This window comes from Bos indicus, chromosome 10 (genome assembly GCF_029378745.1).
Source record: "Bos indicus isolate NIAB-ARS_2022 breed Sahiwal x Tharparkar chromosome 10, NIAB-ARS_B.indTharparkar_mat_pri_1.0, whole genome shotgun sequence".
Classification (NCBI taxonomy): Eukaryota; Metazoa; Chordata; class Mammalia; order Artiodactyla; family Bovidae; genus Bos; species Bos indicus.
Window position 1 is genome coordinate 91275461 of NC_091769.1, and position 72089 is coordinate 91347549.

General features: G+C 39.0%; 1 protein-coding gene and 1 long non-coding RNA gene across 3 annotated transcripts; one reads left to right on the forward strand and one right to left on the reverse strand.

Moving 5' to 3' along the window:
• Positions 1-8410: 8410 nt before the first annotated feature.
• On the reverse strand, positions 8411-22849 carry DIO2 (iodothyronine deiodinase 2). 2 transcript variants are annotated; one of them, XM_019969342.2, is made up of 2 exons: positions 22628-22849; positions 8411-14512 (listed from the first exon to the last, which is right to left on the reverse strand). In XM_019969342.2, exons 1-2 carry the CDS (start codon positions 22847-22849, stop codon positions 13925-13927), a joined length of 810 nt encoding a protein of 269 aa, XP_019824901.1. In that variant the 3' UTR covers positions 8411-13924. The 2 variants fall into 2 exon arrangements, with proteins under 2 accessions (XP_019824901.1, XP_019824902.1); XM_019969343.2 differs by having other exon boundaries at positions 13937-14512.
• LOC109565392 (uncharacterized) lies at positions 21667-28666 on the forward strand. Its single transcript, XR_002181667.2, has 3 exons — positions 21667-21768; positions 22455-22865; positions 26883-28666. It is a non-coding gene; the product is annotated as an uncharacterized lncRNA (long non-coding RNA).
• Positions 28667-72089: the final 43423 nt, after the last annotated feature.

Below are 72089 nucleotides of genomic sequence, written 5' to 3' on the forward strand. Positions count from 1 at the left end.
AGAATGGACTGGTTGGATCTCCTTGCAGAGTCTTCTCCAACACCACAGTTCAAAAGTATTAATTCTTCAGCGCTCAGCTTTCTTCACAGTCCAACTCTCACATCCATACATGACCACAGGAAAAACCATAGCCTTGACTAGATGGACCTTTGTTGGCAAAGTAATGTCTCTGCTTTTCAATATGCTATCTAGGTTGGTCATAATTTTCCTTCCAAGGAGTAAGTGTCTTTTAATTTCATGGCTGCAGCCACCATCTTCAGTGATTTTGGAGCCCAGAAAAATAAAGTCTGACACTGTTTCCACTGTTTCCCCATCTATTTTCCCTGAAGTGATGGGACCAGATGCCTTGATCTTAGTTTTCTGAATGTTGAGCTTTAAGCCAACTTTTTCACTCTCCTCTTTCACTTTCATCAAGAGGCTTTTTAGTTCCTCTTAACTTTCTGCCATAAAGGTGGTGTCATCTGCATAATAATCTGAGGTTATTGATATTTCTCCCGGCAATCTTTTAGACAAAACTAAAGAAAGAATTGGAGAACTCATAAGACATATCTGAAAAATCCAAAAAAATGTTTAAATGCAGCACCTTTGAAAGTTTAAAATTTATTCTATTCTTGGAAAATAGAATTAAAACATACATACATCTATTGGGAGTTAACAGAGGAAAAAGTAAAGAAATGAAGGATAATTGGTATTCAAAGAACTGATGTCTTTGAATTATTTAGACTCCCTGAAAGACATGTATCTTCAATTCAGAAAGTATGGCAACATCAATAAGAGTAAATAAAAATAAATGTTTATTTTAGTACATGATAGTGAAATTTCAAAACTCTGTTATCAAAGAGAAAATCTAAAATATAGCCAGAAGAAGGGGAAAATGCATACAAATTGGTAACAGATTGTCATCAGATTTCAACAGCAGTATAGGAAATATCAGTAGAATAGTATCTCTGAAAGGTTATTTATAATATAATTATATACCTGCCTAAAGAACAAGAGTGAAAAAGGATTTTTTAAAGAAATCCTTTCTTCTTAAAAAGAAGAGAAAGACAGAAAGTCTAGTACAAGCACAATTTCACTAAAAGAAGATCTGAAGAATGAACTTTAGGAGAAATAAACACATTTCATGAAGCAGACCTGATAGCCAAGAAGAATTGGTAAGCAAATAAATTGGTATATATTCAAGTAAATATAAATGAACATCTGTGTATGAAATGACAGTAATTTGAAAAAATAGAATTCAAGTACTGCACCATAATGACATTTCAGAATATGTGTGAGACCGACATTGAGAAAAGTACAAAACTTCATTGAAAAATGGTAAAGAATACCTAAACAAATGGAAAGATGTATCATGTTCATGAATAGAAAGCTGCAATACCACAGAAATGTTGAGTATCCCACAAAATAATTATAAATGCAACAAAATTTTAATTAAAGCACTAAAAAATATTTTCTTGGAACTTGGAATATTGATTCTACAATTTATACAAAAGAACAAAATGCCAAAAATAACCATGAAGCTCCTCAGAAAGAAAAAGTATGTATGAGAAAAGTAGGGAAAGGAATTTGTAATCGCAAAGCTTTTATGGAACTAGAGGATTAGATTCGAATCATATGAAACTGATATATTTAAAGGTCAAAAGCTAAAATTGATAACTTCTTATAGTTCAATATAATAACAAAAAGATGTAGAGAACTTCCCTGATGATCTAGTGGTTAAGAATATGCCTTACAATGCAAGGGACACGATCCCTGGTTTGGGAACTAAGATACTACATGCTATGGAGCAGCTAAGCCCAGGTGTCACAAGTACTGAGCCTGTGCCGCAACTAGAAGGGCCGTGTGCTGCAACGGAAGATCCCACATGGCGGAAGGAGACCCCACATGGCGGAAGGAGACCCCACATGGCGGAAGGAGACCCCACATGGCGGAAGGAGACCCCACATGGCGGAAGGAGACCCCACATGCTGCAACTAAGACGAGACGCCGCCAAAGAAAAAAAATATTTTTAAGAAAGAAAAGACAATGTCTTTTAAAAAGCATATGGCATAGGATTGGTTTAGAGAAAAACAAATAGACAAGGAAAATTCAGAACAGAGAACGTTGGGACAGACCCATGCATATATGAAAACTTGTCAGAACTGGCATTATAGACCAGTGGGAGGGAAAAAAATAAAGCTACTGTAATAATTCTCTGTCAGGAAAGTAAGGGCCTTCCAGGTGGCACTCCTGGTAAAGAACTCTCCTGCCAATGCAGGAGATATGAGATGTGAGTTCGAACCATAGATTGGGAAGATCCCCTGGAGGAGGGCATGGCAAGCCACTCCCGGATTCTTGCCTGGAGAATTCCCATGGACAGAGGAACCTGGGGGACTATAGTCCATAGAATCGCAGAGTCAGACATGATGAAGTGAGTTACCACTCAGGCAGGAAAGTAAAGTCAAATTAGGTTGCTTACCTAATGTCCAGACAAAATTAGCTCCAGATGGATAAAATACATACTTAGGAAAAGCAAATATTAAAACTGCTGGAAGAAAATACAGAATGTCTTTACAAATATGTTTTCCTCTTCTTCTATAGTAATAGAATTTTCAGATGGGCACATGGCTGCCCGAAATAGACATTTTCTTCCCTTCTTTGCAGGCAGAGGCATCTTGTGATGAAAGTTTTGGCCAATGAGATGTAAGCGGAAACATCCATGAAACAGTTTCTGAGAATCTCCCCCCCTTTTCTCTTCCTTTTTACCTTTCTATCTGGGATATAAGAACCGTAAAGTATCGTGAGGGTGGAGTAGAAAGCTAGAAGGAGTCTAGATCTCTCAGGACTTCATGGAACAGAGCTTCTTTACTTACTGCAGATTGCCTACCTCGGCACGCTTACGGAAGAGAAAAATAGGATCTGTCTTGTTTAAGTCATTGCTATTTTGGGTCTCTGCTCCTCACAGGCAAACCTAATGCTAGCTAGTGCCATTTGCAATGACACATCTTCTCTCTTTATTTCACAAAGTTTACAAGAGAAAAGCAGAATACATAGTAATAATACTAGGGGAGCATCCACTTTTAATAGAATAAATAGGAAGAGAGAAGAAAAGAAGCTATACGTGCGAGAAGGCTCACATGCTATGAAACACGAGTGAGGACTGAAAACAAATTATACCCCCGGACTTGCCTAGATGAGAAGGAAGCCACTGGTGCCTTCAGAGGACTGTTTCCAAAGAATTACTAAGAAGTCAGTGAAGCAACACAACACTCAAGGGATTATCGCCACTTGCAGGTTACTTGGAGGCCCTCCAGCTCCACACAAAATCGGCATATAAACATGTTTGGTGTTTCTGGGCTATGGGTGTAACTAGGTGTACCTGAATAGCCCTTACTCTGGATAATTTCCTGGTGTCTTTTCCGTAATCGTGACACACCCAGTAGGAACATGCCTGATCGACTCTATTTGGTCACAATTCAATTGACAATTCAGTTGGGATCCAACCTATCTCTCTTCATCACTAAATGAGGGGATTCCTTTTTTTTTCTCTCTCATTGTTTAGAAGGTAACCATGTGATGCCATGGAGTGAACTACATAGATTACAGCCAATAATGTATTATAGAAGAGCAAAGTAGTGTCCGCCTGTAGTAGACGATGATGAACCTTCTAAAGATACAACTAAAAGGTGGGCCTTATATAACTTACCATCTATATGGAAGCCCTGAGCACTAGAACAGGAGAAGTGGATGCAGGTCAGAACCTAGAACTTAGCAAAATATGCGCAGGCATTCCTCAGTTATACCCAAGGGTGATGCTTATATGCACAAGCTCAGAACGCATAGGCCAAAAGAAATTGTCCCATAAAAATAGTGGTAAAGAATACATTTAGGGGAATTCAGTCATTACAATATAGCCTATACGTGTACATCCTAAAAGAGTAATAGGGAGAACACTTACATGGGTAGAGTAATCAGTAGAATTGACCAATAAAATAAATTACTGTTGTGTTTGATGAAGGAAAGTGCAGCCATTACAAAAGCAGAGGAGGTTTGTCTCCATAGTCTGATGACTGCTGGAACGGGGAATTAGATTTTCTTAGTACCATCAAGGGGGGGAAATTCCTAAAATTTCCCTTAGGATTTTCTTCATTGTAAAGAAACTTACCTATGCCAACTAGTTACAGTGCATTCCTCCCAGGAGAATTGGTAGAGCACCTAAACCCAAACAATTAAGGTAGCAAGGGTAACCGATAAAGTACAGATACATAGAAACGCAAAAAGCAATGAAGCCTTGGTGGCTGAGGCAGGAACACCTGAGGAACAACCATCCTGCAGTGTTAAGTGGGGATGGCACCTCCTACGGGAGTGACCTATGAGGACACCTAGGTCTGTGGTCTAGACACATGTTGATAAATTGTCTAAATTGCTTCACACATGTTTTCTAAAATATATGAATCAAGATTTTTGCCTGTATTACATGGATTAAGTCAACAATACAATGCCCTCCACCCCACCCCATATCCATGCTCATGGCATCCAGGCTAAATTTCTTATATTTTTTGGAAGAAGAGGGAAAATAAGGAGGGAACAGCAAAGCCAGGAGATGAAACAAAAGTCAAACTCCACTTTCTGAATCAGGAGTGGGAATGGGTGGGTTCTGGATTCCCAGGCATTCTCTCAGTCCAGTCTCCCTGGTTTGGGCTGGTTAAAATGGCTACCATTTATCAAGAGGTACTTGGAATCTCTGCCACTACTCTAGAAGACTTAGGCAACTGCAAGACCCAGAATTTTCCCCCTGTTGTTTAAGCCACATGGTAAAAGTGCCAGCTTGGGCTTCAAGGGCATCAGGGGTCTAGCCAGTCTTGACTCCTCAGGTAGACCCATGCATTCCTCAAGTGCAGGCTCACCCAGGACGGCTCACTAATTTCACAGCAACATATGTTGCATTTTCCTGGTTAAGCTTTCCATTTTTCTTATTAGTATATGGTGGGAATTTACTCTATACCTCTTACTATAGAATAGCTTCCTTTTGTCTATTGCACAAATCTAGGCAGTTGACCAAGATGATGAAGCCTCAGCAAACCCTTACCCATGTGGAATCTGGGAAAGGTTTGTGAATACCTTTGCAAAATGCCCCAGTACAACACATTATTCTACTAAGGAATTTTATTACAAATTTTCCTGAACTATATTTCAGGGCTCAATGCTGACTGGAAGACTCCCTTGTTTTTAAAATGCCCTTTTCTATGTTTGTTCTTGTTTCTTCTAGAAGTCCTTCTAGATGGGGTTAAATGGCAAAACTTCAAGGTTTTATGGTTCAGTATAATTGAAGATTATATCTGGTACATTAGGCACTACAATGTTAAGATTTTTCATTTACCAACCAGAGTATAAACACTTACAGTACGGGAAATCATATTTTATACCATTTGTATAGATAACCACTGAAGGTAGGTTTTGCTGTTTTGATGACTAGCGCTTTATTTATGACAATAGGTCCTCATACATTCATTGGATATTTAATGTTTGTTATTTATTAGTGAAGTTTTTCTGCTCACCTAAGAGAGGTGAGCAGAATAACTTGTATTTCACCTAAGAAATACAAGACACATCTCCTATCCTCAGTTCTCTCAAATTTTTATGAATTGGATTGAATTCTCCCTTCTAAAAGTGATCAACATATTTTAGTGGGGTTTTTTTTGTTTGTTTTTTGCTTTGTTTTTTTACTAAATTTCCTGTTTAGTTACAACTAATGAACACTCTGTAAATATGCATTGACTTACTACATGGGAGACATTCATCTTCTTTTAGATCTAAATCTTGCCCATCCTCCTAGGTCAATTCAAGTCTTTTTAAACTCCACAAAGTCTCCTCTGAGGGCTCCGTTCTTTCTCTGAACTTATTTTTAATTATTGTACATATGCAGTCACTTCTTGAGATGCACCTCATTTTTAGGCAAGTTAAAAATAATAGCCATTGAGTGAACTTCTGATGCCTTTGTCTGTCTGGAGGAGGAAATGGCAACCCACACCAGTATTCCTGCCTGGAGAATCCCATGGACAGAGGAGCCTGTGTGGCTACTGTCCATAGCGTCACAAAGGCAACTTGGCATGCACGCACCTCAGCATATTCCCAGCAGCCCTTGCTGTCCTTCTGGTAACAACCCCCTCCCATGACCACACACTGGGCATGCAACGCGAGCTGCTCCAGTTCCAGTACTTCCCTCAGGATAGGTTCAAACTCTATCGGAGCAATCTCATGGTTCGGGAGTGAGGAGCCTCCCCCAGCCAGGCTACCAAGCATAAAGAGAAGCTGCTCTGAAAGAAAAAGCTGGTACCCCCAAAAAGAAGGGACGAAAGACCCAGCGAGCACTGAAGGTTTCTAAGTCGCTGGTTTTCGCTGTCCCTGGGGTAAGTTTCACACCAAGTATTTCCAGGGTTTAGTTATATCAGCCAACATACTCACTTTTTTTGTAGATTAACATCATCTTGCCACTTTAAGTTTTGATGAATCTGTGACAGATTCCTTGAGGTAGTCATGTCTTTGTATAGTTTTACTGCTTTTTCACATCCCATTGAGCCCAGCACAGGATACACCTCACGAGGAATAGAAATTCCATCAATAGTTGTCTCATTGAGTAATGATTGTTTACATTTCCATTAAAATTCTGGAATATTATGTAAGATACTACAAATATTAGTTAAATTACTATGTATAGGGAATGATGAGCAAGAGTCTCAAAAGATACTAATACTTTGGTTAAGTTACCTTTCTTTCAGGAACAAAATGCACATATTTTAAAAGAGTAATGAAAATGTTAGTCACTCAGTCATGAGACTCATTGTAACCCCATGGACTGTAACCCGCCAGTCCCCTCCATCTGTGGGATTCTCCAGGAAGAATACTGGAGTGGGTAGCCGTTCCCTTCTCTAGGGGGTCTTCCTGACCCAGGGATCAAACCCCCATCTCTTGCATTGCAGGCAGATTCTTTTCTGTTAGAACCACTAAAGAAGCCCGTATTTAACCATGTTGCAAATATATTCCTTGTCATTAACAGGACACTGCCTTCGTAAACCATTCTTATCCTTTATATTGTCTCATAATGGAAAGTGCTTAATATAAATGTTTTTAGATGTTGATTTTTTCATCACACACTAGTGAACAATCATGTAAATAATTATACACATACACACACAGATATGCAGATGACACCACCCTTATAGCAGAAAGTGAAGAGAAACTAAAAAGCCTCTTGATGAAAGCGAAAGAGGAGAGTGAAAGTTGGCTTAAAGCTCAACATTCAGAAAACGAAGATCATGGCATCTGGTCCCATCACTTCATGGGAAATAGATGGGGAAACAGTGGAAACAGTGTCAGACTTTATTTTGGGGGGGCTCCAAAATCACTGCAGATGGTGACTGCAGCCATGAAATTAAAAGACGCTTACTCCTTGGAAGGAAAGTTATGACCAACCTAGATAGCATATTCAAAAGCAGAGACATTACTTTGCCAACAAAGTTTCGTCTAGTCAAGGCTATGGTTTTTCCAGGAGTTATGTATGGATGTGAGTGTTGGACTGTGAAGAAAGCTGGGCGCTGAAGAATTGATGCTTTTGAACTGTGGTGTTGGAGAAGACTCTTGAGAGTCCCTTGGACTGCAAGGAGATCCAACCAGTCCATTCTGAAGGAGATCAGCCCTAGGTGTTCTTTGGAAGGAATGATGCTGAAGCTGAAACTCCAATACTTTGGCCACCTCATGCAAAGAGTTGACTCATTGGAAAAGACTCTGATGCTGGGAGGGATTGGGGGCAGGAGGAGAAGGGGACGACAGAGGATGAGATGGCTGGATGGCATCACTGACTCGATGGACGTGAGTTTGAGTGAATTCCGGGAGTTGGTGATGGACAGGGAGGCCTGGTGCGCTGCGATTTATGGGGTCGCAAAGAGTCGGACACGACTGAGTGACTGAACTGAACTGACATACATATTAATATATACACAACTACATATATATGCATATATATACACACACACATACAGGCATACGTGCTGTGTGTTATATGTATTGCTTAAACCGACTTCTTGGAAAGTTTATTTTTTGCACTTAGAAAACCTGGGGTGTAAATATAACAAAGTAACAGTTTGCTCCACAGTCCCTTTAACAGGCCCCTTTCCATGAATTCTGAGTGCAACTTGTTCATGAATATGGAAAGTATCTGAAGATTTTCTTTTAACTTGTCTTGATTTCCTTGAAGACTCTGGCACACAGCATGAGATTAAAATAACCTGGCGTTGCTGGCGATTTTGCCCACAAATACCAAGGAATAAATATTAGAATGATGGATTCTCTTTCCCTTGTCAACCATGAATGTATTCCTGCCAGGGGCAAGGTCTAGAGAGTAAGTTAAAAATAAACAAGTAGAACCAGAGAGTAACTTTATTCTTTTATTCAAAGTTTATTAAAATAAAGAACAAATTTAAAAGCACACATACCACTCAGCACCAATATAATAACACTCTTTCTACTGATAATCTCCAAAGCATTTCTGTTTCTGCAGTTGAGAAGCAGAGATACACACACACACATTCTCACCACATTTACCCAGTACTCATAGCATCATGCCCCGAATATTCTCCTTGCTAGGGAGGCGAGGATGGGCAGAGGCAAACGAGTGTGACTACATCCAACCACTAACTGAGTCAAGGACTCTTTCGTTAGCAGTTATCATTTGCACACTAGTAACTTCTGCACATTCTAATCTCCCCGTCCGGGTGCCCGATTATCTGGGCGAGAGATGGAGTCTGGTGACGATGTGATGCAAATTTAAACAAAACTGGCCAACATTCCCTACCCAATATCTTTTAATTGCTTTGGTTATAAAGTACTGGATTCTTATGTCATGACATCTTCCAATCTTAACACCCATAAAAACCGCACCGACCAGTGACATGGACTGGAGAAGCCTTGAGAGGATTTTCTTTCTTTCCCACTCTATTCTGTGGGTTTCTTTCATTTATGTGTTTACCTATTTGCTTTGGGGGGAGGGGCAGGGAATGGGAGTTTTGAGCCAAAATAGTGACTTCATTAACCATCTCCTGGGTCGTCGAAGTCTCTGCAGCAAATTAAAAAAAAAATAAACTCCATGGAGCTCCAGTGCGGCTGTCCAAGTTGGCATAGAGCCCCAACTTGCATGAGCAGTATTGTTCAGAGATCACTACGTATTTGCCAACTGATTGACTCACCTTGGAACGGCACTGGATCTTAAGTCTGAGACCTTGCTTCTGGAGCTATCCAGAAGGCAAGGCATTTAGGAAGTGGCCCAATATTTTGCTAAAGCCACTCTAATGGCACTCATCAGTCCTCCTCCAAAAGTGAGAAGTTTCTTTCCAGGTCTTCCCAGATCAATAGACCAAGCCCCCAGGGCCTAGTTCTTCCCAGTTTGCAACTTCCTGAATCGCCCAGGTCCTGGTCCCCTTCTTTCATACAGGAGGCTACCAAGAGAGGGTGGATCACCAAGCCGAGGTTGGTACTTACACCCCGTCTGGACTTATATAGGAAGGCTGGGCTTAGCTTCTATTTTTAAGGTAAAGGAGGAAGAAGAGAGGAGGTTGGAATATAACTAAAAATATTTTAGTTCTGATTTTTGGCAATATCATTTTTTAAAGAAAAACTCTTGTTTTTCTTTAAAAAAATTAATTTTTAAATTTTAAAATTAAAACCTCACTGAGAAATTAAGAATCTCACTGTTAATCTCCACTGCTCAGAGAATAGCACTGAGTTATGTTCTGAAAAGCTTTAAATGCTGGCAAAGGTTTTATTAATTCTTCAATGGGACAGAAGTTAGTGTCTATTTTTTCCCCTTTGCAATGGCCATCTGATTGTAATTAAGTTTATCTTCCAACTGTAAGTCAGAAATTAGGTAGAATAAATGTCCATGTTTATCCTCTTATCATCCACAGAATGGGAAGTCCTGCATGTACATTAATGCATTCTGCTTGCTGTGGACACAGCCCATAGGGCATGCTGAGGGCAACTGATATCCTATATCCAGCTGGGAATTTCCCCAAAGGCACAGACATTGTCTTTAACCTGCGTCTATGGTATTTTATGCAGCAAGGCAGCATCCATGTATGATCTCCCCATATTTCATAAGTTTTATTCAAGAGCCCAAAATGTGAAATACACTCAGACAAAATGAAAGAGAGCAGGCCTTTCTGCTCTTCTTGATCACAGAATTGGCATTTCCTGGTTAATGGTAGGAAAGTGAAAGTGTTAGTCACTCAGTTGTGTCTGACTTTCTGTGACCCCATGGACTGTAGCCCACCAGGCTCCTCTGTCCATGGGATTCTCCAGCCATGAATACTGGAGTGGGTTGCTATTCCCTTCTCCAGGGGATCTTCCTGACCCAGGGATCGAATCCAGGTCTCCTGCATTGTGGGCAGATTCTTTATCATCTGAGCCACCACTTAACTAAATCAATAGACCATTTCAAAGTTGATATTACTAAAAATCAGGGGTACATTCTACAAACAAGGTGAAGACAAAAGACCAGAGATCAAAAATATGAATATGAAAAGTCATATGAGTTAAATGATCATAACTTTAGCTATACATAGCAAGTACAGCACTAACCTGCTTCTAAGGAGGTCAGGTACACTTTAATATCTGTATGAAAGTGAAAGTGTTTGTTGCTCAGCCGTGTCAGACTCTGTGTAATCCCATGAACTGTGGCCCACCAGGCTCCTCTGTTCATGGAGTTCTCCAGGCAAGAATACTGGAGTGGGTTGCCATTTCCTTCTCCAGGGGATCTTCCCGACCCAGGGATTGAACCTGGGTCTACTTGCACTGGAGACAGATTCTTTACCATCTGAGTCATCAGGGAAGCCCAATCTCTGTGACACACTTATCCTATTGTGCAAGCATTTCATGTATGCCCATTCAAGAAAGTCATTATTGATTTCACTATTATTTTCTCTAAGCAATAAAGTAAGTTTTGAATAGTTCCAAGACATAAGTCTTTCAAACAGTACATGTTGGAGTAAATCCAGATGCTATAAATAACACCCAAAATTGCTTGGAAACTATTTCTATAATAGACAAGCTAATTCAGTTTAAAAGGCTAAACTGATAGCTCCATGTAAACATAGCCTATGGGGTTGGGTGGGAGGGAAATATTTAGGTTCTAAAAAAAGACATCATATATATATATATAGAAGTTTATATATGTATATATAAACTTATATCTTATACCATATATATATATATATAAATTTATAAATTTTGCCTTGTGAGAACAGGAACAAAAATCCTTCAAAGGAACATACTTTATAAAAGATAAGATAGGTGGGGTATTGATTTCAGGGTATTGACAATACCTGTCAGTTTCAGGATATTGACAATCTAAGAATTTCTGTGAGCATACCAGCTAAACACTGATTCTCCTCTATCTCAAATAATGAGTTCTTATTAAGTTCCTTATAAGATACACCACAGGAAATCACAAAAGTTCATGTTGAGATAAATAAGTTATGTAGTTATAGGCTTCTCCTAACTCTGATAACACCAAGCCATTTTACATACTGTAGGATTCCTGAGCTTTGTCAATTCACTTTCTCCATTGGCCCTCAACAGCCTTTCTTCCGGTAACTCTCCTGTGTTCCACTGAACATGTCTTTGTCCCTGATACTCAGTCTATACCTTTGTGTGTTTACTTCCCACTGCTTCCCGTCTCCACCAGCCTATCCTCAGGGAGAAGAACTGCATGCACACAACCTTCTCTTTCTTTAAAAATGTATCACGGCAGGGTAGTTTTCTCATCACCCTTTCCCCCAGACAACTGGCACTGCCTGCCTTAGCCACGTCTCATCCCCCCACCAGCTTCGCCAACATCCTGTTCCCTTACTGTACGTGTAGAACAAAGGGGAGGTTTACAGACAACAGCGTGAGTGTGCTGCCACCAACTTTTCTTTTTCTTCCCTAGGATACCACACAAATCACGACACTATTCTGAAGGTAAAAATCAAGGGGCTATGCCAATAAATCAAGGGGTTTAACAACTAAGGACTCAGAAATACTCTATTCTCAATGTGATTTTCCAGAAATTCATTAATGTCACATTTTCAAAATTTGTTTCTTTGTTGGTACATTTTGTAGAATTTAGAACAGTAAGAAGGTTAAATGTTGCAGTGAAAAATAATCAGTTTTTAAAATGGAGCTTTAATATCTAAACAATAAACGATACAGTGATATGACTATTATGTTGCTCCATTTAAAAAATAAAATGGTTTTTGGTTCTTGCACACTCAGTTCCCATTTTTTTTCTGATTTCAGGCAGTTAGTTCAGGAAGATATTTTCGATTTTAGATATCTTTTATATTACTTTTATGATTCAATTATTAATGGAATGGCCATAGGAACCTTTGATTGTACATATAAATATAACCATATACTATGATCTGATAACATCCTCAAATTTACAATAAAAATTTAATATACAAAATTGGTTGATCTTTTTTGGAAGTTAGGACATTAGTTAATACTTATATTACTTATAAGTAGAACTATATCTTCATTTTAAAGAGAAATATGGAATATATATTTAAATAGCATTATAAAAATGTACTACAGAAGTCTTAGATGACTCTACCTCATCTAAGAGGAACAAAGGAAAACCCAAGTCCAAATTAAATATGAATGGGAATTCCATCCTACCAAACTCCATGATCCTGAGGATTTCATCAGTAGCAAAGCCTCCAAAATCGCTGATGGGAATTGTCTCACACTTTCTTGTCCTCTATTTGGCTCTATATTGCTGAGCTCATCATTCAGAGAACACTGCCATAGAGGCCCAGACCAAGAAGCAATGGGACCACAGTACAACTGTAGGGATGCAGAGGGGGACCCTGGCCCCACTGGGCCCACTGGTGTTACCTTTCCTCAGCATCACGAGGTATAATCACCTGCTGAACACGTAAACACCACAAACATGTTTCAAAAAGTAATACAAATATTAAAATGCATTTTTTCCCTCTCAATCCCCCTTTCTCTTCAATCCAGGAATATATGACAAATACATAGATCTCATATGTATATTCTCTATGCTATCTTAGTGGAGCTTCTTTTTCTAGCTTTGCGTATGTTTCCATGTTTCTGTGACTGACAAATTAGTACCACTCTCTACAGTTTCAAGGTGAAGCTCTATGAAACCTCCTAATCTTTCTGCCTCATTTTCCTAGCTTGTCGGTTTGATTTGCTTCTAGTACTTTCTCCACCTGTGTAGAAAGTAACCATCAGATATCAGATGACCATTCTAACCCTCCAGTAGGTATCATTCTTGATATCTGCAAATATACCTGCTAGTTCTGGGACATCCAGACTGGCACAGAGCAGTACATGGCTAGAAACTAGAAGGTCAGAAACTTCTCTAACATGTTAAACAATAAGGTCCTAACCACATGGCCTGGACTTGAAGACTCATTCTCAGTAAAGATTTGGCAAATATCCAGCTGGGCTCTATCCATACTGAATAAAGCCCAGGTAATACCCTTTACACTAACAAGGATGGTGGCTTCCCTAACATAGCAGTCATTCCCGTAGTCTTTTCTTCAGGTCCCAGGGCAGACATCAGCTGTATCACTTCTTTTATGAGGGCAGAAATGAACACATGCTGAAACAAGTTTTCTTCTTTTCCATCTTGGGATCTTTTCATTCTGGGCTTTTCACCAGGAAGAGAAGAGATAGGGCTACTATTTAGCCAAAAGCCATTTAAGTGGTCAAAGTAGTATCCAGATGTTAGAGGTTTATGTTCTTCTGACACGTAAATTCCCGTCTTTCAGTGAGAAAATGGGACTCAGTTGAAATAGTGGATTGAATTCTTAGTTTCCTTGTCTTTACATAAATTAAAAAAAAAAAAAAAAAGCTCTGTTACAATCATACTTTTAACCAGCTAATCTAGCTTTCATCTCTTGCTGAAATTCTTCTCCAGCCAACGCCGGACTTCTTGCAGGTTGTAAAAGAAGGGGCCCTTTCCTCCCAGATAAGCAATTTTCTGTCTCTGCACGATGCACACACGTTCAAAGGCTACCCCATAAGCAACGTTGGCATTATTGTCCATGCGGTCAGCCACAACTCGGCACTGGGGCGGCAAGGAGAAACGCTCCAGGAGCTGGTGGGCTGCTGCGCATCGGTCTTCCTGGTTCCGGTGCTTCTTCACCTCGAAAAACAAAGAAGAATCCCCAGGCACTGCCCAACCATCTGAAGGATGAGCCTCATCAATGTAGACCAACAGGAAGTCAGCCACGGATGAGAACTCTTCCACCAGTTTGCTGAAGGCTGGCAGCTGGTTAGTGAAAGGAGGTCAAGTGGCCGAGCCGAAGTTGACCACCAGTGGGCGCTCAGGGCTGGCAAAGTCCAGAAGGTGGCATTCAGTTCCATCCACTGTTTTCTCCTGGGCACCATTTCCACTGGTGTCACCTCCTTCCGGACTGGAGACATGCACCACGCTGGAATTGGGGGCATCTTCACCCAGTTTCACCTGGTGATGGAAAACGAAAGAGAGAGGCAAGACCACATGAAGCACGCACTCACTTCAGTTCACTCTGTACAGAAACGATTGGCTCTAATAAAATGCAGCATTTCCTTCGGAGGATATGGTAAACACATATTGACTTGAGTAAAGACCCATCATGGCAGGTAAGGTAATGAATGGCCCTAAAGAGAATAAAAGTCTTTTTCATTCTGTCTAGTCACTAAAGGCAATTCTTCTCATCACTGAAGGTACTGCAGTTAACTGTCTTCATAATTAAGTTGAGGCTAATGTTCTTTACTGTGCTTACTCTGTGTCAGTGCTTAGCTCACAATATATAACAAATGATTAATGGGTTTCATTTTAGAAGTGAAAAGTGAATGGTCTACTTTAAAATAAATGATCAGAGTTGTGGGACATGGCACCTCTTTCTGAATTCCCACTTCTGAATTCTAAAGTACTCAGGAAAGTCCTTTATAGTCTTGCCTAAAAGTCATTTAATCTGAACCAATGGACAAGGATGCCTATGGACTCTATTTCTACCCAGAATGCAAAAACCTGGGGTCTGCCATTTATAAGAAGAGCTACTCCCACTTAATCTCTCAAGAGCTGCAACTATCCCATCTGTAAAATGGTCATTTATAATGTCCATCTTCCTCATATGTTTATGGAAGGATGACACAGGGAAAAGAGCTCTGTACACTATAAATCATTGTGGGAGTGTAAGTTGCCATTATAGATGCCATGCAAACATGTGAAACTGAATACCATTTTTATGAGTAATTCTATGTTGTAATATAATTATTCTTAGAAGTGATTCGAGCTTTCTTTGGTATGACATCCTTTCTGGAGGTTTCTATAGCTACTGCATACTTTAGGGTTCTTTTGACTAGAACCTCGCCATTTCCATTAAACAAACAAATGAATGGAAACATATACTTTTATCTTTTGTAGAATCGGACTTTTAATTTCTCATATTTCATGTGTGTCTTAGTTTGTTTCACCTTTTTATCTCAGAAGTCACAAGCCATTTACTTTCCTTCCACACATTTTATTAACAAATCCCACTGGATTTAGAATGCTCAGGCAGAAGAGGTGTAGCGCGAAACTGTTCTAGGTGCTCCCTTTGCATGTGGTTTAAATTGCTGAACACAGACTGAAAGAAAGTTTGCTGGCCTTTGAATCTGTAAATTGATAATAAAAAGCAGGCAATATAAAAGAGCCAATTACTTCAGTTTGAATTAACAGAATTGGATCTTCCCCTAGAATGGTTTAATCAAAGCCAATAACATTGGGGACAACTTACAGCAGTATAAGTGATTTTTATACACTGTCCTTAATATTACAAAACACTTCCAACTGGATTCATTTTCCCCCTCATATAAATACCACCGCATGTAACATTGATGTTAATTGAAGTCACTTACAAGCGAATTGTTAAAAACTCAACAATTTAAACCGATATAAAACACTCAAGGGGTTTCATGGAGAAGCTTCTACCTCATGTTAATACATAACTTGTTTTAACTGCAGAAGAAGTAGTCAAGAAATCCTTTATCTCCCTTGTGAAAAATCCTAGCAGGGCAGGTTTAAAACAAGGACTATAAGCTTTCTAAAATAAATGTTAAAACAATAATCTTCTTTCTTAGAAAAGGAAGGTGGTGTTGTGATTTAAATAAGTACATTTGTTTTCAATCACTGTCAGGAAAAAAGTTATTTTCTTTATATTAATTTTCTTGGTTAATTTGTAAGTGGAACTAGGTGAAGAAACCTAGTAAACCACTTTGAGCTGGACTGTTTTATATGAGCTACATTCATCTCTTGAAATTTTAAAATGTACTTAAAATGCAAAGATATACATCCTAAAGGTATTATAAGCTTTTTAATCTATGGGTTATTTTTGTACTTATTTGTAGATTTAGATAAAAGGTAGCATTACCATCACCTTCTCATTATATCTTCCCCATTTAAAAAAACCAATAATGATTCTAGGATGGCTGCTTCTAACACTATTGTCGTGCTGTGTTTTTCAACATGCTGTGATACGAAGATCTGAATGCATTCAGACCAGTCTGAGGAACCCATACGCAGGAGAAGAATCATCTCTGGCCTGCAGACTTGTAGGTTCCTGGTAGGCTGAAAACACCCACCTGCATTTTGGAGTCCTTTCTAAGAATGGACCAGTTGTGTTGGCCTTGTGACATGGGCCTCTGATGCCCCTGACTCTCGCCCAAGCCGAACTGTTGATCCTTGCATTATGCCTGATTCTTCAACTGAGTAATCTAATCTGCCTTCAGTCGTAGGTGACTCTCTTGTTACCTGTAATTAGTTTTCTTGGAATGTTAAAGCACCTTCTCCTTCTTTAGTGACAATGTATAGTTCAGCCACATAATTTTCTCAAAATACAAACACGTTAGTTCAACTTAGAAAACTTAAAACACGTACAACACCTCTACTTTAAAATATTAGGATAAGCTACCAAATGTATCATGTTCTTTAGTGTGTGTGTTTGGGGGGGGAGTGGGCAGAGGTTGGCATTTTGTTAAGCTGGAGAACAATGGATATGTATGCTTGGAATTTTTGGTTGAATAAAGTTTTGAATGGATGGTAGCTGTTATCATCTTAGCTGGAGATCAGCAAAGCATTTTACATTCATAATAACCTTGACCTACAGTGAACATCAGCACATTGGAGTGATGGAAGACCTCACCAAGGCAGATGACTTCAAAGGGTGAAGCCCCTGGAAGCCCCTGTAGAGCACCGCCACAGTCCACACCCAGTCCTGTTGTTCTGTTCTTGATCATCTCTGCTGTTCAGTGCATAAAATGAGAGTAGCCAATCCTCTTTATTTTGTAAAGGAGCCATAGGACTTGACTGCAGATTAGAATGCCATAAAAAAAATTATACTTTTGTTCATGAGGGTGATTAGGTAAGATAAAATGCATAGGTATGCACAATTCTATTACTACAAATAGGAGGGAAAAACACACACCCATGATTTGAAGGTCCAGACATGAGTAGATCAGTAGTCTGCTTTTATAAATGTCATATTCTAATCATTCAATTTATGTATTTTTTGCTAAAAACTGCTGATATGGGATAATTTAGCAACAATAAAGGGAAAAGCTTTTTATAAAATGAAAGTCTGCTTTAAACTGAAAAAAAAAAACATCTTTTAGAAGGATATTATTGTTCATTTCTCACCTTCCTATTTGGTCATCAAGAAAATTAAGTTTGTATTATGACCAAAGTTTCAAAGGGTGAATTTCTTAGTTTACTCTGCTTCACACCTTGCTGAGGTAGAATGGGAGAATCATCGCTGTCTTCCACGATGGAAGAGTCTTTCCCAAGGAGCAAAGCATTCCTTGACAGAAAGCCAAAACGATGAAGAAAATAAAGTTGGTCCATAGTAACATTTAGGCTGCAGGAAAGAAGCTTGACAAAAACCAGTTATCCCCTGGTACTCCCAAGCCCTGTTTGAATTTCCCACAGTGGCACAGAAAGTCTCCTGGCCACAAGTTACCTATCATCTTCATTTCTCCTTCTTAGAGGGTTTGTGTTTGGTTTTTGTCCTTAATGAGACATATTTGCCAAAGAGGCATTCAAAAGGCATTTTTTACTCTTGCGGAAGAGTAATTAGGTCGGTACCTCTTTCCCTGCCAGCATTAGCCGCTCTAAAGAGAACCCTGCCCAGTATTTAATGCCCAAACACAAGAAGCATCATTTCCACTAATTGGTCTTGAAGTTCCGATGTTCCCAAAGGGTCCCTTTATTTTGCAAGGATCAGAAAGGACATACGTAAAATGTAATATCGTCATCACTGACTTTTACCTCTCTCATCTGCTCTATTACATCTGTCCTTTCTTCTGTTTTTTAAAATCAACATCAACACAACACCAACAAGGGAGGGAAATAAAGGGTTTGCATTTTTATAACAGAAGACATCTCTGGGCCAAGCTCAAATGTTGTCATAGCCATATTTATAAATATGAACAATATGGTGTATATTTGATTCCCTTGATGATAGGATCCCTTTTGCGGACAGTTTTCAGTGCATGAGGAAAAGGATAATGCTGCTTTAGCATGTGGACTGTGAAATGCAGGGCAAGGGAAAAAAAAAAGAAAGAACCATTCATCAAGGAGAAGCTGGAAATAGAGCATATACTACTAACCTTGTTTTTCTTCCTTTTCCACAGCCTGAGAAAGGCCTCTGGACAAAATATCACCTAATCTCATGATAGAAAGCAAAGCAAATGATAAAAATGGGGGTAGGTATGTGGCAGAATTCTTTTTACACCTCCTTCTTGCTCTCCAAAGCCCTGGAAATTTCAAATTCTTTGACACAATGACCAGGCTACATCAATGTCCTTACAGACGTGGCCAAACAATTATTAAGCAGCATTTTAACCATTTATATTCACATCGGCCAAACAAATCAGAGGATCAGCTACCTACTCTTTCCTCTGAGTTCAATTCCCTGTTTGGCCATTCTCTGTTTGATTTGTAACTTGAAAACACAGCTCGAAGCTCTATCATTTCCCAGTGTTTTATCCAAGTGATGAACAAACTCTGGCGGGAGCCTGCCTTGTGTTCTTTGGGGAGTGTTTCTTTCTTAGAAGAGCCATTTTCCATTATAGAAACGAGTGTCAAAAGGCTGAGGGGAGTGAAGAGGAGGAGGAGAATGTTAAAGAGACCCTTTCAAAACCAAAATTATATGTTCAAATGAATATGTTTTCTGTGCCACAGCAGTATTGCCCATGTAGGAGCTAAAGTGCTTGTCAGCATCTATACTGTGTGTTTATTTTACACTTCATTTAGGTAGGAGCCAGCCTCCCAGACAGAGCAGTCTGCTTACTGGTTGTATTTTTGAGTCTTTGAGTACCAGTACAAAGATGCAGTGTTAGACGCAGTGACACTGACTAGGGAAAACTTAAATAACAAACATCTATTATACACCTCAATCTCTCAACAAAATCCATTAGACTTCCTTTTTTCATCAAAATCATGCTTGGGACTCCCTCTAATCAAACCCAAATTATCTTTACAGGCTTCCCTAGAAAGTTCATTTTAAGTCCCATGCAACATTTTAACGAAGAAGGGTTTTCTGTTTTATTTTGTCCCAAGTTTTTTGGTTTTTTTTCATTTCTTTGTTGCGTCCTGCAGAAGCCAAACACAGGGATAACATTTTTACCACACTTTCTCTAAATAGGTTCTCAAGTATCTGCCATTCGACAACCAGGAGAGTTAGAAACGGCCTGCCTCCTTGGATGGTATGTGCACACTCGACATCCCGGAACACGCTGCTTCTGGGGGTGGCGGCCTCAAGTCAGGATTGTGAAACAGGGCGACACCAAACAGAGACTCCTCCAGTGAGTCTCTAGACATGGCTACACCCAACGGCAGTGGCACAGATGACAGCAGCATTCAGGGAAGTGATTCAACCCGTTTTCGAGGTTCTGAGTGACCCCGAATTGCCACCACCACCCTTTCTACACTTGGAGATGGAAGAAGACCTAAATTCAGCACAAGCTGCGTTTACCATGTTTCCAGTCATCACACACCCAGTCCAGTCTTATCTCTGGATATATGAGTTCTTGGGTTGCTTCTTCTCATGGCAGCATTTACATAAGTCATGAAAAACGAACAGCATGACATCAGTCATGAATTTGGTCACTAATCAGTAGACAGAAAGAGTACAGAAGAAGAACACACAAACCATGTGCAAAGAAGAAAACAGATCACTCAAGCTTCTCAGTCCCTTGGAGGAGGGACAACAAAACATTGCAACACAATGAAACCCTATACATTGGTGAAAAAATAAATAAGTGATCAAGGTTATTAAAGAGGCATGTGTTTCCTTTTCTCTTTTTACTTCAGTAAGCTGCTTGATAGGAGAAACAGCTTCACTTAACATGGGTGGGTACCATTACCCCCTCCATATTTTGTGGAGGGTATCTATGAATACAGGTAAAATTCTCCAAAGCAGTGGTTTTTCCTGTATGGCAAAAGTCAATGACTTTCAAAACAGGAAGAGTTGAATAGAGATCAAATAACTGACATTGCTATGATATCTCCTAACACCTAGGAAAAACAGATACAGGTGAAAGAACTTCCTAAGTCATAATACACCTAACATACTTGTGTAAGCCCCACTCTCCTCTAAATTCTCTACCCCTCAAAATGAAACATAAACATTCAGTATATACATGCATGCAAATGAAGCGATCGTCTCAATATCTCCTTCCCACATCACCCATTCAGCCCATGTACATAATATAAAATGAGTTTTTGGTGTTAGAACTTTGAGTAGCACTTAATATTATTATAAAGAAAATTTCACTTACTAACAAGAGCTCTTAACTATTTTCCGATCTTCAGGACAACGAATACAAACCTTCTGCAGGTTAGTGCCAATAACAAAGACAAGTATCATACTAAAACTTCCCTAGTTCACCAGGAATATTTTCTTCTTAAACATTTGTTTAATTTTCAGTGGAAGGATCCCACTCTGGATTCCTTGTTACTAGAAATGATTTCTTATCCTTTGCTGGTGCATAGATATTTTTTAATGTTTATTTTATATTGGAGTATAGTTAACAATGTTCTGCTAGTTTCAGGTATACAGCAAAGTGATTCAGTTATACATATAGACATACCTATTCTTTTTCCAATTATTCTCCCACTGAGGTTATTACAGAGTATTGAGCAGAGTTCCCTGTTCTATATTATAGGTCCTTTTTGATGATGTTTTATATAGAGCAGTGTGAACATGTGAATCCCAAACTCTCAATCTATCTTTCCCCCCAACCATTCCCCCCTGGTTACCATAAGTTCATTCTCTAGATTTATTTTTCTAGTGTTTATTTATAGAGGACTCGTTCTCTTCTTCCTCTTATTCTAGTTTTCCAGCTGTTTCTGAGGCTCTGCCTGCCTATAATACATCACTCACTAGCTCCCACCTTTCTCTTAAACCCCCTTCCCCAGCATCTCGGGCAAGGTGCCTCAATACTGTTGAGGGAAATCAAGGATGTCTGCTTTGACAGTAGCTTTTATGGGATGAGTCAATTCTTCCTAAGCTCAGGGACCTTCAGGAGTCACACGGGCGTAGGGGAGGGAGCAAACTGACAAAGGACCCGGTGCCCTTTCCTCTCTGCCCCTTAAGATCTGACCCAAGGATGCCCCACCACCTCGAAGCAGCATTCTTCACTTCGAAACAAAACCTTTCTGGGTTTGAGAGGGCAGCCCCGGGGACATGGCTTCAGCAGGTAAGTGAAGCCACTGCTTCAGGGTTCTAGGCACGAGTTATAACAGCTTTGAGACTGTCGTGAACCCTAGACTTATCTGCTCGGTCTAAAGGCAACCTGCATAAGTTTTGAGAAACAAAGCAAATGTGGTTTCTCAAACAAAGTCTGGATCGTTGACAGCTTGTTCTCAGACCTTTCCTTTTCAAACAGATACCGAGTAACTCCAGACTCGGTGCCGGATAACTGCTTCAAAAGGCTGAAATCCAGATCAAGGCAGGAGTTGACGGGGCACACAGACTTGCTCCCATTAACTCTTATTTCTACCAGGAATGAAGCCACGACCAGCTGAATCACACCCACTCTGTTATTTCCTTAAATCTTTTTAGCTCTCTGAGAGTCCTGTGTGGTGTTGACTTTCTTCCCCCCTGCTTTTTAGTGCCCACCCATTAAACAGTCTTTCCTAAAGTCTCATGCAGCCTCTCATCAAGCAAAACATCAAAACCGCCAGTTCATGATGAGAGCAGAATAAAGGCAGGGTCTGCCCTCCCCGGACACCTTTCTGACGTTTCCCAACATTATTCTACAGACACGAATACCCTCTGCTCCCAAGTCACAGCAAGCCACTCCTGACTCTTCTTAGAAAGGCTCCTTCTGAAGTCACATAGAGTCACTGGGACTCAGTAATACCTGTCATCCCCAAATCTCAGGTGCGTCATCGTGGGACAGGTGTAGAGAGTAAACACCCGAGCATCACCTTACGGCCTCCAGACAGGGCTCCAGAGCGCTCACCCCTCAGCTCCTGCAGGCATCCGGTCCCCTCCAGCATCTCCGCCTCCCGCCCCCGACAGCCCTGCGGAGAAGCCCCTGGAGCGCAGCTCACCTGTTTGTAGGCGTCGAGGAGGAAGCTTTTCCAGATGCAGCGCATTCCTTCTGAGGTCAGCATGCGCCTCCACTGCCCGCGAGTGGACTTGGAGCGGCTCAGCAGCAGCACCACGTGCTTGAGGAGAATGACCGAGTCATAGAGCGCCAGGAAGAGGCAGTTGGAGAAAAAAACTGGCAGAATCTGCAGTGTGATCAGCAAGTCTACGCTGAGGATGCCCATCTTCTCTGCCTCCCGGGTCAGTTCCCTTGTGCGCTCTGGTTCCCCTTCACCCTCTTATTTAAAAGGGGGTGGGGGTAGTGATGGAGAGAGGTGGGGGGAGGTGAAGGGGGAGGTCGGGGGTGGGGGATAGGGGGAGAGAAGGAGAAAAACTAAATTAAAAAAGAAGCCCAAGTTGTCTCCTTTTTCAAAGCAGAAATGGCAAGACCAAGTTCCAGTCTCTCCAGCCCAGCAGTTGGAGTGTGCCCATCAATTCATTCAATTCGGAGCTGCTGCTTTTTTTTTTTTTTTTCAGGATTTAAGATGTTAAAACAAAAACAAAAACAAAAAAACTGGCGTACCCGTCCCTAATCCAGTTACCCCTCTCAGAGTCGGTTAAAGACAGGCAGTTCTACTTTCATTTCTAAGCACCTATGAGACTGTGGCAGAGATTGCAAAATTTTCTGTAGCTTTTCATTGTCTCTGTGTTCAGAAATGTAGCCCGTTTCTTTCTAGAATTGCCAGAGTTTTGAAAATGTGCTTGTAGGGTAGTTTTTTCCCCTCTTTACTCCGTTTACACACACTTTCTGTTCTTCTCCAGCCTGTCTCACTCTCTCCTTTCCCCAGGAGCGTCTGACTCCTCTTTCCCTGACTGCCTCTGGCTTCTCCTTCCTGCTCTGTCTGTGGTGCAAAGTGCCTCTCTCTGCAGCCCAGTGAGTCTCCCTGAAGCCTTTTATACATTCCCTGGCTAATTGCTGCAATAGAGAAATGAAAGCCTAATCTTGGTAAAGATCTTGACGTCATTGAGAAAGAGGGCTTTACTTTGGCCAGGACTGCAGTGAATAGAAAAGCAAAACTCGACAAGTTTTTTTTTTTTTTTTTTTAGAAGAGGGGGGGTGGCAGAGGGACAGTGGAATTTTGCTTTGTGATTTAAAGAGAGAGGAAAAAATTAATACCTTTGAGGGTTTTCAGGAAATGCTCCCAAACTTTGGGAAAAGTTATTTAATATAGCATGTGGGTTGGTGGGGAAACTCTCCTCTGATTATTATTATTGTTCTTGTTTATTTATAAGGAGTTTGGGAAAGAAAGGTTCCTGGAAGGCAGGTAGAAAAGAGGAAGAGTGATCAGACATGATCTCTGTTCTCTTTCTTGGAAGATGTGAATGCTTACCTTCCGTCTTTATGTCTACATCCTACAACTATCTCCCGTCAGATTTGTGACCTAGGTTCTTTAAATATTTTTGAGTCATGATCTTATTTAAGAAAATCCAAACTGTGAGGTGGAAAACTTTTAAACTCTTTGAATACCATCACAGCACTTCTTTAAAGCTTCTTGTAGAAAATTAGTGCAAATTTTCTTTTCAGTTTTACTGAAGTTTCCAATGCAAAAAAAAAAAAAGAAAGAAATAAACAAGAAAATCTTCCACCCATGAAAGTAGCTAGGTGACCAGACTTCCTTTCCATTCCATTTTGCCTAGATGCAGATTAAATAAAACTTTTATCTAATGGCATTAAGATGCCATCAGAGTAAGAAATACATTCTTTATAAGAGAGCTCTTTAAATTCTGAAATTGCCCTGTTTCTGTTAGCATAGCCCCTAAGAAACATGATACTTTGGGGAATCTTCCTTTTTGCTTGAAAAAATTTTAATAAAATTTGTAGGTTGTTAAGAGCAGACTTTGAATTGTCTCAAGTCACACTGACCACAATCAGTGCTTGCTTTGCCCATTGCTTTCTGAACAGACAGGTACTTAGTCAGACAATGCTTTGGCAGAATGCCATGACCTCCATCTCATTCTAATTTTCTTTCCTCACTTACCTAACAGATCACCTCTAGGAATTATATTTTCTTGGAAAAAGGAATGGCAAGTACAGACATTGGGGTGGGGATATAGAATGGTAGTTGAAAATTAATTTTCTGACTTCTCCATGTTCAAGGAGCTCTCCTTACGCATGAGTTAAGCAGTGGGTGCAAATACGAGGTCCATTTCTCTGTTTTGTCCCTGTTGGTAAAATCTGCAAGATTACGGAACTCATTTAAAAGCCTAGGGCAGGGGTCATTAATTAGTGGACCCGTGGGCCAAATTCAGCATGCATATGCACTTTATCTGGTTGGCATAGTGCTTTTTGGCTTTAAGAAAATAATTGAATGAGAGTGCCTGTAGGTTCTGAGAGACCAGAGTTTTCTGTCTGTTTTGGTCATTGGTATCTCCTAGCAGTTGGAACCATGCCTGGCACACAGTAAGTTCAAGGAAGGAGTCTTGAATGGACAGATGGGCTGGGCATACATTGCTCCACACTAGGGGGCACCATCCACATACAATATGCTGACGCTCACTGGGGTGCTCCAAAACTTTGTACAACCTTGTGGACTTGGGGGTGGTCCTCCCCATTGGCACAACCCTCACCACTCCCTATTGTCCTAAAAACCTGATTCCTTCATTTTTATCATCACTTTAGCCCATGGCAAGTTTTGGATTTGCGTCACATGGACTAAATTTTTAGAGAAGACATCAAAGCTTAGAAAAATGAACAGAAGTCACATAGAAAAATATTTTTCCTATGACTAGCATACAGTGTTAGCAAAGGATATTATTTGTATGCATAATATACATTCACTCCATTCCCTCAGTTTTCTCGACGCACTATGGAAGAAAAGAAGGGACAAAGAAAGGGAGGTGACAACATGGTGTTTTAACTGGTGTAGATGGGAAAACTATGGTGCCCGAAGTGCCAGCTAACAGTGACTGAAGGTGTGGACTCGGGAACACACACTGCCACACAGTGCCCAAGCCTGAAAAGTTCACCCCTTCTCAGACGTTCCTTTTGCTCTATGTGAATTAAACCAGTGCTACTTTAATGTAGAGATATCTTGGTAGCTACGAGCCAATTCTCCTGCACTTGTCATTTGCTTTCAATGCGAGTTGTATGTTTGGAAATGGCAAGACAAGGAGGAGGTTTGGTAGAAAATCAGAAAAAAAAAATGCCTTCTTTTAAAATGCAAAGTTCAAGGCACATGCAGACTACAAATGGTGAAAATCAGATTTTTTTTTTCTTTTTTACATTCTTTATTTATGCTCTTTCCTATAAAATCAGAAGTGTTTGAGAGGGTTTTTTCCTTAAAAAATTAGAAGAACAAATTGGCAGAGAGTCAATCTGATCATGACATTTCTCAGATTTTTTCTATCACTTTCTCTAAATGAATGAATGAATAAATCACAAAACCAAGCACTGTTCTTTTTAGATGGTCTGTCTAATCTAGAAATTATATTTCTCCAAAGCTATTTCTCTTTTTATCATGATTCCTAATGGCTTATTCTAGTTATTAATATTTAGCACTTTGATCTTCAAGTAATTTTATATCCTTTAAGCGACAAAAACAACCCATAAAGTGACAGAGGATGATTTGTCCCAATGTGTAAATGAGAGAAAGTAGATCATCAAGGTTGTAGAGCCCCAGCTGGTATCGGGTATTTCCCCCAACTCTAAACCTCAATTCTTTTCCTGTGTGACTATTTTATTGATCCTGGTCATTACTCTGAAAATGAAAACCCTTGCCCAAAGTGGTTGTACTAGGTAATTTTACCTTCTGAATTACAAAGGATATCTGGGATTCCATATCTGCTTAATATTGCCCAACTCAAGCTCTTGGTTCCATTCGAAAAGCTTGGATATCTTCTTGATCACATAAGTATTCTTAGCCTTAGCGGTTCAGTGGTAAGGAATCCACCTGCCAAGGCAGGAGGTGTGGATTTGATCTTGGGTCAGGAAAATCCCCTGGAGAAGGAAATGGCAACCCACTCCAGTATTCTTGCCTGGAAAATTCCATAAACAGAGGAGCCTGCCAGGCTACAGTCCACGGGGTCACAGAGAGCCACACGACTGAGCGACTGAGCATACAATACAAGGCAATATGTGGTATGCTGGTTGAATTTCCCCATACAATGTTGTATACAGGTTTTAAATTCCAAAAGAGAGGTAGCTAGAGAAAAGTGATTTAGGCTTTTTAATAAGAGAATCACTATAAAATTGTTTTTTTTTTTTTCCCCTTTTGATAGCTTGAGAGCAGCATGTACTACCATTCATTGGCTCCCTCTGGTTGGAAAAGCAAGCATCTGAGTTATAAGGCTTCCTTTGGTCTACTTTTTGACTCTTAAGTTGAAATTAAGAGAATGAAGTTGGATAACCTAAAAGTAAACCCAGAGATTTCAAGGATGGAAGCTACCACTACTCTTTGTTGTCTGAAGACGCCAAAGGGCATTCAAGAATCTATGGAATTCATGCTGTGGATTTTCAAGCAGTCTCAGCTTCATAAAATTTTATTCCTTCTAACTCAAGTGATTTGCTGAAGTAAATTTTAAATGGAGATTAAATTTTACTTTCATAAAAAAAAAAACTTGTCTCATCAATATATTATAAATCCAACAATGTCTGGTCAGGACAGGTTGCACTGATTTTGGTCTGGGAATATGATCGCCATACATACACCCACCTGCCAAGAGTGCATTTCAGAGAAGGAAATCACAAACATTGTTGTTATTTAGTTGCTAAGTCATGTACGACTCTTTGAGACGCCATGGATTGCAGCCTGCCAGGGTCCTCTGTCTATAAGATCTAGATTTCCCAGGCAAGAATACTGGAGTAAGGTGCCTTTTCCTCCTCCAGGGGATCTTCCTGACCCAGGGATCAAACCTGTGTCTCCTGCATTGGCAGGTGGATTTTTTTTTTAACTGCTAAGCCACCTGGGAAACCCAGCCACCACAACTTTCCATCCCTGGTGACTCCTGGTTGTGCTGAGAGGGAGTTATAATGAAGGGTTTATACCACAGTGACTGAATCAGTCAGAATTCCCTGTGGGCCCATCCATTCTACAAACAGTTGTGTTCCCTGCCTTGTGATGAAAGGGGAAGCTCAGTGGATAAACAGACACCCCAGAGTCAATTCTGACGCACTTGAACCAAGCAACTGAATGCTGGGGCCAAGAAGGGGCAGACACTGTGGGAGGGTGAGCGGTCTATCCCAGCAGCCCAGCCGTGTCTTAGGTCCCTTGGCAAACCCTGGCAGAGGGCACTGTCTGAGGTGTTAAGACATTCTCCCCTCAGGAACAGCTGCTGCTCTTTTTTTTCTTCCAGGCCACCTACTGGCAAAACCAAGAAGGAAAGGAAAAGGGAAAACACAGGAGGAGGGGAAAGCAGAAATGGAGAGAAGGAAGATGATGCTGGTGGAGAGGAGAAAGGAATGTAGAAAGGAGAAGACTCAATGAATTGCCCACGGAGGCTGCCACAAGAGAGCCCATTAATGCCTGTTGCGGTGATGCAGGAAGACAGACGACCAGAAACTAGACGGATGCCAGCGACTCAATTCACAGAGGCCACAGCTGTGAGGAGACGACGGCTTTCCTTGGCCGTTGACCTGGTCTAGACCCAAACCGATGGCCAGTCTGCACCCCTGGTGTTCAGACCTCTTTAGGTGCTCTGAGACTCTCTGAGTGTGAATTTTGAGACTCGTTTATTAACCTCTGGAGACACCAGGGTTGGATGGAGGGTTAGTGGAATAGATGAGAAGAAGAACACTCTGTGAAGTTACATGCAGCGAACTCCTTCGGGACAAAAAGCCCTCAGAAGGAACAAATTGAACTCATCTTTTCCCAAAATTTGATTCAGTGTCTTCATTCTCCCCAAATCCTTGACCCAAAGCAATAGACCAAAAGAAACAACGAAACAGTCAGAAGCAGTCATCATTTTTGGAACAACTTTTCTTCTCCTTTGTTTCATTCTACAGCTCATAGGAAACCACCAGATGATAATTAGGTTTTAAAATAAAATAAGTCATTCTCTATAAATGGTTTTATAGTAGCTCTTTTAAAAAATAATCACATATACATCACCTCATTCATATGCTGAGTACATGAACACAGAGCTTGGCAAAAAATATTAAGACACATGCTGCTTCATGCCATTCCAGAGGTAATACTGTAGCTTGTTCCCACTGAGAGCAAAGGATGCCACACCTCCTCTCTCAAGATTCAGTAGGTACAAATGCACAGAGAAAATAAGATAGATATTCTATTTCAAGCTCAGTGAAAGTGGTGAAGCTAATAGAATTAACTGTAGCATGAAAAATCCATGTTTGATATGGGGATAAAATACCTGCAATGAGATTGATTGTACAATAAGATACGTCCCCAAGGGAGGTTATGAAACTATTATCAGTGGACCTCTTCTCGAGGTAGAGAGGGAGGCCAATGAGATAATCTCTCAAAACCCTTTTAAGCCTCTGGTGCTATTAAGATAATAGTTAAGAATAAGTTAATATATAACACATACATAAAATAATCCAGCTGGGCTAATGGCAGAATACCATAATCATAAATTATCTCTTTGTCCATTTCAATTCTGAAGACTTATTTTTTGTATGATTAAGTAAATAGTTATGCCTTTCTAAGAGTCAGTAGATGTGAATGAATTAGCGTGTCTTCTAAGGAGAAAATACAAGGCATGAAATTCAAATCAATTTTTAAAATTCAGCCTCATTTATTAAATGGACACTGGTATCTTTTATCAAGACACAACCTCTTAGGTAAATGATTATTTAAAAATTGTTGTTGTTCAGTCACTAAGCCATGTCTAACTCTTTGTGACCCCATGGACTACAGCAGACCAGTCTCCTCTGTCCTCTACTATCTCCCAGAGTTTGCTCAAATTCATGTCAGTTGATTCAGTGATGCTAATCTAACCATCTCATCCTCTGCTGCCCCATTCTCCTTTTGCCTTCAATCTTTGATGTCAGCATCAGAGTCTTTCCAATGAGTTGGCTTTTCACATCAGGTGGCCAAAGTATTGGAGTTTCAGCATCAGTCTTTCCAGTGAATATTGAGGGTTGATTTATTTTAGGAGTGACTGGTTTGAGCTCTTTGCTGTCCCGGGGACTCTTAAGATTCTTCTCCAGCACCGCAGTTTTAAAGCATCAATCCTCTGGTGCTCAGCCTTCTTTATGGTCCAACTCTCATATCTGTACATGACTACTGGAAAAACCACAGCTTTGACTAGATGGACCTTTGTCAGCAAACTGATGTCTCTGCTTTTCAATATGCTATCTAGGTTTGTCATAGCTTTCCTTCCAAGGAGCAAATGTCTTTTAATTTCATGACTGCAGTCACCATCCAGAGTGATTATGGAGCCCAGGAAAATAAAATCTGTCACTGTTTCCACTTTTTCCCCATCTATTTGTTATGAAGTGATGGGGCCAGATGCCATGATCTTTGTTTTTTGAAGATGAGTTTTAAGCCAGCTTTTCACTCTCCTCTTTCACCTTCATCAAGAGACTCTCTAGTTCCTCTCCACTCTCCACCATTAGAATAGCATCATCTGCATATCTGAAGTTGTTGGTATTTCTCCCAGCAATCTTGATTCCAGCTAGTTATTCATCCAGCCCAGCATTCTGCATGATGTACTCTGCATAGAAATTAAGTAAGTAGAGTGACAATATACAGCTTTGTCATACTCCTTTCCCAATTTGGAACCAGTCCGTTGTTCCATGTCCAGTTCTGACTGTTGCTTACTGACCTGCATACAGATTTTTCAGGAGACAGGTAAGGTAATTATTCCCATCTCTCTAAGAATTTTTCACAGTTTGTCGTGATCCACACAGTCAAAGGCTTTGGCATTGTCACTGAAGCAGAAGTAGATGTTTTTCTGGAATTTCCTTGCTTTCTTCATGATCCAACAACTGTTGGCAATTTAATCTCTGGTTCCTCTGTCTTTTCTAAACCCAGCTTGTACAAAAAATTTTTTAAATAGATAGCTACAAATTCTTGAATTGTTTTATTTTGTTTTCCCAGGGAAATTTTCTATCATGTTTTAAGAACTCAAAATCTGCCTTCCCAAAATAGAATCCATACTCTTTATGATTTTTTGGTATCAGTAATGATCTAAATGATACACAAATCTAAGTCCTCAAATTCTGCAATGAGAAGTTTGTGCACTGCACCTAGAGTGGCCTCCACTTGCTGAAACTAGAGAAAAGCCCTCACAGCAATGAAGACTCAGCATAGCCAAAAAATAAATAAAAATAAATATCAAGATTTCAAAGTCTTCAGAGCAAATATCTCTAGTGCTTCTTGCTAAATGTTAAATTATAACAGCTTACTCAGAAAATTGGCATTCACCTCTTATCAAGAGATATCTTGTTCTAACCATCACCAGACTCCATCCATTTCTGGGGCCACACAGGCCCATATGACCAAAAGCAAACCTCTGAATTGATTCCTCTACCTGTAAAATGGAGCTAAAGCTGTCATCCCACGTTTTTCTCATGTTGGTGGCTAACACATCCATGCTTTTTGAAAAGACTTAGTCTTTTTAAAAAAAAATACTCAAAATAAAAAGCAATTTTGGCTGATAAGCTTATTCAGACCTGCTAAAGTCAGTAAGTTCCTTCTAATAAAGACTTCTTTGAGGGAAAAAAAAAAAAGTTCTTGGCAGGTCAGATCTGATTTTAGTATTAATTACCAACCTGCTCTACCTGACTTTAAGGAAACATTGGGTACTTAGTGGAAAACAGGACAGATTAGCTGTCATTGGGGATGTTAGAGATGGGAGCCAACTTTGCCTAAAGAATAACAACAATTGACCTGAATCTTTGCGCAGACTCAAAACTGAACTGAATCTGTTTGAGAGACCTCTAGAGAAGCATGAAACTCAGCTCTAAATTATTCACCATGACACACTTCTGCATCTTTCATGATTCTAGGGAGAATAGAAAGAAAAACTACCTGAATATTCCTGATCCTAGAAAGCAACTGACTTCCTAAGTTTCCTAGACCACAATTGGGTAGATAAAGGTTCAATGACAAAGGAGGAAAACCACTGACATTTTAGTGGGTAATGTGCTTATCAAACTGAAGCCTTAACAAAATTCAGTGTCTATCAATATGTGTGGTACTTTGTTTTATTCATGCTACATGAAAACATGCCCCTACCCTCCAGAACTATAATTGCAAAGTGTTAGTTGCTCAGTTGTGTCCAATTGTTTGTGTACCCATGAACTTTAGCCCACCCACTCCTTTGTCCATGGAATTTACCAGGCAAGGATACTGGAGTGGGTAGCCTTTCCCTTCTCCAGGGGATCTTCCTGACCTAGGGAATAAAACTGGGTCTCCTGCGTTGCAGGCAGACTCTTTACTATCTGAGTCACCAGGGAATCCCAATAGTCTCCAAAGAGCTATCAAAGCTATTTGTTTTCTTGTGTGACAGAATGGCTTTTCCAGACAGAATCAGAAGGCTTCATGAGTTGGGAGGAGTCAAGAGGCAAGGATTTAGAAGGATAAATGTATTGATAATAAATATTGGAGGGGAAAAGGACATAATTGATAACATTCAATTCCTTAATCACAACAGATGCTAAATATTTGGAAAAATAGAGAAATATAAAGAATGTAGATGTTCAAGGAAAGGGTGTGAAATTGGAAGTCAGTGAGCAAAATACTTTCCTTTTCTATATCCAGCTCCCAGTGAAAGGATATGGGAAACATGAGAAAAGGGATAGGAAAAAACCGAAGACATTTGCTTACATTGTAAAATTAGCTCAAGTTCACTCAAAGGATTAGCCACGACAAGACATGTATTCAGATAGCCTTCCTCTGACTACAGATATCTACTGAAACCTACAAAAAGCTCGTCATCGTACTGGCATTGAAAAGGACCCCTGGGTCTCAATCAAATTCAGAGTCCCATAGGGGGAGACAGAGAAGTAAACCAAAGAAGGCAACTCAGCATTCTAGGGGCTATAACGGAGAGAACTGCAGCAGTCAGTATGGCATAAGGGAAGAACTGTTGCTGTTGTTCAATTGCTAAGTCCTGTCTGACTCTTTCGCAGCCCCATGGACTGTAGCCCACCAGTCTACCTGAGTCTCCTGCACTGGCAGGCGGATTCCATACTGGTGGTCACCAGGGAAACCCTAAAGGAAGAATTAGTCAATTCTATGTGGGATAGGGACTTTCCAGGTGGCTCAGTGGTAAAGAATCTGCAGGAGACATGGGTTCAGTGCCTGGTTGGGAAGTACCCTGGATAAAGAAATGGCTACCCAGTACAGTATTCTTGCCTGGAGAATCCCGTGGACAGAGGAGCCTGGCAGACTACAGTCCATGGGGTCACAAAGAGTCGGACAGAACTGAGCAACTGAGTACACATAGACGTGTGGGATAAGTTAAGAAAGAGTTAATGAAGAAGATACACAGGCCCCACTAAATATGGTTCTGCAAAATTGAATTTAGAAACATAGTGCTTGTTAATGGAGCAAACTTTAAACAATGTTTTCATATTCATCTGTGTTTATAATATCTTATCATTAATCTCTATTAAAGGAACTCACATAGAATTTTTTTACCCTGGAACATATGTTGTGTGTGTGTGTGTTAGTCACTCTGTTGTGTCTACCTCTCTGAGACCCCATAGACCATGGCCCACCAGGCTCCTCTGTCCATGGAATGCTCTAGGAAAGAATACTGGAGTGGACTGCCATTCCCTTCTTCAGGGGATCTTCCTGACCCTGGGATTGAACCAGGGTCTCCTGCCTTGTAGCCAGAGTCTCTACCATCTGAGCCACCAGGGAAAGTTATTTAGAAATAAATAACCTTCTTTTGATAAACAATAGAGCTGTTACAGCTACACAAAATGAAAAAGTTTGCTCAAAACTCTTTGGACAGATCCTATCAGTAACAACAAGAAACAAGGACCTGGGTATACCCTGTCTGCTTTTCAACTGACAGGAAGTTACTATGTACAAGTTCAATCTTAACATCTTAGTGTTATGACTTTGCCATGGAGGCTGGGAAGCACTTGGCAGTGCCATTCACATCTAGTTAAAGAATACATCAATGACAGAATGGCAGAGACAAGATCAATCCCAGTTCTCCATGACCATTTTACATGATTTCAAGGCAATCATCTTATTTTTAGGCAGTACTCTTGCCTGGAAAATCCCATGGGCAGAGGAGCCTGGTAGGCTGCAGTCCATGGGGTCACTGAGAGTCAGGCACGACTGGGCGACTTTTCTTTCACTTTTCATTTTCATGCATTGGAGAAGGAAATGGCAACCCACTCCAGTATTCTTGCCTGGAGAATCCCATGGACAGAGGAGCCTGGCGGGCTACAGTCCATGGGGTCTCAAACATGACTGAAGCCACTTAACACACACAGATACTACACCCAGGAAGCTCCTAAAGCATCCTGAGATTCCAAATTAGTGACCATCAAACAGGATGGGCCTTTAAATTGCTACAGGCGGGAAAAAATGAACCCAGTAACTCAGAATGACTTTAATCCAAATTTTCATTCCTTCTGTTCTCTTTAGTCTATACCTTAGCATAACCCTCTTGCTTCTTTATTTGTGATTTTTATTACCTTTGACCTCTCATGATAAATCACCCTGACAGTGTAGAGAAAGCAGAGTTAGAAACATTAAAGATACTTACCTGTTGGGAAAGTTTATGACCTAGCCAAAGAAAAATGCAGAAATCAAGATTTTATGGAAATAGGAAATATTGTGAAATGAAGGGGACTTCCCAGGTGGCGCTCATGGTAAAGAACCCACCTGCCTATGCTGGACACGTAAGAGATGAAGGTTTGATCCCTAAGTTGGGAAGATCCCCTGGAGGAGGGAATGGCAACCTACTCCGGTATTCTTGCCTAGAGAATCCCATGGACAGAGGAGTCTGGTGGGCTACAGTCCATAAGGTCGAACAGAGTTGGACACGACTGAAGCGACTTAGCATGCATGCACACACATGAAAAGCAGAACCTGCTGTATTGGTGCACAATGAACATTCTTACTTCCATACTTAAAATATAAACTCCTGCTGGGAAATAGTTAAATCCTGGGATTTGAAAACACGTTATTAAGGGAAAATTCAACCATATGCACAACTAGAGCGATGAGAATAAGGGACCCTCATGTACTCATCAGCCAGTTTCCACAATATAAACTCATGACCAATCTTGTTTCATCTCCACCCACTTTCCTGCTTCTCATGTAATTTTCAAGGAAGTCAAGATTTTTGATTCTCCAAAAACATCTCCAATGTTTCTTTGCCTACAGAAAGTATCATATAAATTAACTAGCTAACTGATTTATTGTTTCGTATCTACCTTTTTAATCACTCTGACACATCTGTCAAGCCACTAAGAAAGAAATGGAAAAATGGACATTCCTTCCCAGTATCTCTGAGCTTGAATCCCATCTTCATCTGAGTACCCTTGTGCTACAGTGATGGCTGTGGTATAAAACAAAAGTGTACACAGATAATAAAACTAACATTTTTCACTAATTCTTGAACCACAGTCATTTCCTTTTTTCATTCGCTTTTTATTGTATGCAGTACACATGCTGACTCAGAGTAAGGTTGCTTTTTAAATTAAGAGGTGGTCTAAACTTACTCATTTGCATCCACCCCAAAATGCAATGCATTACAAAGGTATGACATGAAGTTGCCAACTAGATCATAAGAATTCTGGCAATTCTGATAGAAAAAAAAAGCTTGTGATAAGAATTCAGGGAGGTGATCAATGGCAAGCTAATGTATTTCTTTATGTGAAATTTCTAATGGCGAAGCTACATTGATAAAAGAAAATCAGAAATTTAATATAAAAACAATCATATGAACATAAAATTTAACTTTGTGAAATCCATAATAATAGATCTGTATGCCTAACTCCACAGTCATTCTCCTTCCTTAAGTCATCAAACATTCCCAGAATGTAATAAACTCTTCCACTAGAGATCTGGCATCTTCTCAACTACTTACCATTCCAGAACAATCTCCAGCCCCAAAAGTGATGAATGGATATTTTGGAGGGTTTTGTGGAAAATATAATACCTTTCTATTTCATACCATATAATACCATATCACTGATCACTAAGAAGATGGTGGCAGGGAGAAGGGAAAAGTATTTGCATCTATTTGACTCTGCATTTTCTCCTACAGGAAGTATAAAATTTTATCTGATGCGATGCTAGAATAGTGTACTTGCATATGCATGTACATTAAATTTTGTAGGTGTGCTTTGCTATATTGGAAAACATATTCAAATAATAAATCTCAATAAATGAAAATGACTTTCCTTTTCTACAGTACATAAAAGTGCCAGGGCAATCTGCTTTCCATGTTCAGACACCAAAGAGCTAAACATTGAGTGATATCCAACTTGATGAGACACATAAAAATGAAATAAAAATGAGTAAGAAGATAAACATTTAAAGAGATAAAAACTGTCAAACAGAAATGATTACAAAGTTTGTAACAATCTGCATTTTTCATTGCTTTCTATTTACCTAGTTTCTCCACTATGAATTTCTTTTGCTCATTTCCCTTCTTTTAATAATGTATGTTCCCATAATCACTGACACTAAAGTCAAGGATGTGAAAGAAGACTTAGTTTATATTTTTTAGGAGAAATACAAGTAACGTGAAAATGCAAAATTTTCCCTATATACTTGAATGTTTCATCTAGCTACTTTCATTTAATAGCTCTGGAAAATTGAGCTCCTTTTTCACAGGGGTAGTTCACCTTGTACAATATGAAACCACCATATTCAACCTTTTATGACCTGCAAAAACAGCAATTTCATATTGTTTAACCTAATAGTATTTCAAATAGCAAAAAGTCTAGAGATTGCCATTTCTCTGGAGAGACAAATGGTATTCTTTGGTGAAATGCACAGGAAAAAAAAAAAAAAGAAAGTCTTATTTCCATTGGTGCACATGACATTTTGGAAATCTTGTTTTTTAAATCATATTAATAATAAAAATAAATTAATATTATTTTTAGTCTAGTCAATCAATGACTCTGTCATTGGCCTAATGTAGCCCCTGAAAGAAATTAGGCCCTACCAATTAGTATGTGTAGTAGGCATAGTGGTTTTGTCTTCAAAATGATGACACCTAAAATGTATGTGTGAACACAGAATGTCACAATTTATAAGACCTAGTAAGACCTTTGACTGGTGGCTCAGTGGTAAAGAATCTGCCTGCCAATGCAGGAGATGTGGGTTTGATCCCTGGGTCAGGAAGATCCCCTGAAGTAGGAAATGGCAACTCACTCCAGTATTCTTAGCTGGGAAATCCCATGGACAGAGGAGCCTGACAGGCTGCAGTCCATGGAGTCACAAAGGAGATAGACAGACTTGGCAACTAGGCAACAAACCTTTGACTAGAAAAGGTTTTGTACACAATATGCTGCTTTCTTACTAACACATCAGTTGTGCTTATTCTACAGTAATAATGGGGAGGGGGGAAAGGACAGTCTAAAGTTTTAGAAGTACAAAGGCCAACCTGAATGAAGACTGATATTAAACAAGTCACGTTTTGTAAGGATGGTACTCAATTTAGCAGGAAAGGATATGTGCTACAACTTAAAAGTTTGAGATATTACTTACGTTCGTAAAAAGTTGGAGAGGTGACTCCAATATTTTTAGAGTATCAGATAATTCCTTCTCTGATCATGTGGTCATCTCTACTACTCCTAAGGCTTTTATTATTAATGGAAACATTTGTAAGACTTGATTTCTGAGTTGCTGTCTCAGTTTTGGGGTGTAGCTTAGTCTGTCCTGATAGTAGACAATGTTTGATAAATTCGACAAAGCTGATCAAATATATTCTTTGGATACCAAGTCAAGACTTGACTTTATTAAACATGTCAAGACAGAATAATGTAATAGCAAAGAAATGTGTGGGTTTCCCAGGTGGCTCGGGGTTAAAGAATCCACCTTCCAATACAGGACACACAATAGACTCAGGTTCGATCCCTTAGTCAGGAAGATCCCTTGCAGGAAGAAATGGCAACCCACTCCAGTATTCTTGCCTGGAAAATCCTATACACAGAAAAGCCTGGTGGGCTACAGTCCACTGAGTCACAAAGAGTCGGACACGACTGAGTGACCAAGTGTGCACGAGTAAAGAAACATGGATTATATAATAGGCCACCAAGTAGGTGCCCAATTATCATCTCACTTAATCCTTCTTTTATGATAATATCAACACAGACAGTGCCAACAAGTAATGACAGCTGACACTGATTGAGACTTCTTAGTACTAGTCACTCCTCTAATTGTGTTAAGTCATTTAATCTTCAGAACAATCTTATTGGCCTACATACCAGTATTAAGCTCACTTTGTAAGAAAACCAAGGCTAAGAGAGGGGAAAGTAAATTGCCAAAGGTCATAGTCTTTAAATTACAAAACCGTAACGCTGGAAGTGTTCTTGAAGCACTCTTATCAGTTTCTCCCTCGATTTGTGTGTAGGCTGGAAAAAACAACAAAACAAAACAACCAAAACCTCACCCCTAAAAATACTAAGTCTAAATCCTAATCCCTAGAATCCATACATGTTACCATATTTGGAAAAAAGGTCTTTGCAGATGTGACTATATTGTGGATTATCCGAGTTGGCTCTAAATGCCATGTCATGCATCCTCATAAAAGGGAAGCAGACGGAAATTTCACACACACACACACACACATGAAAAGGTATGACAAGACACAGCAAAACCAACTTGAAGATGACAGCCTTAAAGATTAGAATGATGTGGTCATAAACCAAGGGATGTTGACTAGAAGAGAAAATGAAAGGATTCTTCCCGAAAGCCTCAAGAGGAGGCGTGACACTATCCACAGCTTAATTTTGACCCAGTGATTCTGAGTTCAGATTCCTGGCCTCCAGAATGGTAAGGGGAAAATTCCTATTGGCTAAAGCCAACTGATTTGTGATTATCCAATATAGCAGCTGTAGGAAACTAATACAGGCTGCCATTAAAAGAGCTGAACTGTTGAACATAAGTTAAATGTTCCTATTTTTAGAAACTCTAGATTTAAAATTTTTTCCTTCAGTAACACACAACAACATTCGACTATCTCACTCTTGGAAATATTCCCTTCTAATTTATAAATTATCCCCTTCTTTTTGCTCTGCCTTCTACAGCAATAGGTATTAGTTTATTTTTGTCCTTTATGATAGTCCTCCACACTCATTAAATGACTTCATATCACTTTTAAATTTTATAGAATGAATATTTCTCATTTATTTAGTCTCTTTATTACAGGACCAATTTCTAGTGTCATGATTATCTTTCTAGTTTTCTTCTGAAATCTCACTATAGTTGCAAAACTCAGAAATGGTTCCATATTTGAAATAAATTAGATTTTGTTCAAGATCTAAGCATAATGGAGAGATCTATGGAGTGGGTTGAGTGTATCTGTGTGATTCAAATTTAATAATGGATCTCTAACTGAAAATACTTTTATTAATTTACTCAAAATTTCTCTTAACATTAACAGTGATTATGTATTCTATAGGCATTTCAATCAATTCCACAAAATGGCTTCTAGTTATCCAAATAGGCTGTCAAAAATTGTTAGATAATAGCATCTGTGATTTCTAAACTGAGAATTTATCAGGTAGGATAACAAATTGAAACAGCAAATATTTACTTGGTGGTGGTAGACAAGATTTTTGCATAATAGCAAATACAGGGGACACAATGACTTCTAGGCCATTTATGAAACTTATAAACATTACAGATACACTTATTTGTCCTGAGCTCAGAAAGGTTTTACACCAACCTGACTGATTACTGTGAAACCACCACTAGACTACCCCCTAATAGGATGGCCAACAGAGACGAAGCTGTCCACCCGTCTACCAGATGCTGAATTTCACCGTCTCGTCTCATCTCCCAGTCAAAAATGGCTCACATACAGTCAAGTGTTCCCTGGGCAACAGAATCAATCCCAGTTGAAAAATACAGATTTAGAACAACCATACATGATAACTAACATAACCAATTCCTAAAATGGGGTAACTTAAGAGACAAAGAACTACTGCCTCTTTTACATCCATGTTGCTTTAAAGAAAATCATAATAATTGTAATCAAGCCAACAAGGATCCCCTTTGACACAAATGACAGACTTCTTTAAAAGAAAAATGGAGAGTTTATTTTTAACCAGGCAATTTTGTGGCTGATCTCTAGACCCCCAGACAGCTTGCTCCTGTGCCATCTCTTGTCAGCACTTCTTAATTTAGTTTTCTGAGAATGAGGATTTTAAAGCCGGTCCTTGACTGACATGGATTACCCTGACATTCAGGGCAGGTGTGAACCCAGAGCAGTTCTATTCATATATGTATCTAGAGCACACAGAGGCAAGGTTCTTGCATTAGCTATTAACAGTTTCATTAAGTTAAGTGGCCAACAAGCTTTTTTTTTTAATTCTCTAGGTGATTTAGAAGTGGAGGTAAGGAGAAAAGGATTTAGTAAAAGGCCAACTGAGATGCTTTCTCCCTGTTTCACCCCCAAATGGGAGCTCTGTTCTTTCTACAGCAGAAAAAAATAAAACTAATCGATGTTAGTCAAAAAGTTGCCCAATAGCAATAAGAGAGCATGATCCTTAAGAGAAATAGAAACTTATGAAGCAGATTTTCATCCCTTTACTTTCAAAATAATAGCATAAATATGTAAACACAAAAAACTTAAATCCTTCAGTAACAGATTTTTGTAAATGTTTGTAGAAATGACACCATCTGAGCAGCTAGAACTCAAATAAGCTTCTACTTGCATTGTGATTGCTCTTCAACTCATGTAATTAAAAAATAATAATAATAATACCAGAAGTTATGTGATACTCTCTAGACATCTATTCTATTTGCATTAGGGCCAAAAAATTTCAACTCTGCTTTCAGGACTGAATGATCCTCACAACCCCTAAAGAGAGTCCATTGCAACCTTCCTCCTGTTACCAAGTGAGGGCGGAGCTTAAGAGCTGGCTTTCATTTCTAATACCTTCAGCCAGCAATACCTTTCTGCCCATCCTACAAAGATAACGCATGTACAAACAAATATGGGCATGTGATTATTGTTATTATTTTTAATCAGGCATCACTTGTGAGAGTGTACAGGCACAGTTGTTGTAACCTTCTTGTTCCCAGCATCACAGCCACTCCCTTCAAAGGCAAAGGGTACAAGCCCTGCCCCAGCTCTTGTACCAGCAAGTCAAGGGCTTCTGCGGAGGATCTCTTTCACAGTCATGCAAAAATAAGTACAAGGAGCTCTGTGGATTGAAAGTAATATGCAGCCAGTTCTTGTTGCCAGAAATATGCAGTCTTGCTCCTCCTCCCAATTAAATTTTGATTGAGGGAGTTTCACTGGGTGAAGAAAGCTACCCTTGAATTGTCATCTCTTAAGAGGAAGCTGACAGTGCTAATAGTTCAACACGGGGTTATTGATGAGACCATCCCAGCCTGAGAGGCTGGCAATCTTTGTCACTGTCAGGATCAGGTAAGCAGTTTCACCCGCCAAAATTTCGGTCTTCCTCCCTGTCCTCCTATCCCGCCCCCAAAGAGAAAGGAGCACTATGGTTACTAGAAACAGAAGTCTCATGTGATTTGAGTGATTTAAAGTTTATTGACTTTGCAGATCCAAGGACTTTGGCTCACTAATGGGGACAATTATCCACGAATTTTTCTTAGTCAATAACGTGGCATAAGGGCAAACACAAGTTTTATGAGGTTCAAAGTTTCTGTGATTTGGGAAGGCCCTCTCTAAGACAAAAAATGCATAGTTACAAATGAAAAACTTCGGTACAAATGTTGGGAGCTATTCAGAATGTTGAAAAGACATCAAAACAAATTTTAAAAGGCTGAGAAATACCACAAACATCGGAAAATGCAATATTCTTTAGTAATTAACTACCTGATATATTTCGTATATTTTGTGACTACACTTTTTATCATCTCTTCATTATATAACAACACTGTCATACAATTTTCTATACAGAATAAGTTGTCTTTTTTGTAAATTTGCAAAGAGGAATAAAATTTCTTAGTATTGATCAGTTTTTTTAGCTTTATAAGTCATTAAGGTCAATGTAAAAGTAATGTCAAATTTTCTATTATACTAGAGTTGTAAGGCTAGGATTTCCAGTGATGAGTTTATAATTTATATATTCCCAATCCTATTTTTTCCTTCAAAACCACTTTTCCTAGTCCTCTGGTCTTATACCTTGTTGTCATAGTATCAACTGATTGGTCATGGAGGAAAGCATTCCAAGGTGCAATCCCACGTCAGATCAGCCAGTAATGATTTACTGACGCACAAGTGACTGCACATAACATAAACACACACCATTAAAGGGCTTCCCTGGTGGCTCAGCATTAAAGAATCCGCCTGTCAATGCAGGAGATGCCAGTTTGTTCCCTGGGTCAGAAGATCCACTGGAGAAGGAAATAACAACCCACTCCAGTATTGTCTGGAAAATTCCATGGACTGTGGAGTCTGGCAGGCTGCAGTCCATGGGTCTCAAAGAGCTGGACACAACTTAGCAGCTAAACAACAACACATTCCATTAAACTGAACTGAAGGCATTACTACTAAAAGTGTCTGCTACTATCCAAACCACCAAATACAAGAAGTATAAAAGAATAAAAGCTGGGATGTAAAGAGACAGTTGTTTTAACCAGATGTGGTTAACATACCTCCCTTGTGTAAATTTTACAAAAATATATGAGTACATAAACACATTGCAAGTAAAGGGTCTGAGATTTAGCTTCATTAACATACCATAAATCTGCCTTGGGGAGAACTATAAAGGCATTCTCCACACATTCTCATCTCTACTTTGTTTTTCCCTACATACTTCGCAACCGCTTATACCACAAAATGACTGGCAAAGTCAGTTATATAGCTTACATCAGGTAAATTTGTAATGTTATAATGACTATATTAATTATAAAAGGAAGACACCAGGAGGATTCAACCACACGTTCATCAAACACACAGGACCTCAAGAATAGGGAAAAGCAGAGATACAGACACAAAGTAGCTGAAGAAAGAAGTGCACAGACAACTTTATTCTGTACACATTTATTCAACTGCAGGTTATTATGTCCCTGTCACTCCAAGTACTCTATGTTAAGAGATAAAAATATGATGACAATTTGGACCTTGCCCTCTGAGGAGTTTTCATCTTAAAGATATGTGTGAAATCAAATTCACATGTATGAAAGATGTTCCTATTCAAAAATGCATGAAATCATGAAAACAACTATAAGGCAAGATAGGTAAATCTCTCTTTTGGAGGTGAATAATTAAAGCAAATAATAGAAGAATTCACAAAGGAAAATAGATTTAAATATACCTTTGTTTACAAACTACTATGAACCAAATTAAGACAAATAATTAAGAAAAAAGCCCAATAAGTTTATTGTAAATAGAGGCTAAATATAATTTCCCTATAAGAGTTATTTAAATTAACTGAGAAAATTTCTATTAATCCAGTAGAAAAACAGGCAAGAGACATGAATAGACAATGTAAGAAAAATGTGACCAAAACAAATGCATAAACATGTATTTAAAAGAAATATAAATTAAATAACTTCATGATATTATTTTTCATGTATAAAATTACAAATATTTTTTTAAGATAGAAATTAATTCTGGTGAGGGTATGTTAAGAAAGCAACTCTAACATATTGCAAAGAAGTTCTCAATTGAATTAAATATTGTGGCCGATTGAATAATGGACCCAAAGATATCTAGGTCAAAAAATGAATAATTATTTCTACTTTCAAAAGTATCTTAAGAAAAATCAAAGAAAGACAAATGCCATATGATGTCACTCTTATGTGAAATCTAAAATCTGACCAAACGGACTTATCTAGGAAACAGAAGCAGACTCACATAGAGAACAGACATATGGTCGCCAAGAGTGGGTGAGGCTGGAGGGGCAATGGATTGAGAGTCTGAAACTGAGCAGGTGCAGACTATTAGATATATGTACATAATGCACACATTTTCCCTCATCAAGCAGACACGAGGAGAAGCAGATCGTTTTGAAATAATTAGGAACTGAGCTGAGTGAGATTTGTGTTGCCACTTTAAACAAAGGTGTGAGCTCTTCTGTGTTCCTAATAAACCTCTCCATCTTGCAGAATTTGGCTTCAAAGTATTGAGACACAGAAATAGTGTTTATTGAGTATTTCAGTCCCAGTCTCCCTGCTATATAACCCTAGAGATGGTCCAGTGGAGGAATATGGCAGAGAAATATTCAGTTCAGTTCAGTCGCTCAGTCATGTCCGACTCTTTGCGAGCCCATGAATCACAGCACGCCAGGTCTCCCTGTCCATCACCAACTCCAGGAGTTCACTCAAACTCACGTCCATCGAGTTGGTGATGCCATCCAGCCATCTCATCCTCTGTCGTCCCCTTCTCCTTCTGCCCCCAATCCCTCACAGCATCAGAGTCTTTTCCAATGAGTCAACTCTTCGCATGAGGTGGCCAAAGTACTGGGGTTTAAGCTTTAGCATCATTCCTTCCAAAGAACACCCAGGGCTGATCTCCTTTAGAATGGACTGGTTGGATCTCCTTGCAGTCCAAGGGACTCTCAAGAGTCTTCTCCAACACCACACTTCAAAAGCATCAATTCTTTGATGCTCAGCTTTCTTCACAGTCCAACTCTCACATCCATACATGACCACTGGAAAAACCATAGCTTTGACTAGATGGACCTTTGTTGGCAAAGTAACGTCTCTGCTTTTCAATATGCTAGGACTAGATCTGATAGATAGAACTATGATAGATAGTCCATGAACTATGGACTGAGGTTCATGACATTGTACAGGAGACAGGGATCAAGACCATCCCCGTGGAAAAGAAATGCAAAAAAGCAAAATGGCTGTCTGGGGAGGCCTTACAAATAGCTGTGAAAAGAAGAGAAACGAAAAGCAAAGGAGAAAAGTTCTGCATTAGGACTCATCCAAATTCCAAGTAGCTATGCCATCCATCTATGGAGATCTCATGATTTCTCTTTACCGCAGCAGGGTCTGCTGGTCTGTATTAAAACTTCAGCTCATGATCAGACTTGATAAAAGCCCCCAGAGAGAAAGGTGTTTGCCAAATTTTCCCATCTAGAAGGTCTCTTCATTCTCTGGAAACTGATTCCTCTAGACCTCTACACACAATTATCTGATGGCTTTTATACATAATTGATACATATATAATTTATATATATATAATTTTTAATTTATTCAGGTTTTTCTAATTGTTGCAGAAGAAGCAATGTTCTGTCACCAACTTATGCATCTTAAAGAAAGTAGAAATTCTTATAGCTATAAAATATTTTAGTTCATTTAAATCCTTCCATTTAGAAAATTCCATGTATAGATGATATTATAAATAAATTATATAAATATTTAAGGAAGAAATAATGCCAATCTTAAATAAATTATTCAAGAGAACAATAAAAATAACACTTTGCAACTCATTTTTTGAGGTATCATAAACTTGATATCAAATCTCATAAGAAAAGAAATAATTCTAATTGCCACATATATATATATTTATATAAACTATTTGAAAAAAACACAAAAATAATATATCACAACCAATTGGGTTTATTTCAGCAAAGTGAGGTTTGTCATTTCAAAACTTATCAATATAACTTCCTACATTAATTGAAAAAAGAATAAAATCATATGGATATCTCATATATGATATGAGAAAATAAATGCAGAGAAATTTTTTAATAAAATTCGACAATTCATAATAAAAGCTCATTGTAAACAAGGAATAGAAGAAAACTTCTTTAATCTGATAAAAAGTTATTTGAAAAAATTACAGCAAATCCCCTACATAATAGTGACATGTTGAAAGCTTTCCCTCTCTTATCAGTAACAAAACAAGGATTCCCACTGTCACCAATTTAATAAAGATATATGAGAACTAGCAAAGGAGAAAACAACTCACAGGACTGTGTGATAGAATATCAAAAAGAGTCTACAGACTGGGTACAAAGTCAATATATAAAAATTAGTGGTATTTTTCTAAACATCAAGAATAGAAAGTGAAATTTTAAATGATATCATCTACAACAGCATTCAAATACACTACATTTCTAGGAGTCAATCTAAGAAAATATGCAAAGCATTTCCACATAGAAAAAAACAGAATAATATCATGCGAAAAAAGTAAGCAGTATCCAAATGAGGAGGCATCAAATATTTCTATAAAGGATCCTATAATAAATATTTTAACCTTTATAGGCTAGATAGTCTCTGTCACAGTTGGCCAGCTCTGCCCTGTAATGCCAATTCAGAAATAGATAATACGTGAATAGGCAGCTGTGGCTGTGTGCCAATAAAACTTTATTTGCAGAAAGAGGCAGAAGACTGTATTTAGTCCATGGGTTGTAGTTCATCGCCCCCTGATTTAAATAATCAGAGGAATAAAGTAAGTTAATATATAATGAAGATATAATAAAGATATCTATTCTCCTTAAATTGATCTTTCCATTTAAATCTCTCCACAGTCAAAATTCAGGAAGTGGGGTTTTGTTGTTGCTGCTGTTGTTATTTTTTGTGAGATTTTGCATAGACATTGGCAAACTAATTCTAAAAGAAAGTAAAAATGTAAATGGCAAAAGTTTGCGGAGAAAATCTTGAGGAACAGAATTAAAGTACTTTAACAGATGCCAAGATGTATTCTAAAACTCTAGTAATTAAGAGAGCTTGGTATTGCCAACAGAGTAGATGCCTAGACTAACAGAACATAATAGTCAGTCCATCAACACACTTACACTTGCATAAATATATATAAAGCTTGTTCATGACAAAGGTAGCAATGCAAAGCAGTGGAGAAATAATGGTCATTTTCCAATCAATTATTCTGGGTCTAGATATTGTAAAAGGAAATACGCTTCATATTACATACAGAAATCAGTCAGTATATCATAGATCCAAAGGTGAAAGATAAAACAAGGAAGGCTCCAGAAGAAACTATGGGAGACCGTCTCCTATACTTTGAGGTAAGCAAAATTTCTCAACTAGAACACATGAGGCACTAATGCGAAAGGGAAAGACATCTGAATTTAGAACTTCTATTTATTAAAGGATCCTTTAAGAGAGAAAAAGGTAAATAACTGGTTGGGAAAAGATATTTATAGGGACTTAGTACACAAAAGAAGACATCTGAATGAAAAGAAGCTTAACATTCTGACACTTCAGGAAAATGTAAATCCAAACCACAAGAAGATGTCAACATGTACCAGTTGGGGTGGGGAAAATAAGACTGGTAAAACTAAATGTTGATGAGAATGTGAGACACCTAAAATTCTCATAGACTTCTGGTGGGTTCTAAAAGTTGGTTATAAGTATGTTCTATTAACCAACTCCATTTTAAGGCCTTTTTCAAAGAAAATACATGTACACATACACAAAAATGTTCATAGAAGCCCTATTCACGCTTATCTCATTCTGAAAGAGCTCAAATGCTAATCAACACTGCTGCTGCTGCTATGTTGCTTCAGTCGTGTCCGACTCTGTGCGACCCCATAGACGGTAGCCCACCAGGCTTCCCCGTCCCTGGGATTCTCCAGGCAAGAACACTGGAGTGGGTTGCCATTTCCTTCTCCAATGCATGAAAGGGAAAAGTGAAAGTGAAGTCGCTCAGTCGTATACGACTCTTAGAGACCCCATGGACTGCAGCCCACCAGGCTCCTCCGTCCATGGGATTTTCCAGGCAAGAGTACTGGAGTGGGGTGCCACTGCCTTCTCCAATCAACACTAGAGGGAACAAATAATTGTGGCATATTCATTCAATGGACTGCTGCACAATAATGAAAATGAATAAACCACTGTCCCACATATAATGTGAATATATCTCACAAATATAACATGGGACAAAATAACTTGCCACACACAGAAGACTACATATTTCACTTAAATAAATGTTTAAAAAACATGCAAAACAAACTATATAATACTCTAAGTCAGAATAGAAATGTTTGGAGAGGGGGAGAAGATATTCATAGAAAAAGCATTTGAGGGTCATCTAGTTGTTTGCAATAACCTGCTTCTTAATGTGAGTGACAGTTACACAGATAGTTCCTTCTGTGATTATTCTCTAGCTATATACTAAAACTTTTACTTATTCGGGTAAGTGAATAATGTGTTTCTCTAATGCACAGAACAATGACTAGGTGAATAAACATCAGTATAACCATGCTCATTTCTGGATGCTGAAGTTATAGGTTATTTAATTTTTATTTGGACCATCACACTGTTCATTTCCTCTTTTTAAAAATAATGAAATCCCTACATTCATCTATACTAGGGGAAAAATCAACATGATTTTTAAAATTAAAAAACAATGACTTCAAGTTGATCAGGAATGAACATCGAGAGGATGTAAAAGCCATGAATAAATATGGATAATAACCAATGGAAAGGGACAGGTTTGCACATAAAGAAAATCCTGCATATAGCTTTGCTTTGAGGAAGTTGAAGTAGCAAAACAGACAAGTCAATCACAGATGAAAATTCAATCAAGGCTGAAGGTATAGATTTAGGTCTTGTCACCAAAGACATGAGAGTTCACTCTGAGAACAGAGAAAAATTTTAAGGGAAAGTGATAGGGAAATATGGATTGTAAATCTACATGCCAATTTTTATCAGACATCAAGAGGTTTTGATCCTGAGTAGACTGACTACTTAGAGAGAAGTCTTTACTTCTGGATATCTCCATTTGAATGTTTTTATTAACTTCTGGGGTGAATCTCCATTACCTAGCACATTGCCGCATACACGGCAACTTTAAATAATATTTGTTTAATCAAATGACTGCTTATCAAATCTGATGATACAGAACTACAAAGAAAAGCACATGGATGTCAGAAAGAGGACGGAAAGATCTCAACAAGTCACAACAAGGTAACCAAGTTCCAGGGTAACAGCAGAGGTAAATGTGAAGTCCTAAACATAGTTGTTGTTTTTTTTTTAATTAACCTCACAAGTATAGGATGAGAAAATCTTATTACATATACTTTGTATGAAAAAGACTTAAAGGTTTGAAATAATGAGGAGTCCAATTTAAATAAATGAGGTGTACAGGGCTTCAAAAACCTAGGTCAATTTTAGGCTACGTCAATAAACGTGGTGTCCCAAACAAGTTAATAGTCCCATCAGACGTTTCACTGGCCAGAACAAATTGGAATGTTGTACTCAGTTCTGGCTGCGTGTCTAGGGGAAGGTAGCCAAAATGGTGATGTGCTAGAAACATGATTTAAGGATGGTTGATTTTTGGAACAGAAGAAACCTAAAGAGAGACAACCGTCTTGGAGTACTTAAAAAGCTGTCATGTATAAGAAGGATTTGATTTTCAATGAAATTTTATAGACCAAATAAAGAATAAGTGCTGAATACTTCAGCTTCATGTAAAGAAATAGTTTATAAAGTAGACATGTCTAGAATTATTTATGAGAACACTCTGTCACTGAAACTTTTATTTTTTTTATTATCATGTTGAAACGTTTCATAAAATGGTACATTAAACAAATCTCAACAATTTAAACAATGATAATATAAAATCCCATGTATTTAGCACTAAAGAGTAAGGGGAGAAAAAATGACATTAGTTTAAAAGCCCTTATGGAATAGAAATACCTTGAATTCATATATATCATATCTTTGTTTTTCTTATAGTTTTATCACTTATGTAGGTTTTTCTTAAATAACATATTTTTAGGCTTTAACTTTATAGGAATTAATCATGCTGTGTACATTACTCTTTTCTTTCTCCTTAACATGTTTTTCTCCCTAACATGAAGTTTTGCTGTTTATCCACACTGATGCTGATGCTTATACATATACATAGGGATGGTCATGTATTTTCAGTACTGAGTAGCACTCTGTTTGTATGGATACAGTTTAGTCGCTAATCATGTCCCACTCTTTGCCACCGCATGGACTGTAGCCCTCTAGGTTCCTCTGTCCATGGGATTTCTCAGGCAAGAATACTGGAGTGGGTTGCTGTTTCCTTCTCCAGTAGATCTTCCTGATCCAGAGATTGACCCACATCTAAGGAATCTCCAGGCAGATTCTTCACCACTGAGCCACCAGGAAAGCCCTTGGGATACATGAGAATGTATTAACCCATTGATGTACATTTTTCTAATGCACAACCCTGCTAAGAACATGCTTAACTCATCATGTTCCTCTGTAGGCATCAGAAAGTGCAAGAGAGTTAGTCCTTGTTGAGTCCATCCTTGAACACTGGTAGACAGAAGTTTGTGGATAAATGCTTCTCCCTGTCCTACCCTGGGAGGACAGTTCTGAGATGGATTTCACAAGCTCTCCAGAACCCACATGGCCAGATGAATAACACAGACTTATATCTTGGGCTTTCATTCCTTTCTTAGTCATCCCCACATGTGTCACAACTGCCACGTGGAATCAGGTTCTCAACTTACCTTGTTGTCCTTGTTCAGTCGTTAAGTCACGTCTGTCTCTTTGCCACCCCATGGACTGCAGCATGCCAGGCTTCCCTGTCTTTCACTATCTCCTGGAGTTTACCTAACTGCACAAAAACCCTGGTTTTAGGCTCTGATTCTGAAGAAACCCAGACTAACATAATATTTTGAAATTATATTTTCTGCTTTTCACCAATGTATAGGGATACAACTTTTAAAATATTAATAGCAATTTTGTCATTTGAGTTTTAAATGATAAGTGCTGTATACACATTATTCATTTTAATCCTCACAGACTATTCAGTCACTCAGTCATGTCTGACTCTTTGCAACCCCATGGCTGCAGCATGCCCGGCCTCCCTGTCCATCACCGACTCCCAGAGTTTACCCAAATCAATGTCCATTGAGTCGGTGGTGCCATCCAACCATCTCATCCTCTGTCATCCCCTTCTCCTCCTGCCCTCAGTCTTTCCCAGCATCAGGGTCTTTTCAAATGAGTCAGCTCTTCACATCAGGTGGCCAAAGTATTGGAGTTTCACCTTCAACATCAGTCATGCCAATGAACACTCAGGACTGATTTCCTTTAGGATGGACTGGTTGAATCTCCTTGCACTCCAAGGGACTCTCAAGAGTCTTCTCCAACACCACAATTCAAAAGCATCAGTTCTTCGGTGCTCACAGACTATTACATAGTTATTATATCTAACAATGAACTTTAGTATGTGGCTTTTATACCTAGCAATGATGCTAAATTCATGTTAACTGTAAGAAAATTTCTATAGAATCTTCAGAGTTTTTTATGTAAACAATTTTTGACTTTATCTTGATATGAAAGGGAATGCTTTCAAATATTTCACAGTTAAAATGATGCTTCCTATAGGATTTTGTAGCTTCTTGCATGAGAATAAGGAAAGTTTCTTTTATTGCCAGTTTGTTAAGAATTCTTATTTAAAATGGATATTAAGTTTCACCAAATGCTGTTTTAAACCTATTTAGTGATGTGACATTTGACTTTCCCTACTCTGTTAATGTGATCATTTATTTAACTGATATTAGACTATCATTAAGGTAAACCTATTTTGGTCATGATTATATCTTTTATACATCACTTGATTTCATTTGCTATTATTTTATGTCTGTGTTTAATAATGAGATTGCCCTAGTACTTTTTAATAGTTTTGCCTGGTATTCAGTATCAAGGTAATATTAGTCTCTTTAGATTAGCTGGAGAATGATCTTTTTGTCTTCAAGAGTTTATAATGTTTAGAATTATCTTTTTATTAAAAATTTAGTATAAGTTATCCATAACATCATCTGATCATGATTTTTCCTTTGTGAGAAAAATTTTAAACTCTAATGAAACTTTTTTAATGATTATATAATTAGTTGTACACTGAATTCCTGGGGTCAGTTTCAGAAGTTGTATTTTTCTATAGTTTATTTACTTCTCCTAGGATTTCAAATATTTTGCCATAGGTTATTTATAATATGTCTTAATTTGCATAACATCTGTCCCTTTTTCATTCCTAATAATGTTTATTTGTAATTTTCACCATTTTTTTCTTAATTAACATTGTCAGAATTTCATCTAATTCATTAGTATTTTTCAAAAAAACGAACTTCTGGTTTTGTTGATTTTTATCATCTTTCCTCATTTTCGGGCTTCCCAGGTGGTACTAGTGGTAAAGATCCCACCTGCCAATGCAAAAGACTACGAAACACGGGGATTGATCCCTAGGTCAGGAAGATCCCGTGGAGAAGGGCATGGCAACCCACTCCAGTATTACCTGCCTGGAGAATCTCATGGACAGAGGAGCCTGGCAGGCTATGGTCCATAGGGTCACAAAGAGTCGGACAGGACTGAAGTGACTTAGAATGCATGTGATCAGATGACATGGCATTTATGTTGCCAATCCTTTGAAATTTGTTGTGACTAATTTTATGTTACAGCACAGGGTCAGTTCTCATATGTTTTGTATGTGCTTGAAACGAATACTTTTTATCCAGTTGACAGATACAATGTTCCATATAGGTAAGTTAGAACAGGCTTTCTGATTTTCTGGTTTAAATTTTCTATGCATGTAGATATAAAAGTATCTGAGTTGACATGTGCTATCAGAGACTAAAAGATATATCACCAGCGTTGATGGTATTTTGTAGTATATTTCCTGCGATTTTATTAATCTTTGATTTAAATTTTTGAGGTAATGATGTATACATACAACTTGAAAGTATGAAAGTGAAAGTTGCTCAGTCGTGCCCGACTCTTTGTGACCTCAAGGACTATAGAGTCCATGGAATTCTCTAGGCCAGGATACTGGAGTGGGTAGCCTTTCCCTTCTCCAGAGGATCTTCCCAACCCAGGGATCAAACCCAGGTCTCCCACATTACAGGCAGTTTCTTTACCAGCTGAGCCACAAGGCTTGAGAATGTTTTCATTTTTACAAACTTAGCCTTTCATCATTTTCAGTGCTTCTCAAAATCACAAGTAATCTTTTTCCTTTGTCTTTACTTTGCATGTTATTGATATCAATATAGCAACTTTTTTGGAGTTATATTTGACTTGAAATCCAAGGAGGGTGCATGGCAAGCCCGAGTCCACATAGATAATTCTCAGCAGTAGAACCAAGACCTACACTTTCTGACTCCCAGTCCAGGACTCTTTCTATGTGTCCGAGTAGAATGGCCATGATATGGCACAGAGTGCAGGAGAAAGTCAAAATGGAATGAATGATATGTGCCACAGAGTAATGGGGAATAACAGTCACAGCTATAAAGGATCACTGGGGGACAAATAAAGTCAGACACAAAGCTTGAACTTTTTGTAAAGGTCATCATGACAAAATAGGATTTAAGGAAGCCTAAAATTTTAGGGATATACAGAAGATTGAGAGAGAGAGACAGTAAGAAATTAAACTGTTTAGGAAGAGTCTAAGACTCTTTGAGAGTGTCTTTGTCCTCCACAAATTCCAAATAATGTAGTAAGAACATGAATCAAGATCATGGGAATAAAGAGGAAAAGACAGATTTAAGAGCCACTGTATGAAAGAATTAACACACCAAAGTGACTTAATGAATTCGGAAATAAAAGGAAAAGATGCTACCTCATTTATATCTGTAGTGTCCTGACAACTTTATTATTCCTTTGCTTAGAAACCACAGAGTTGAGAAACAGTAGTTGCCCTAGAAAAGGAGAGGAAATAATGAGTTTTCTCCCCATGCTGTAATTCTGGTATTTCCATAAACAGCTGGAAATATAGGACTTAAAACAGATCCAGATATGAATACATTTTTTGGTGATGCTGATGATTAAGGGAAATACTTATTAATACATAAAATAATAGCTGAATCTTTGGATTAGATTCTGGGCCTCCTCAAGCCTATCTGTTTCTTAAATACCAAGTATCACTTATTGCCAAAATTTTTAAATTAAAAATTGCTGTAATTTATTACTGCCATCTTTTAAAAATTGATATCAAGGATAATGACATCATGAATAAACTTCTGGACAACACAGAAAGCCTTCTTGGACAACTACTGTACTCCAGGTCACTTTCGAACTCAACTGTATTAAAAAGCAAGGTTTACTGCTTCAGACCTTTACCATTTCTTGTAGACTTCCCCTTAAAAGTATTGACAAAGCTCAAGCTGATTTAATTCACAACCATTAAGATCAAAGCATTCAGTGGTACATCTGCTTGCATAATTATCAGTAATGCCAGAAAACAGCTTTGTGAATTTGGTCACAGTGAACTCTGAAGGAATACGCAGCTGGAAAGCCTATGAGAGCTTTCTCTCCAAAGTAAAAAAAAGAGAGAGAGAAACTGTACTCAATCCAGTGAATTTTTTCAGCGAGTTTGGTTTTGTCTTTTGTTTCTCCAACTGGATATAATAAAAATGTCTGAGATGTTGCCACATAATATGATCTTTGTGAAGGGGTCAACACTAGTGTTCTAGGCCAGTTCAGGAGGCATGAGTTCAACTCTGGAAGTGTGTAAGTTCCAAAAGATTCTAACAAATCCACCACAAGAGCCAGAATTTGTCCATAGATTATTTATGTTGAGTTCCTCCACTGGTAGAACAAAAAAGCCCTGAAGGAATCAGGTGGTTGTCTGAGCATCAGCTAAAATACTTAGAAGCTCTGAAATCTCAAATTCAAATCCCCATAAGGCCCACTTAGTCCTCGCACTACAAGGTTTATTCGTGGAATATAACGCTGTCTGCAGTCGGAGGCTTGAGCCATAAGACTTTTATATCAATACAGTACCCCCAGGACAAGGCGGGCAACAGAGGATGAGATGGCTGGATGGCATCACTGACTCAATGGACACGAATTTGAGCAAACTCCGGGAGGTGGTGAAGGACAGGAAAGCCTGGTATGCTGCAGTCCATGGGGTCACAAAGAGTTGGACACAACTTAGCAATGGAACGATAACAACAGCACAGAGAACTTTGGTTTTACAGATCCCATGCTACTTTTGATATCAGGAGAGGCTGGCCTTAGTGTTTGCAGCCAAAATTTCTGCGACTCAGCTGAAATTTTTGAGTCATTGAGAACTTGGCTACAAATATGTAATTTCAGATTAATAATAAGAGACACTTTTTATATGAAATCTCGAAACATATTATATATCTAGAGTAAATAAAGTGCTTTGAAAAGTGTCACCCTACATTAGAACTAGAAGAATCTATGTTGGCAAAGTTTTCACCTTCAAACTTCAAGTAGTAGAACCATAAAGCAGTTCTAAAAATTTCCAAGTTTCAGTCAATATAAGGTTCTCTGAAGCTTCTTGGAAAAAAAGATTTTTTTGTTGTTCATTTTACCAAGAAACCTGCTACCTGTCTGTCTTAAGGCACAATCTCCTGCCTCTCTCTCCGTTTTCATTCACGAATAAATGGGGCATGAATGAGATCCACTGAAGGTCTTTAAAGTCAATCGTTCTGTCTGTCTCACTCTCCTTCTCACTCTCTCAGTCTCTCTCTCTGCACTTTCATATGTACCTACTCCTGCTTCTTAGATCAGCCTTTCCCACATTCTCTGTTAGATAAATCCTAAGGATCCTTTAGCCCTCAGTTGAGCTTGGAAGGAAAGTTATGACCAACCTGGATAGCATATTCAAAAGCAGAGACGTTACTTTGCCAACAAAGGCCCGTCTAGTCAAGGCTATGGTTTTTCCAGTGGTCATGTATGAATGTGAGTGTTGGACTGTGAAGAAGGCTGAGCGCCAAAGAATTGATGCTTTTGAACTGTGGTGTTGGAGAAGACTCTTGAGAGTCCCTTGGACTGCAAGGAGATCCAACCAGTCCATTCTAAAGGAGATTAGCTCTGGGTGTTCTTTGGAAGGAATGATGCTAAAGCTGAAACTCCAGTACTTTGGCCACCTCATGCGAAGAGTTGACTCATTGGAAAAGACTCTGATGCTGTGAGGGATTGGGAGCAGGAGGAGAAGGGGACAACAGAGGATGAGATGGCTGGATGGCATCACCAACTCGATGGACATGAGTCTGAGTGAACTCCAGGAATTGGTGATGGACAGGGAGGCCTGGTATGTTGCGATTCATGGGGTCACAAAGAGTCGGACATGACTGAGTGACTGACTGAACTGAACTGAACTGAGCAATCACCTCCTTAAGAAACCTCTGGAAATTCTAATTGTCTTTCTCTGACTCTAATTTCTCCTCTGCTTTGACCAGGTTTGAACCTTCTTAAGTTTCACAGTAACTTTTGCTTCTGTGTATCATAACACTTATCTATATGCCTCTTCCTCCAGCAGTAGTTCTTCAAATCTAGACTGCATTAATTGTTTCTTATTTGTATTTCCAGAACCTAGTCTAAGTTTAATAAATGTTAGTTTATCAGAGCTCCATTATGCACTTATTAACAAATTTTTCACTCATTGTCAGAGATACAAAGCAAATGTGCATCTCTTCTTTTGAAGTTGTTAAATAATTACTTTCATTCATTAATCCATTGAAGATATTTATTGTAAAACTTATATGTCTGACACTTTAGGCACTGAAGACAGAGTGATGAATGAGCCCCAAATTGTCCCACTTCTCTGGAGCTTATATTCTAGTGGGAGAGACATAAAATAAAGCAAACCAAAGCAAAAAAAGAAGTTGATCTACAATATGATGTCAGTCAGTGTTATATGCTATGAAGAAAAGTCATTCAGAGCCAAGAATAGAAAGTAAATGTGGAAACTTCCCTTGGTCCAGTGGCCAAAAGTTCACCCTGCAATGTAGGGAATATAGGTTGAATCCTTGGTCAGAGAACTAAGATCCCACATGCTATGGAGCAACTAAGCCCACCTGCTCCAGAGCCCACACCCCACAAATACAGAGTCCTCACGTCCCAACAACTGAGGCTGCAAGACACAACCAGAGAGTGTATGCACCACAAGGAAAGATCCCGCACAACAGGATGAAGATCCCTCACGCTGCAGCACACTGAAAAGACAACCTTCAGAATGGGAGAAAATAATAGCAAATGAAACAACTGACAAAGTGCTAATCACCAAAATACACAAGCAGCTAATGTAGCTCAATACCAGAAAAACAAACAACCCCATCAAAAAGTGGACAGAAGACCTAAACAGACATATCTCCAGAGAAGAGAAACTGATGGCTAATAATCATACGAAAAGATGCTCAACGGCACTCAGTATTAGAAAATGCAAATCAAAATTACAATGAGGCCTCACCTCACACCAGTCAGAATCAGTTCAGTTCAGTCGCTCAGTCGTGTCCGACTCTTTGTGACCCCATGGACTGCAGCACGCCAGGCCTCCCTATCCATCACCAACTCCCAGAGTCCACCCAAACCCATGTCCATTGAGTCGGTGATGCCATCCAACCATCTCATCCTCTGTTGTCCCCTTCTCCTCTTGCCCCCAATCCCTCCCAGCATCAGAGTCTTTTCCAATGAGGTAACTCTTCGCATCAGGTGGCCAAAGTATTGGAGTTTCAGCATCAGCATCAGTCTTTCCAATGAATATTCAGGACCGATCTCCTTTAGGATGGACTGGTTTGATCTCCTTGCAGTCTAAAGGACTCTAAAGGGTCTTCTCCAACACCACAGTTCAAAAATATCAATTCTTCGACGCTCAGCCTTCTTCACAGTCCAACTCTCACATCCATACACGACTACTGGAAACACCATAGCTTTAACTAGACAGACCTTTGTTGGTAAAGTAATGTCTCTGCTTTTTAATATGTTGTCTAGGTTGGTCATAACTTTTCTTCCAAGGAGTAAACGTCTTTTAATTTCATGGATGCAATCACCATCTGCAGTGACTTTGGAATCCGCCCCCCCACCCCCCGCCACCAAATAAAGTCTCTCATTGTTTCCACTGTTTCCCCATCTATTTGTCATGAAGTGATGGGACCGGATGCCATGTTCATAGTTTTCTGAATGCTGAGTTTTAAGCCAATTTTTTCACTCTCCTCTTTCACTTTCATCAAAAGGCTCTTTAATTCCTCTTTGCTTTCTGCCATAAGGATGGTGTCATCTGCATATCTGAGGTTATTGATATTTCTCCCAGCAATCTTGATTCCAGCTTGTGCTTCATCCAGCCCAGCATTTCTGATGATGTACTCTACATATAAGTTAAATAAGCAGGGTGACAATATACAGCCTTGACGTACTCCTTTTCCTATTTGGAACCAGCCTGTTGTTCCATGTCCAGTTCTAATGTTGCTTCTTGACCTGTATACAGATTTCTCAAGAGGCAGGTAGCCATCATTTAAAGATCTACAAACAATAAATGCCAGAGAGGGTGTGGAGAAAAGGGAATCTTCTTGCACTGTTGGTAGGAAAGTAAATCGATACAGCCACTAGGGAGAACAGTATGGAGATTCCTTTAAAAACTAGGAATACAACTACGCATGACCCACCAACCCCACTACTGGGCGTATACCCTGAGGAAATAGTCATTGAAAAAGACTCATGGAGCCCAGTGTTCACTGCAGCACTATTTACAATCGCTAGGACCTGGAAGCAAATGTCCGTCAGTGGATGAATGGATAAAGAAAATGTGTTCTTTATCCATAACAAAGTAATATTTCATAAACAATAGAATATTGTGCAAAGTAATATCCCATTGTTTGTGGAATATTACTCAGCCATAAAAGGAACACATTTCAATCAGTTCTAATGAGGTGGATGAACCTAGAACCTATTATACAGAGTAAGTCAGTCAGGAAGACAGAAACAAATATCGTATACTAACACAGGTATACGGAACCTAGAAAGATGGCAGCAAAGAATCTATCTGTAGGGCTGCAATGGAGATGCAGGCATAGAAAACAGACTTGTGGAAAGTGGAGAGGAAGGTACCGATTAAGAGAGTAACATTGAGACATATATATTATATGATCAACATAGATAGATTGCCAGTGGGAATTTGCTGTATGATGCAGGGAGCTCAGACCCAGTGCTCTATGACCACCTAGAGGTGTGCAATGTGGTGGGAAGTGGGAGGGAGTTTCCAGAGGGGAGGGACATGTGTGTACCTATGGCTGATTCATGTTGACATATGGCAGAAACTAACACAATACTGTAAAACAATTATTCTCCAATTAAAAATGAATATATTCATTTAAAAAAAAGACCAAAAACATTTTTTTATTTTTTTTTTTAAAGAAAGTGAATATGTGTGGGCAGCGGGCAGGGAGCAGGAGCAGGGCTTAAGGAAGACTTTTTTGATGTAAGATGCGTGAGTGAATGAGAGCGCACCGTGCAAGGCAGAGCCTCCAGTTAGGGGAACAGAAAGTGCCAAGATTCTGACACATAAGCAAGTTTGATGGACAAGAACAGCAAGGAGGCAGTGGCGAGGGCAGAGAGAGGGCAGCATGTAAGAAATGGATCCAAAGATGAGCAGAATTCTGACCATGCAGAGGCTCGTAGGCTCTTAAGGACTTTTCAGGGATGCATATAATACAACTGTGAAGGAGGCCTCCGAGGACACTGATACAAGTTGTAAAGGGAGCACTCTGACTAGACTGCGAGGTAAAAACAGAATGTAGGAGGACACAGACAATTGTTAGGAAGGTAAGGTTTTAGAGTGATTCGGGCAAATGATGATGGTGGCTTTAAGCTAAAATGGTAATAGAGGAGGTGGTGGGAAATAGTCAGATTTCAGATTAGTTTTGAAGGCGGGGCCAATAGGATTTGATTACTACAGAAAGTGAAAGTGAAGTCGCTCAGTCGTGTCTGACTCTTTGCAACCCCATGGACTGTAGCCCACCAGGATCCTCCGTTCATGGGATTTCCCAGGCAAGAGTACTGGAGTGGGTTGCCATCTCCTTCTCCAGGGGATCTTCCCAACCCAGGGATCGAACCCGGGTCTCCCGCATTTTAGGCAGATGGTTTACCATCTGAGCCTCCAGAAAAGGTATGCTTTATGTTTATTACAAAGTAAATAAGGATCAGACTAATCTCATGACTAGTCACAACACTAACAACACACACATATGCCTATGCATAACATGCACACACCAAACAGCTAAAGCCAATAACACAAAATATTGGGCAGATCCAAAAGTTTGAAACATGTTGCAGAAAAAAGCTGAATGAAGTTTTTGGCCAATCCAATTCTTAAAACCGTTGAGAAAAGCCGAATGAAATTTTTGGTCAATCCAATACATAAAACCTGTGATTTGGCCTGATCTGAGGCTGCAGATACTGTTTTTACATTCGGTAGGTGCTTTAGGATTCACCTCACAACTGCTGAATAATTGCCCCAAGTGAGCTCACAATGTTTGTCAGCATTCTCTTCATTGCTCCACGTTGCTCTGAGTCTGAATGTTGTTAGGGCGCCATGAAGAATTGCTTCCACCTGTTCTATCATCACAAAACTCTGGGTCAGTGTCCACCACAGAGACTAGGGACTCCAAACTCCACTTCAGAGGCATGATAAAATGAGGAGAGGGCTGGAGTTTGAATCTTGACTCTACCACTTCATTGTTGAGGAACCTTTGACAATGTATTTAATCTCTCTGAACCTCAGTTTACTCATTTGCGACATGTAGTCAACCAATTTGAAGAGATGCAATAGAAATTCTTCCTAATCCTGCTTCCTGTGCTTCTGGACCTCATTCAAAGTCTTATCTGGAAAAGTATGGCCTCATGGTAAAATCACCAACAGGAACATCCAAGGCATAGTCAACATTTACAGGCGTGTCAGAATTCACAAGGTCAGAATCTGGCCTGCTCCAAAGACCTCTGTGTGTACGTGTGTGCTCAGCCGCTCAGTCATGTCCAACTCTTTGCAACCACATGGACTGTGGCCCACCAGGCTCCTCTGTCCAAGGAATTATCTAGGCTAGAATACTGCAGTGAGTTACCATTTCCTCCTCCAGGGGATCATCCCAACCTCTCTTGTGCCTCCTGCATTGGCAGGTGGGTTCTTTACCACGGCTCCACCTGGGAAACCCCCGAAAGACCTTTAGTTTGAAACAATTGCAGTCTAGAGCGGCATCGCTAGGACTTCTGGCTGTCCCTGTAACAGCTTCCAAAGACAGCATCCAGTCTCAAGTTTCATTAAAATCCTTGGCACTCTTGAGGGTAATAATGCTGTCAGCATAGCAATCCATTAGTAGAGATGATAATCATGCCTCAGAAATGAGGCATCGAGCTGAGATTTTTTTTTTCCCCCAAGATTTGGCAATTCAGTCTTTCTGCTGCCTTTTTGGTCGCTGAAGATCTACGGCCACTCTAGTTTCATTAATTTTAGAGTAATGTTTTAGGATAAAGGCTAAAATTGCTCCAGTGGGAGAGAGGGAAAGAAAGAGCAGACAAGAGTTAAGGGTTGAGAGTTGAGCCATGTGTCAATACTAGCAATGGAAGTCATCAGCAGACAGGGAGGGCAAATCACTTTCATATATAGAAATAATGCCACGATAAAAGAGACTGATAGATGCTTACACAACTGTGGTTATTAGGGCAACATAATAGCATTTGTTCAAAGCAAATAATGGAGAAGCACCAGCCTCAATATGACAGACTTTCAGACCTTCCCAACAATGGAGAAGGGACAAATACCAAATAGGGTTAAAAACAGAATCACAAAGGAAAAAGGAATATAGATTGAGCCCTGGGTTGATGTGATTTAAAGTGGGAATGATGTGAGGAAGGTCTTAACAAGGCTACTTCCCTGGTTTGTGGAGTTCATTTTAAATATCTAACAGGTTAACAGATAACTTTCAGGCAATTTTACAATCTGTGTGTAATTAGAGGGCTGTTTACGAAGTTCTTTGTCTTCTTTTTAACTGAAGTTTGGAATTTTGACTGTATAATGATTGATGTCAGAAGGGAGCTGGAACATGCAAAGAATTGGCGTTTTTGTCCTCCAGAAGGAAATATCCCATAGATAAAAAACTTTTATCCCTGTAGTGAGTTAGAATGCGTAGCTTAGATACAATGCATAACTGGAAATGATGGTAAAGAATGAACTAAAATAAGTGTATATCTCTTCTGTGGTCATCATTTTTTAATACAGTGCTTCAATTAAAACTAGGTTCTCTCTTCTCAAGAAATAATATGTTTTCTTGCCTTTCCTGGAGCAATAGCATTGGGTTTTGATAAATATGCCCTTTGATATCATAAGAGAGATGATAGCGACCTTTATTTACTTCATGTCTCAACCTTAAATGTGGCTCTGGAACACTACTTGTTAAAGGTGTCAAAGAAAGCAACAACCTTACCTACTATATAAAGTTGAATATTATATAGAGATTCTTAGTCATGTTACAAATTTATAGCAAAAAGCTGACTCTATAGCTACTGTTAAAAAGTTATTGGCATTATCATCCAACCAACTCGAATTCAAAGGAATATTGTAAATCATTGACCATAATCTCCTGATTATCTCTTCCGCAAACTATATTTCAGGTCCTAAACTACCTAAAAATTTCTTCTTTCTTCTCAACTTGACAGTCCACTGGTCATAGAGGAGTTAATTGTGAGTTTGTAAAACTTAAAAGCTTCAGAGTTTCATTTGTTTCTTTTTGTTCAACAGAAAGAGGCCATGAGAAAGTTTGACTGACATTTATGATAATTATATTTGCAGATTAGAATAATTTAGGGTTTCGAAAGGTTTAAAATTTATACACCATATTGGGCCTCACATGATTATGGCTTCCTTCATATCATTTTAGTCAGGTATTGAAATCCAGTTGATGTGAATGTAATAGTCATTTTAATGGATATTGTTAATCCCTTGTTTTCAGTATAATAGATAAAGGGGATTTTAATTAAATTCATTGTGTGAGCACTTATCGGGGTAAAAAGGTTCACGAATTATTATTTTATTTTCTGGCATGACATGTAAAGAATACCGTAAAAGGCAGGGAAGACAGCAATACTAGAGTGCGGCTGGCATTAGAAGTCAGGCTAGTTTCATGTCCTCTGTAGTTGACAGGGCAGGCTTCAAATAACACTAAAAAGCGGTGCCTGGAGGCTACATAGTCCATAAAGGACCAAAACAATGTAACTGCATTGCTTGCTCTCTTCTTCAAACCTGGTGGAACTTTTTCAGGTGAGATCTTGAGTTTCTCCCAAAGCTTCAATAGAGAGTCCAATCCTAGGTCCCATAGCTGCCAGCTAGAAATATGGTAAGAAATGACAAGAGCTTTCATGTCCATAGTTCCGTGTCCTCTGACAGCTCAGAAAATTGTAAGAACTGCTTCTCCTTGGAGAGTCTTAGGACACCCCTGGTTATAATCCCTGGGTGACCATTGGCCTGGTCACAAAGGAACTATGACGTCATGGAGGGTAGCAGTCAGGGAATGAAAAGTCCGTCAAGAACCACTGAGATGGTGAGTTTATTTTGGAGGAAGAGGAAAGCCTGAATTATTTATTCTGTAGAATTTTTACAACATGCTATTGATTGACCGTCTCTCTTTGGGTCGCTAAGCCTAGCAACTCTGCCCCTTAGCCTGCTACTCACAAACCTTTGTCATAAATTCCTCAGTGCTGTTAGACTACACTCAAACAGCACAAGTGTTAAGTGTAAAAATGCAGTGGGAGCTTCCACTGAGGGGAAAAAATAGGTATATGCAGCTCCAATAATTTCCAAACAATGAATAAACCCACCTCACTGCTATCTAATCATTGAAACTTTGAGCCAGGATGCTAAAATTAAGTTATGCAATAGGTATATTTATACTTTAACACACATATAATATGAATATGTTAATAGTATTCTCAGGGCAGAGGAATTATGTATGATTTCATATGCAATATTACAATGGTAATAAATATGCATTACTTTTAAAATCTGCACAAATGCCTTGAAAAACTGAAAAAGTGGGTAAGTAACATATAAAAAGGTATTTTTCTTTCTTTCTCTCCAACCAAACCCAGTTCCTTACATGTACAATGTTTATCCTACTAATCTCTCCAAGATTTAGAAGTAGTTGGTGTGGAGAGAGGAATGTGTAAAACCTAACTACATTACATTTTTAAACTTTCCCAAATTAATTGGAAGGATATTTGTAATATGCATTCTTTGGGGAAAAAGGGGGATGGCTGCTTATAACGTGAACTCCATGATAACATTCTCCATTTTATGATTAAAATTCTCAAGGGCACTTCTTGCCTCAACCTCCTTGTTACACATTCCTTAGTATTTACCATGTGGCTTCTACCTTCCACCCACTGATTCCTTAAAACTCATCTCCCAAGTCACCAATGACTTCCTAATAGCCCAATTAAAACATCTTTTCTCCTTCTTCTTTGACCCTCCTGCTATGTTTGACAGTTTTGACCTCCTCCTTCTTCTTTAGAAATCAAAGGCAAGCTGATTTTATTACTCTTGTCCTTCTCTAATTCCAAGGTCTATTCTTACCTCCTCTAAATTCAGTAACCGTTCTTTATCTTCATCACCCATTTTCACTCGTTCCTGGCTCTGTTGTTTTTTCTTCCTACTTGCCATGTGAAAGCCATGTCCAAGTCTGTTTTCAACCTTAAGGACATTTTGTTTTGGCAAATATTAATTAAAACCTGCTACATATTTGGCAGTGTGCTAGGCACTCAGTCTGGCCTGAAAATAGAGTGATATACATAGGAGAAAAGAGCAGATTTGCTTGAAGAGGGTTTGGAATAATCCCACCTGGGAAGAGGTACACCTCATAGGTCAAAATAAAGATGTTAAACTTCTTAGGGTTCATCCCAGGGACAAAGAGAAACAGGCATTTTAAGCCAGGAAGTCACACATATTTGCATCTTAGAAAAATTGCTTAAAGTAGTGAAAGAAAATATTCAACTAGAGATGAGAGGACTTATTGGGACATGCTTATTGTTGGCTAGGTGAGGACTCATCAAGCATGAACTAACGCAGTGCCACTGAGAGTGAAGAAGAGAGGAGTAAGTAGAGAATAGTCAAGATTAAAGTCCGCAGAGTCAGACTGAGCAACTGAACTGAACTGAAAGAGATAAAATCTATAGGACTTGCTTATTCCACATGGGAGGGAAAGAGAGCAAGAAAGAATGGACGGTGATTTGGGTTTCTGAATGGATGATGCCTATGCTATATCTTACAGACAGGCAAAATAGGAAGAGGTTTGGGGGGAGATAGTGGATTGGATTTTAGAAACATCAGGATTGACATATCTTAGGGAAGTCCAGGGAGTGTTGGCTAGATGGAATCTGGAGCTAATGCTCTGAACTAAGATTTAAGGCTCATAAGTATGAAAGAGATAGTCCAGTCCTATAACAGGTAAACAGAATGAGACACTCAGGGAGAAGAACAGAATAAGGAGGAAATAAAACTAAATAAAACTAAGTCAGAGTTGGAAAGTATTGGCACTCAAGTGGAAGAAGAAAAAAATAGCCAAGGAAATGATAGTCAGTTCTATACACAAGCCTAACTGGTGGTGATATTCTGCATTGCTTCTTGCTGCTAGTGAAGTATCCCACTAGAATTTTCTTCCCTCCCAAGCAAGCTTGCAAATAACACCAAAATCTGTACCACTGACTCAACATCCCTTCCAAACTCCTTAACAAGACTTGCCAAATCTGATTCAAATCTATTTTATCCAGACATTTCTACCATAGTTCTCTTACATAGGTCTGAGTTTTAGTCTATCAAGAGAACGTCTTTTCTTCAAACTTGGCATTCGATGTTCTGTCTCTCTGCTTACCTTCACACTGCTCCATCTTCCTGGAATTCTCCCATTCCCCACACCTAGCATCTCCACCAGCCATTGTTCATCATCCTCATTCATGACTTATGAGAAGCTAAACAGAACCCAGAGTGGAGTCATGACTATCAAAGGAAAAAGGCAAAAAAACTAATAGTATTTATTTGGGATCTACTAATATGTTAGAACTATACTAGACAGAGAATGTGTGAGTGTTTGTGAATAAATTTCATTTAATCTGCCCAGCAATCTTAGAAAGTCCCCTTTTGTACATGAAGGCACGGAGGCTCATTCATTACTTAATGAATGTTTATCAAATGTCTATATATTGCCAGGCACTATACTACATGCTAGATAAAAAATAGGGAACCAAACAGAGTTTGTAGTAGCTACTACAAAGAGCTAACAAGAGTAGGAGAGACAAATGTTAAAACATAATTACATAAATAAATGTTCAACGGCTAGTTGGAATAAGGGCCATAAAGTGAAAGGATGGGAAACTAATTCAGGGAAGGGAGTCTCTTTTCTAAGGCAGGATCATCTAAGCTGAGACCTGGAGGATGAGTGGGCAGGTGAAAGGATCAAAAATAATGTATCAAGCAAAGGGAAGAGCCTCTTAGAACTGTAAGGAACTTATGAAAGGCCAGTGAGGCCAGTGAGATGTGACTGAACTGGAAAGAAGTACCCTGTGAAATTGAAAAAGTAGGCAGGAACAAGATTTCACTTGTTCTTGCAGGTCATGTTCAAGAGTTTAGATTTTACTTACCAAGAAATTAGAAGAGACTGAAGGATTTTAAGCAGCAGAATTACACAAGATCAATGTTTAAAACAAATTAGAAAAACTAAATAAATACAGTCATCTCAACAGTAAGTGGTAGAGCAAGAAATTAAACATTGGGTCTGATGCCTACCACTTGCAGAAAGTTTGTAATCTCAGTCCAAGCCTATTACCATAATCTGAAAAGTATGGTCACCTCTGGCTTGGTTTCAGTGGTTTCAGCTCAGATACTGATACTGATGACTTTTTTTTTTTTTTTTTTGGCCATGCACCATGGCATGCAGAATCCTAGTTCCCTGACCAGGAATTGAACCCGCAACCCCTGCATTGGAAACAAGGAGTCTTAACCACTAAACCATCAGGGAAATCCTCTAATATCTTTTTTTTTTTTTTTAATTCAAACACTTAGCTGACAATCTCCTGAATAACATAAACTTTCTCTTTGCAATGTGGAACTATAGGGCTGTCTTTCAAGTGATGGGTGCCTTTTATATCAGCTTTTAGCAAAGGAAAACTTATCTGCTGGTATCATCCCCTAGAATGACAATTATGGTTAAACAAGGTGTTTGGGATGGTGCTGTTGCTATTAAAATCAGGCCTATCAATATCAATACTTGCTAGAAAGATATCTAACTAACCCAAGGCAGTATCTGATGGTAGAACCGGATTGCCTAGGTTCCAAATCTGGCTTCACCATATTAGTTGTATAACCCTGGGCTGGGGACTCTGAGCCTATTTTCTCATCTATAAAATAGGGATGGTGATAATAATAATAACAATAATTAACCTATGGAGGTGTGAGGATTAGATGAACTGATGTATATAAAGCACTTGGAACAGGACCTAGCACAAAGCACTAGGTATGTTATGTCTATTAGGAATAATTATGAAAGCATCTGCAATTTAGGGTGTTCTCTAAGAAAAAAGTTGCATATATCCATTTGTAACCATTTTTTTAAAATATATTTATTTATTTGGCTGCATCGTCTTAGTTGCCACAAACAAGACCTTTGTTGCGTCACGCAGGATCTTTCATTACGGCACATGGACTCTCTAGTTGTGGGCGTGGATTAGTTACTCTGTAGTATGTGGGAACTTAGTTCCCCGACCAGGGGTCAAACCTGTGTCCCCTGCATTGCAAGACAGATTCTTAACCCCTGGACCACTGGGGAAGGCATTTACAACGATTTTTTATAAATAGACTGACCTTTGAAGATGAAGTGACTGCCCTTGTGGCTCAGGCGGTAAAGCGTCTGCCTACAATGAGAGAGACCCGGGTTCGATCCCTGGGTCGGGAACTTCCCCTAGAGAAGGCAATGGCAACCCACTCCGGTATTCTTGCCTGGAAAATCCCAGGGACAGAGGAGGCCGGTAGGCTACAGTCCATGGGGTCGCGAAGAGTCGGACACAACTGAGCCACTTCACTTTAAGATGAAGAATACAAAGGAAAGAGACATGTTGCCTCATATCCTTATTGCAATATGTAAAATTTGTTCTCGCCAGATGCTTCATGAATACTTTTGTGCCTCTGTCCTTACACGAGAAGTAAGAAAGCTCAGACAAGTGAACTCTGTTCCCATCTAGAATCTGGTGAAAGGTATCCCCTCAAAGCACCACCTCTGAAAATGTAATGATTGGCATGATCTAAAATCCACTCAACACCCTTTTAAGACTGTTTCTGGTGCTTATCAAATCAACAGCCAGTAATAAGGTACAGAAAGAAAGTCTAGGTCAGATTGAATACTTCACTAAGGTGACCACTCCCCAAAATTCTTGACTAGTTGCAAGACAAGTTACTTCAATAATATTACAGTTGGCCTCTACACCTGCTCCCTGCAGTAGAGAAAGCCTAGTGGATTGGGGAAGGGCTTCCTTGATCCTATTACTACATTGAAGATGCATACGGGTCTAAAACCATTGGTTATTTAAATGGAATGAGTCCTCTGGTTTACTGCTGCCATGTTTTGCCAAACTTTGAGATGTAGCTCAGGTGTCCAAACTGACCTCTTGAGGGTAGGCCTGATTGGTGGAGAGAGGCTATGGCAAGGAAGGGCAAAAATACCAGTAGCTAAGCACAAACACAGGTTTCACATGTCATAGTTTAAAACTGATTTAAAGAGCATCAATCCCAGTCTTGCAGTTCATCACACTCCCTCTTCCCCTTTTTGGTAACCGTAAGTTTGTTCTCTACATTTGTGACTGTATTTCTGCTTTGCAAATACTCATCTGTACCCTTGTCTAGTTGCCATATATAAGCAATATTGTATGATTTTTTTCTTCCTGATGAATTTGAAGATTGGGATTGACATATATACACTGCTGCTGCTGCTGCTAAGTCGCATGTATAAAATAGATAACAAATAATAATAGCTAATTTAGCACAGCAAACCCTACTCAGTGATCTGTGGTGACCTAAATGGGAAGAAAATCTTAAAATGAATGGCTATATGTATATGTATACTGATACATTTTGTTGTACAACAGAAACTAATACAACCCTGTAAAGCAACCATACTTCAACAATTAAAAAAAATAAATAAATAAAGAGCATCAAGAAGAAAAGATGCTAGGGAAGAAAAGAGGGGTAATTTCCTTCTCAATCTGACCCCGTTGTCTACATGAGGACAAAATTAAAATTGTCTGTGATTCTTCAACCCAGATAATCATCTTTAACCTTTCTGGCATGTCTGCTTATTATATTCTTAATAGATATATTTATTTAAACTTAAATTAAATTGGAATATACTTTACACACTGTTTTGTAAACTAACCTTTCAGTTAATAAATCTTCACCTAAATTATTACTCTTCTAAATTATAATGTTTAATGACTGCATAGAATTTCCTCTCATGGCTAAATTCTGAATTATTCAATCAATAATCCATTGTTGGCCATTTCAAATGTTTGAAATTACAGTAATGTTGCAATAATCATCCTTGACATAATCTCGAGACTGTAATAGATTCTTTAGACCAAGTACATGGGAGGATAATTATTAGCTTGAAGGATATAAACATTTTTAATATACATACAATATATATTGCTAACTTGTACCCATTAAGATTTTATCAATTTGCCTTTCCACCAGCAGTATACAATAAGTATATATTAACTTAAAAACAAAATATAAGCCCTTAAGTCAAAGCTACATAACAATTTCTACTTCTAGCAAGAAAAAGGAACTATAGTTATAACAATTAAAGTTATAATAATAACTTTATAAAGTTATAAAGGAACTATAAAGTTATAACAATTAAAAGAAGCAAGCATAGCTTTTCCTAAATTAGTGAGTATATAAAATTGATATATTTATCACAAATTCATTCTCGCAGTAGTGTTAGTTACTTAGTTATGTCTGACTCTTTGTGATCCCATGGACTGTAACCCGCCAGATTCCTCTGTCCATGGAATTCTCCAGGGAAGAACACTGGAATGGGTTGCCTTTTCCTTCTCCCCAAATTCATTCTAATGCTCTTCTAAACCTGTTTTGTTTTTTTGTTTTTTTTTAATCTCATCCAACTCTTTAAAAGGTGCTTCTCAGGCGGCACCAGTGATTAGGAACCTGTCAATGTAGGGGACCTAAGAGATGAGGGTTCGATCCCTAGGTCGGAAAGATCCCCTGGAGGAGGGCATGACAACCCACTCCAGTATTCTTGCCTGGAGAATCTCATGGACTGAGGAGCCTTCTGGGCTACAGTCCATAGGGTTGCAAAGAGTTGGACATAACTGAGCCAACTTAGTGTGGACCTCTTTAAAAGCATGATAGAGAATGATTCAGACAGGCTTTGGAGTGAAAGAGAGAGCCTCAAGTCCCAGTTCCCCATTTGAAAACCCTAGGTGAATTCCTTGAACTTTGTGAGGTTAGATTCATTTGTATATCAAATGAACATAAGCACACCTCTCAGGATTGTTGAAAGACTGCATGAGATGCTGAATGGAAGTTGCCTAGAACCATGCTTGATTATGCCTTTGTTCCTAGAGAAACTTCCATCTACCTTAAACATGTTTTCTTCAGAGTATTTTTAATATAATGGGAATAAGTAAGTTGCTAAAATGAATCTAAAAATTGCTGTGCCCATGCTTTTGCTAATTATTTTCAGCAGGAAAATTCAAGAGATAGGCCATAAATCCTGACATAAATATTTAAGAGAAAGCTTTATTTGTTCAATGTTTTAAAAGTTAAAATTACCAATCGAACTGGGAAAAGCAGGATCTGCCTTTTATATACCAACTGTGTTGACTAAACCCTTCTGCCTCCTCCATGGTTATGAAGTCTTTTTCCTCAAGGGGTTCACCCACTATACAGCCATTTTTAGCTGCTTTGTCCTCATTGTTTTCTTATTTTTTCAGATTCTTTCTCATGATTAATCTTTCCCATAAACTCCATGCATCCTGGTTTCTTCTTTTTTCTCCATTTTGTGGTTTAAATTCTATCAGGCAGTAGGGATTGGAGGGAGGGGGCAGCAAAAAGCCTATAACATAAGACACTGAAGGATAAAGTGGTAGAGACTTCTCTAATACACTGATGAAGAGCTAACATAATGGACTCAAACTATGAGCAAAAGAAAGTCATAAGAACTAAAAATGTGTGGGCATTGAAATATGTCATAAACAGAGAGATTAGTCCGATGAGTCACAGAACAATGCTGTCTGAATATTAGAATATGGATTGAGAGGAAAATAGATGAGTTTTACCTTTTCTCCAGAACCTTAACTTTTTTCATTGTGATAAATTAAGCTTTAACATTTTTTTTAAATCCTAAGTGTGTGCGTATGTGTTGACTCATGCCATCTCGTGGGCATTTACTGTTCCCTGCAGTTACTCTTGGGAATCAACATCCCATTCAAGAAAGCTCCAAATTGATCAGATGTTTAAATTGGCCTCTGCAATGGCACAACGAGGAGTACATTTCAAGGGAGTATACTGCTGCATTCTTTGTCCTTTGGCTTTATACAAAATTAAGGAGTCTTTTTTCAAAAAAGAAGTTATAATGTATTGCTATGGACTGAATATTTGTGCCCCCCCCCCGCCCCCACCCACCACCAACCAATTTGTATGCTGACGTCTAACCTCCAGTGTGATGTTTTTGGCTCTGGGGACTTTGGGAGATAATTAGCTTAGATAAGGTCATGGGGGGTGGGGGGAGGCATATGGGACTGATGCCCTGATGAGTACACAAAGAGCACAGAGCAAGAAGGCAGCCATCTCTGAGCCAGGAAGTGGGCTCTCACCAGACCCTAAATCTACTGGCATCTTAATCTTGGACTTTCCAACCTCTAGAACCACAAAAATTGTCAGTGTTGATGAAGTTTGCCACAATATATCAATAGAGAAAAGGAAAAAAAATAATAGGATAAGAGATCTACCAAATGTGCTTATTAGGAAAAAGGACAGGTAGATATTTTCCCAATGAAGTCTATTTCAGTTTGTCATATAAATCAGATCATACACTTGCCAAACCTCTGAAAATTTTGAAGGCAAAGGAGGCTGTCACACAAAACCCTGGACCCTGTACTGCATCTCCATGTTACCAACACATCTTGAATAGAAAACACAAATCTCATATCTGTGCATGGGAGATATGGAAGGCCTAAGAGCTGTTACTCTCTTGTTTGCTAAGAGAATCTTGATTTTATTCTTGTCCAGAAGAAGAAATGCGTTTAGAGAAGGTAAAAACCTCCTCATACCATTATTGTGCTAAATCAATCATGGTAATTCCATTCCTTTTTGCCACTGATTATGTAGAAGTGGACACCTGAGCTAGTTCTAGTCAATGTAACATAAGAATTCAGCTTTGAAGGGGGCTTCTGAAAAATATTTTCAGACCTGATTTTTAAAAAAGAGAGAGGGATACCAAGAGATACTCTCAACCCCCATTTAGATGCTACTGAGTGAGGTCATGACACCTTGGGCCTCAGAAGTTAACATGTGGATACAGGAAGAAAGATCTAAGGACAAAAGCCATCACCCTAAGAGTAGAAGTTGGAAAGGTGAAACACCTTAGTGAAAACATGCTTATAGTAGTGAATGAATCCTGAAATTCACCACTGACTT